The 72,089-nt window shown below is 47.4% G+C and overlaps 1 protein-coding gene across 1 annotated transcript; it reads left to right on the forward strand.

Moving 5' to 3' along the window:
- Window positions 1-19,292: 19,292 nt before the first annotated feature.
- On the forward strand, window positions 19,293-20,817 carry LOC125515900 (probable xyloglucan endotransglucosylase/hydrolase protein 30). Its single transcript, XM_048681387.1, has 2 exons — window positions 19,293-19,708; window positions 19,890-20,817. The coding sequence occupies exons 1-2, from the start codon at window positions 19,513-19,515 to the stop codon at window positions 20,666-20,668; spliced, it is 975 nt and encodes a 324-aa protein (XP_048537344.1). The 5' UTR covers window positions 19,293-19,512; the 3' UTR covers window positions 20,669-20,817.
- The last annotated feature ends 51,272 nt before the right edge of the window (window positions 20,818-72,089 follow it).

Raw genomic sequence — 72,089 nt, forward strand, 5'->3', positions numbered from 1 at the left:
CTGCATTACTGAGGGCAGGAGGGGGCCGACTAACTCTATATAAGCCACCCCCCTCCTCAGTATGAAGGGTTTGCACCCCCTGTTATTCACACGCCAGTAATCCAATCGACCGCCTCCGGGCACCGAGACGTAGGGCTGTTACTTCCTCCGCGAAGGGCCTGAACTCGTACATCTTGGTGTGTTTACAACTTCCCAATAGCTGAGATCTAGCCTCTCCATACTTACCCTCCTACATCACTGTCAGAGTTAGAACCACGACAGTTGGCGCCCACCTTGGGGTCGGAATCTTAGCGCCTGATTGGGGAAGTTGCGGTTTTTTCCGATCCCTTTGATCATGGTTTCGTGCGGAGTTTTGGCGGAGGGCCGCGAGATCCGTCTCGGCGTGCTCACGTTCATCGCCGATGACTCCGCCTGGCTTCAAGAGGCGCCACTCGACGTCGACGCGCTCCCCGACCGCGGTGCGACGCATTTCCGCGCGTTCGTTCGTGGCGTCCTCCTGCGGCAGCCATCGACCCAGTATCGGTCGGCCCCCGTATCGTCTCCCCGCTCTGTCTCCCACTGGCGCAAGCGCTCTGGTCGGTCGAGACTTCAGAGGTGGGTGAGGCATGCCGTGGCTCGCCAGTCGGCCACCCCGCAAGTCGCGGCAATCGAGCCCGACGAATCCCTCTGCGGCCTGTTCGACCTGTCGACTGGCTCCGCGGAGACCGCTTCCGACTGCGACAGCAGCGACCCAGCGGCTGAGATCCTGGCGGTCGATGGAACGCACAGTCCTCTCGGTTTCCCTCGCGCTGATGGAGGCGCGGGTGGGGGCGGCCCGTCGCATCCCCACGATGAGTATCTCCCCGAACCTCTCACGTCATCACAGCGAGAGGAGCTTTGTCGCCGGAACACGGACGCCCTCCGCACCCCTATCGTCGGAGAGTCCCCCGAGGCCCGGGCCTTAGAGGACGCGCGTTTGGCTAATTTGGCCGAGCGCACTCGACTGGAGAATCTTCAGCGAGCACTCGACGAGCGAGCGCGTCAGCGGGCTCCCGAGTCTAGTCGACGCCAGCTCTTCCCGCCGACGCAGGTATATCGAACTCCAGTTCAGAATTTGGCCGCTGCGGCCCGTATAGCAGAATCAATTCAGCCCTCCCAGTCGGAGGCTGGCAGGGGCTTGTTACAAATCAGAGCGTTGCTCCGGGCGGCGGGAAACCAAAATTCTGCTGTTTCTCAGTCTCGGAACAGGATCCACAGTCGATCCGTTGCAACCGATACAGTCCAGTCGGCTCACAGCCCGCGGTCGCCCCCGAGGCGTGAAGGACGTGGCGACCGGCATGATCAGTACAGAAGGAACGAGCAGTATGATCACCGATCCGATCGTGATGATCGACGTCGAGTGCCAACCCCTCCCCCGAGGAGCGGGTCATATGCGCCTCGACCTCGAGATGACAGGCGCCCTCATAGCGTTGGGCAGAGGGTTCCCGTCGACCCCAGGGACCCAGGCTTTGACGCGAGATCTGTCCTCGTTCAAGGCTTGGTTGACAGGAACAGGGCTCATCGGGAAGGCCAGAATAGAGATGCGCCCGCCAGCAGCAGAGTACATGCTTCAGGGCCAGAGTGTTTCAGTCGAGCCATCAGAGCCGCAGTGATTCCTCCCAATTTCAGGTTGGCGACTGGAATCAGCAACTTCACCGGTGAATCTAAGCCTGACACTTGGCTCGAAGATTACCGAGTGGCTGTACAGATTGGCGATGGCAATGATGAGGTGGCCATGAAGCATTTACCTCTCATGTTAGAGGGCTCAGCCAGAGCGTGGTTAAATCAGTTGGCACCCAGCAGCATTTACACTTGGGAGGATCTCTCCCGAGTGTTTATCACAACTTTTGAAGGAACATGCAAGCGACCTGCAGGCCTTACAGAGTTGCGGTCTTGTGTGCAGAAGCCGAATGAAACCCTGAGGGAATACATCCAGAGGTGGATCACACTGCATCACTCGGTTGAGAATGTGCCAGACCATCAAGCAGTATGTGCCTTCAAGGAAGGCGTTAAATACAGAGAGTTGAATCTGAAGTTCGGTCGAACTGGAGAGATGTCTCTGAATCGGATGATGGAGATTGCCACCAAGTACGCTAATGGCGAAGACGAGGACCGACTCCGGAGTGGCAAGCACAAGGCAATCGCCCAAGAAACCGGAGGGAATTCTAGTCGGAAACAAAAGCGGAAGGCCGAGCCAGCCGCTCCTGGGGAGGCCCTGGCCGTAGCCCAGGGAAACTTCAAGGGAAAACCCAAGGGCACCTGGAATCCCAAGAAAGTCAAGGATCAGGATGGAAACGATGTTTTGGACCTGCCGTGTCACATCCACACCAAGAAAGATGAAGAGGGTAATTTTATTTACCCAAAGCACACCACTCGACAGTGCCGGCTCATAATCCAGCAGTTTCAAGGCAAACAGTCCAAGGATAAGAAAAAAGAGTCAGACAGAGTCGAGGACAAGGAAGATAGCAACGACGGATACCCCCAAATCAATTCCACCCTGATGATTTTTGCTGATGTCGAAAGCAAAAGTCAACTGAAAGTCATCAACCGTGAGGTGAATATGGTTGCTCCGGCAACACCCAGTTATCTGAAGTGGTCTCAGACTGCCATCACGTTCGACCAGTCTGATCACCCTACGCACATTGCCACCCCTGGGAGGCAAGCGTTGGTGGTCGATCCAATTGTCGAAGGCACTCGACTGACCAAAGTCTTGATGGATGGTAGCAGTGGCCTGAACATACTGTACGCCGAAACTTTGAAAGGAATGGGCATTCCGATGTCCAGACTGAGTACCAGTAACATGAGCTTCCACGGAGTCATTCCTGGCAAGAAAGCTGAATCACTCGGCCAGATTGCTCTTGATGTGGTTTTCGGTGATTCAAAGGATTACCGCAAGGAAAGGTTGACATTCGAGGTTGTGGACTTCCAAAGTGCTTATCATGCCATTTTGGGCAGGCCAGCTTACGCACGCTTCATGGCTCGACCATGTTACGTATACCTCAAACTGAAGATGCCTGGCCCTAAAGGGGTAATCACTATTACAGTCAATCGGAAGAAGGCAGAAGAGTCCTTTCAGAAAGGCTCAAAGATTGCAGATGCTCAGATGGCAGTGGTCGAGCTGCAAGAGTACCAAAAGACTGTCGATCCGAGTGAATTGCTACGGGCCAAGAAGCCTGCTTCAGAGTCAGCTTTTCAGTCGTCCGGTGAAACAAAGACAGCTCACATTCACCCGACCAACCCTGACGCTGCTCCGACTCACATCTCGACGACGCTCGACTCCAAATAGGGAGAAGCGCTCATCCAGTTCCTCCGTGAGAACTGGGACGTCTTCGCATGGAAGCCTTCTGACATGCCTGGAGTTCCCAGGGGGCTGGCTGAGCACCGTCTGCGAGTCGACCCGAAGTTCAAGCCTGTGAAAGAACATCTTCGACGGTCCGCCGTCCAGAAGAGGAAAGCCATTGGCGAGGAGGTAGCTCGGCTCTTAGCAGCGGAGTTCATCCGAGAGATTTACCACTCCGAGTGGCTCGCCAATGTCGTCATGGTCCCCAAGAAGGACAAGACACTTCGCATGTGCATTGATTTCAAACATATCAATCGGGCCTGCCCGAAAGATCATTTCCCTCTTCCCCGCATCGACCAGATAGTGGACTCGACGCGGGATGTGAGTGTTTGTCTTTTCTAGATGCTTATTCAGGGTACCATCAGATCCGTCTGTATGGACCTGACGAGATCAAAACGGCTTTCATCACCCCATTTGGGTGCTTCTGTTATGTCACCATGCCCTTCGGCCTCAAGAATGCCGGAGCCACGTTCATGAGGATGATTCGGAAGTGTTTGCTCACTCAGATCAGTCGGAACGTAGAAGCATACATGGATGATATTGTGGTTAAGTCACGGAAAGGTTCCGACCTACTGACTGACCTTGCCGAAACCTTTGCTAACCTCAGGAGATATGATATCAAGCTCAATCCATCAAAGTGCACATTCGGAGTTCCAGGTGGAAAGTTACTCGGTTTTCTCGTTTCCGAACAAGGAATCGACGCTAACCCCGAGAAAGTTGGCACCATACTCCGGATGAAGCACCCCGTGCGTATACACGATGTCCAGAAGCTTACAGGTTGCTTGGCCGCTCTAAGTCGATTTATTTCTCGACTTGGTGAGAAAGCGTTGCCTCTTTACCGACTGATGAAGAAGTCTGACGAGTTCGAGTGGACTCCAGAAGCTGACACAGCGTTTGCACAGCTCAAAGCTCTGCTCTCCACCCAGCCGGTGCTTGCTGCCCCAATCAGCAAAGAGCCTCTGCTGCTGTACATTGCGACCACGGGACAAGTTGTCAGTACAGTACTCACGGTCGAGCGAGAAGAAGAAGGAAAGGCCTTCAGAGTTCAGCGCCCAGTCTATTATCTGTCTGAAGTTTTGACCCCTTCAAAACAAAGATACCCTCACTACCAGAAGCTTGTATATGGGATTTACATGACCACGAAGAAGGTTGCACATTACTTCTCTGACCACTCCATTACAGTCGTCAGCGACGCCCCACTGTCAGAGATTCTGCACAACAGAGATGCAACTGGTCGAGTGGCCAAGTGGGCAATTGAACTCCTTCCCTTAGATATCAAGTTTGAAGCAAAGAAGGCTATCAAGTCCCAAGCAATCGTAGATTTCATCGCCGAGTGGATTGAACAGCAACTTCCGACTCAAGTTCACTCGGAGCACTGGACCATGTTCTTCGATGGATCTAAGATGCTGAATGGTTCCGGTGCTGGGGTAGTTCTAGTCTCCCTTCGAGGAGATAAGCTCAGATATGTTCTCCAGATTCACTTCGATTCCTCCAATAATGAAGCAGAGTATGAAGCACTTTTGTATGGGTTGCGCATGGCCATTTCACTTGGCGTCCGTCGCCTCATGGTCTACGGCGACTCAGATTTGGTGGTTAATCAGGTGATGAAGGAGTGGGACGTCAGAAGTCCGGCCATGACTGGTTATTGCAATGCAGTGACAAAGCTAGAAAAGAAATTCGAGGGATTAGAGCTTCATCACATCCCCCGACTGAAAAATCAAGCAGCTGATGATCTGGCAAAGATAGGCTCCAAGAGAGAAGCCATTCCCAGCAATGTGTTTTTGGAGCACATCCTCTCGCCGTCAGTCCAGGAGGATCCTTTCACAGAAGAAGCCCCACAACCGAAAAGTGCCACAGATCCGACTGAAGTCGAAGTTCCTGTTGTGGTCGACCTAATCATGGAAGTCTTGGAAATTACTCCCGACTGGACGATACCGTACATCGCGTATATCCTAAGGAAAGAGCTCCCAGAGGACGAGGAAGAGGCTTGACAGATCGTCCGCCAATCCAAGGCCTTCACAGTCATAAAGGGGCAGTTGTATAGAGAAAGCGCGACTGGAATCAGTCAGAAGTGCATAACACCAGAAGAAGGTCGGATAATCCTTGACGATATCCACTCGGGGACCTGTGGCCACCATGCGTCCTCTCGGACCATTGTGGCTAAAGCATACCGAGCGGGATTTAACTGGCCTAGAGCAAATGAGATGGCGAAAGAGATAGTCGACAATTGTGGAGGCTGTCAGTTCTACTCCAACATGTCACACAAGCCTACATCAGCCCTGAAGACCATTCCACTCGTCTGGCCCTTTGCTGTCTGGGGACTGGACATGGTTGGTCCACTGCGAACAGGCAGGAGCGGATTCACGCATGTGCTCGTGGCAGTCGACAAGTTCACCAAATGGATTGAAGCCAAGCCCATCAAAAATCTTGATGCTAGCACTGCTGTCGGTTTCATCAGAGAGTTGATATTCAGGTATGGGGTCCCGCATAGCATCATCACTGACAATGGGTCAAACTTCGATTCAGACAAGTTCAGAGCTTTTTGCGCCTCTCAAGGCACACGAGTCGACTACGCGTCGGTCGTGCATCCTCAGTCGAATGGACAAGCTGAAAGAGCAAATGGTCTGATTCTCAAAGGACTGAAGCCTCGGCTGATGCATGATCTCAAGCACGCGGCAGGTGCTTGGGTCGACGAGCTTCCGTCAATTCTGTGGGGATTGAGGACCACCCCTAACCGGTCGACTGGAAGAACTCCATTCTTTCTGGTTTATGGAGCCGAAGCGGTTCTGCCAAGTGATCTTCTTCACAATGCGCCCCGAGTCGAGCTTTACACCGAAGATGAAGCAGAATAGGCCCGGCAAGACGCAGTCGACCTCCTAGAAGAAGAGAAGGAGATGGCCATGATCAGATCGACCATCTATCAGCAGGACATGCGTTGATTCCACGCCCGGAATGTGAAGAGTCGAGCCTTCCAAGAAGGAGATTTGGTCCTCCGAGTGGATCAACAGAAACCACACAAGCTTGCTCCTACTTGGGAAGGCCCCTTCATCGTTACCAGAGTCCTTCACAAAGGAGCATATCACCTCTACAATGTTGATCACCAGATCGACGAGCCACGAGCTTGGAATGCGGAACTACTCTGCCCCTTTTACACTTGAGTTCTCCCTTGGCAGAGATGAAATAAGAAAAATTTCTGCAGTTCATTTTTATCAAAGGCAAGAGTGTTCCAATAATTGTTGTCACTTTTTACATACGAAATCCCCCAGTGGGTGACTTAGCTGCGAATCCGTTTCGCCTAAGTTTGAAAAAAATCCTACCGAGTGGAGAGCAAACCTCCCACTCGGGGGCTTAGCTGCAGCCCAGGACTCGCCTAAGTTCTCCCACTAAGAGACTTAGCTGTAGTCAGTGCTCACCTAAGTGTTTAAAATCCTACCGAGTGGGGAGCAAACCTCCCACTCGGGGGCTTAGCTGCAGTCCAGGACTCGCCTAAGTTCTCCCACTAAGAGACTTAGCTGCAGTCAGTGCTCGCCTAAGTGTTTAAAAATCCTACCGAGTGGGGAGCAAACCTCCCACTCGAGGGCCTAGCTGCAGCCCAGGACTTGCCTAAGTTTTCCCACTAAGAGACTTAGCTGCAGTCGGTGCTCGCCTAAGTGTTTAAAAATCCTACCGAGTGGGGAGCAAACCTCCCACTCGGGGGCTTAGCTGCAGTCCAGGACTCGCCTAAGTTCTCCCACTAAGAGACTTAGCTGCAGTCAGTGCTCGCCTAAGTGTTTAAAAATCCTACCAAGTGGGGAGCAAACCTCCCACTCGGGGGCTTAGCTGCAGTCCAGGACTCGCCTAAGTTCTCCCACTAAGAGACTTAGCTGCAGTCAGTGCTCGCCTAAGTGTTTAAAAATCCTACCAAGTGGGGAGCAAACCTCCCACTCGGGGGCTTAGCTGCAGCCCAGGACTCGCCTAAGTTCTCCCACTAAGAGATTTAGCTGCAGTCAGTGCTCGCCTAAGTGTTTAAAAATCCTACCGAGTGGGGAGCAAACCTCCCACTCGGGGGCTTAGCTGCAGTCCAGGACTCGCCTAAGTTCTCCCACTAAGAGACTTAGCTGCAGTCAGTGCTCGCCTAAGTGTTTAAAAATCCTACCGAGTGGGGAGCAAAGCTCCCACTCGGGGGCTTAGCTGCAGTCCAGGACTCGTCTAAGTTCTCCCACTAAGAGACTTAGCTGCATTCAGTGCTCGCCTAAGTGTTTAAAAATCCTACCGAGTGGAGAGCAAACCTCCCACTCGGGGGCTTAGCTGCAGCACGACGCTCGCCTAAGTACAGGACACAGCCCAATTCGCGAATCGACCACTACCTTCTCCCTCGGAGCTGCGTCGCAAATACAAGATTATTCCGAGTGAAGATCCAGTTCCACTCGACGAATCAAACTGTGAAGATATCAACGAGAAATCTAGTTCAGAAAAAGCCTAAAAGGTCCCAGACCTCAAAGTACTCGAGCCCTCGGCTCGGCAGAGTTTAAACGGTTACAAATCCACTCGGCATTCCAAGGTAAATTCAAAGTTTTTTACTCCTCAGGAGGAGGACTGGAAGGGGCGACGAACTCATCCAAGTCGATCCCGTCGGCAATACGGGTGGCAGCAGCGATGAAAGTCTCCATGAAGTCTTGAAAGCTGTGCTTCCTAGTATTGGCAACTTGGATGGCCATCAGCTTTTCTTCTCGCGCCTCCTTGCAATGGACGCGGACCAGAGACAGAGCGACGTCAGCACCACATCTAGCAGAAGATTTCTTCCATTCCGCCACTCGACCTGGGACTTCGTTAAGTCGAGCCATCAGAGACTCGAGGTCGTTCCGAAGCGTCGTCCCAGGCCAGAGTGATGTGTCGATCCGCGACATCGCCACTTTCAGCCGAGCCAGATAGTCAATGACGCTGGCAGTACGAGACTCCAGACGGAGCACGTTCATTGCAGCCTCATCCTTCACAAGAGAGTTAATAGGGTCCAAGCTTGGCTCCACTCGACTGGTCTCCTCTTCAAAATTCTGGCAAAGTTCTGCATACACGATCCAAGGATAAGTCAATTTTCATAGACTGAGTCGACACAAAAACCAATCGGAACTGAATGTGCACCTTCAAGCTTAAGGTACAACTTCTTGGCAAGGCTCCCCAAGTAGCTCTCCAGGTCGTCCCTCCCGCGAGCGATGCCTTCCAGCTTCTCGCTCAGGGTGAGGTTCTCCTTCTTCCAACGTGAACACTCCCTGTTGGCTTCATTCAGAGCGGTCTTCAGCTTGGTATTCTCTTCTTCTAAGTGGTCGACCGAAGCCAGCTTCTGTGCGGCCAGAGCAGTCTTGTCATCAGCCTCCTTACGGGCAACAGTCAAGTCCTGATCCTTCTTCGCCAGAGCTTCGTTCAGTTTTTCTGCGAAGAAATGATGATTGAATCGGAAATAACAAAAGGGTACTCAAGCCCAAAGACTAACCAATCGACAAAGCCGTCTTACCTGCGGCGCCGTCTCTGACCTTCTGCAGCTCTGTTCTGGCCAGCTCCAGATCAAGGTTCAGTTGAATCTTCTGCTTCTCCAACTCAGTATAGCGAGCTACGAGTTCACAGGATTTCTGTAAAAGCAAAATCAGTCGACATGCGTCCAAGATAAGTTGCTTCCGAGTAACTAAGGGACAATGACGACGTTTCTAAGACCACAGCCGAATCAAAAACATTCGACAATAGTCTCGGGGACTACACCCAGTGGGTGCACTCAGCGTGCCCCCACTGGTTTGACCAAATAAAAGTTCCACTCGACCTGGCCCGACCAAACCGAGTGAAGAAATACAACTACATCAACACAATGTAAAGACTACAGTCGACTGCCAGCAGTCCACCGTAGTCTCGGGGACTACACCCAGTGGGTGCACTTAGCGTGCCCCCACTTGTCCAAGGATTGGCAGACACACCCAGTGGGTGTACAGATACAAAGATCTTCGGAAAAGAGACTCTCCAAACAGCATATCATAACAGACCAAATGTTGAGTCGACTGACCTGGACGTTGCTCTGAAGAGCCGAACTCGTGTCATAGGCTGCTTGGCTGGCCTCCCGAGCCATCTTCACTTGCTCCATCATGATCCCCGCCTGGCGTATAGCCTCCTTTGCAGCAGCCGCTTGGTCCTCAGGGACGGGGTATGTGGCAAAAAGCGAAGACGGATCCGCAGTCGACGACGAGGGCCACGCACTCGCCAGAGGAACGGCGAAGGTCACTGAAGCCCGAGTGGTGTCACCACCGTCCCGAGCCTTGGCCTCAGACGCCGGAGCGGATTGGGGGGTCTTGTCAGCCGACGCCCTCTTGTGCCTCCTCACTCTCAACGGACCGTTGTCATCGTCATCCGGGAGGTCGATAACATGAGGAGGGGCTACAAAGGAAAGGTTCAATCGACCAGGGTTGCAATAAATGATCAATCGACTCAAAGCAGAACGTCAGTAACCGTACTAGGGTTGGAGGTAACAGCATCCTCCATCTCTTGGTCACCGTCCTTGGCGGAGACCTCGGAAGTAGCAGCGCTGCAAATCTCGAAAGTCAATCAGTTGGCTCAATGAATCAACCAAGGATCTGCCCATGGTCGACGAAGGAAAGCAAGTTTTATTATTACCCGGAAATGGTAGGGACAGCTATCTTCATCTTGGGCAGAGCCTTGGGCGGCTTGGTCAGCGTCGTGCGTGGGTGCTTGGGAACCTTCCCAATCGGCGTAGGAGAAGAGGTCCGAGGGCATTTCGACGACTGCCCAACAGAAGCAGTCGCCTTACCACGTTCCCGCGCTGGGTCGTGTGCGTGCTTGGACCGCCCCTCTGGGCGAGGGGGTTCGACCTCCTCCTCCTCCTCCTCCTCCTCTTCGCTGGAGTCGACGTCGTCATCTCCCTCTCCTTCACCGTTGGACTCCCACTCGCCTTGGTCGTCCCCACTCTCACCTCCGCTCGCCTCCCCCTCCTCAGTTGGCTCCTGAGCCCCGTTGGGTGTCGAGTACATCTCGGTGGTCGCCTGGAAGACAATAGACAAGACGAATGTCAATCGACCAACTCAAAGAAGACCAATGCAGAAAACGAGATTCTAGTCGGGAACATAAAGACATACCTGGTCCACCTCATACGAATTGTCGAGTGGAACCACCCTCCTGGCTCCTCGGGGGTTGTCTTTGTTCCCCGTAATGCTCGACAGCCACCCCTCCAGCATCTCTTCGGTGACCTCCTCCGGGTGGACCCGAGTGGTGTCGTCAAGGCCCGCGTACAGCCACATCGGGTGGTCACGGGCCTGGAGCGGTTGGATACGCCTCCGGAGGAAGACCTCCAGCAGGTCCATGCCAGTCACACCCTCACGGACGAGCTCAACCACTCGACCCGCCAACACTTTGACCTGGGCCCTTTCCTCCGGCGACACTTTCAGAGAAGCAGGCTTTTCAGCTCGGTTGAGAGAGAATGGAGGAAGTCCAGTCGACTGCCCTAGGGTCGCCTGGTCTTGACAGTAGAACCAGGTTGCCTGCCAACCGCGGACCGACTCCGGGAAAGTGATGGAAGGAAAAAAAACTCTTCCCCCTCGCCTGGATCGCCAGACCCCCGCACAGCTGGATCACCTGCGTCCTCTCGTCACTCGACTTGGCCTTCTTGACCGATTGAGAGCGACAGGTAAAGATGTGCTTGAAGAGTCCCCAGTGGGGGCGGCAACCCAAGAAGGCCTCGCACATAGAAATGTAAGCGGCGAGGTATACAATGGAGTTGGGAGTGAAGTGATGGAGCTGCGCCCCAAAGAAGTTCAGAAAACTCCGGAAAAAGGGATGGGGCGGCAGAGAAAACCCTCGGTCGATGTGGGTGGCTAGGAGCACGCACTCACCGTCACGGGGTTGAGGTTCGATCTCTCCCCTCGGAAGACGCGCGGCTTGGTGGGGGATGACTCCCCCCTTGACCATGTCATCGAGATCCTCTTGACGGAGCACCGACGACATTCAGTCACCCTGAATCCAACCTTTGGGCAGAGCGGTTCTAGAGGAGGATCCGCCCCGAGCCGATCTCCTTCCCTTCCCCTGCGCCGCCGCCTTCTTTGCGCGCTCCAGAGCGGAGGTCTTGCCCTTCGTCATCGTCACCGGCGAGGTCTCACACGAGCCTGCTGCGCTAGGCGAGAACGGAGGTGGCGGAAGGACTTGCGGAGGGAGAGAGGAAGAAGAAAGGAGGAGAAGAGAGCGCACTGCTCGGAAACCCCGAGCCGGCGATTTATAAGGGACCGCTTCCGAGTGGCTGACTGGTAGGCCCAGGCTATCTAGTCAAATCTCGCAGCAGACGCGCGCAGTACGTGGAGAAAAAGGCGACGCGGGGATCGAGGAGCTTCCGCTTTATCACTTCTGATTACTGCGGCCGCTCCCGTCCCACGCGCTTCCCAAAATCCGAATCCCGCGACATCCGCGGGCCACAAAACAACTTGTCAAAACAGAAGACCCCGATCGCGCCGGCGCTCGGTATGTCACAAGCAAAGAAATTCACTCGACGGAAGGCCTGGAATGGATCAAGGCGACTGAAAAAGGTTGGCAACGTCATCCGCGACGATTGACCCAAAACGAGGCGCTCACGTAGCTTCGGAAAGATCTCCAACTCTTTCCCCACTCTAACCTCGATCCATTCGGGGGCTAATGATGAAGACATGTACCTAGGGTGGGGACACGGACCCGACCCAAGAGTCCTACCCTAGGACATCCCTAGGAGAAGTCACCTTTCAGTCGACTTAAAGGTATCCCACTCGACGGACTCAAGACACTCGACCAGAAAGCTACCACTCGACCATGAAGCCAACCACTCGACCGCCAGGAGGCCTACAGTCACTCCGCAGGCAAACGGTCCGCTGTTAAGTAGTCTTTATGGTCATCATAGCATTTTATTAGGGGCGTTACCAGTAACGCCCAGCCTTAAATGTACCCTAAACCCTGCATTACTGAGGGCAGGAGGGGGCTGGCGGACTCTATATAAGCCACCCCCCTCCTCAGTATGAAGGGTTCGCACCCCCTATTATTCACACGCCAGTAATCCAATCGACCGCCTCCGGGCACCGAGACGTAGGGCTGTTACTTCCTCCGCGAAGGGCCTAAACTCGTACATCTTGGTGTGTTTACAACTTCCCAATAGCTAAGATCTAGCCTCTCCATACTTACCCCCCTACATCACTGTCAGAGTTAGAACCACGACAGTAACTAGCTTGTCTTGGTCTGAACTTGAGTTCATTTGGCATGGTTCTGTTTGTGTCAGTAAACAAATATGGATGGATTTGGGTCTACTATGGTTTGTAATGACTATACTTTATTTTGTTTCAGAGATATTTAGTCAGTTAAACTACCATGGTTTGTAATAACTATTATTCAGTTAGTTCATTCAGACAGTCATTCCTGTGTTGATTCAGTCAGTGAATTCAGTAAGTGTATCTTCTGTCAGTTAATCCAGTCAGTACGTTTCAGATCCACTGCATACTTTCATTGAGAGTAGCATAAATACATAGATACATTGGTTCAGAGTAGCATCAAACACCAGTTATTACATAGAGTAGATCTTACATAGAACACCAGATCTTACATAGAACACCAAGATAGTAACATAGATAGATAGGTATATAGATGGATGGATGAGATGAGATTGACAGATCAGTCATAGCGCACGAAGAAACAGACCCACTTGGCCCTATTAGCTGGGTGGGGAGCCATGACTGCCCTCATCCTTGCCCAGCTAATGATATCCATGAATGTCCTTCCCCTGCCACCAGTGAAAACCAGCTCCAGTTCTTCATCATTGCATTTCTCTAGTACCTTGTCGGAGAGTCGGCGGTTGAACTCCTGTTGCTGCTCATCCTGGGCCGCCTCTAGTGCCCTCTGCCCGCGCCTCCTCCTCCTCCTCCTCCTCTGTGCTGCTACTGCTGCCCTAACCTCCACAGCCCCCCTCCTCCTCTGTGACATCTCCCATGTCAGGATCCATCTCTAGGGTTTGTTTTGGGTGACGGCTAGGCATCTGGTGGAGTCACTGGGAAAGGGTGGGGGTGGGGAGGGGTTTATATTGACAGATGGATGGGGTTGGGTTTTAGTAGGCCTAGGGTTGCATTTGGTCAGGGACTAGTGGGCCACTAAGCCCAATTACCCACACAAATAATATATGTAGGCTAACAAATAACATAGAAAAGATAGAAGATCAATTTGAACACTTAATAGCATAAAAGATCCATTTCCACTACTTAGTAGCATAAGAGATCCATTTCCACTACTTAATAGCATAGGAGATCCATTACAACACTTAATAGCATAGGTGATCCATTACAACTCACTTAAGAACATAGGAAATAAGGTTCTTACATAGGAAACTAAAGTTCAAATGCATGGCCAAACACTAGGTCAACTTCACATTCCCCCAAAATGTACACCCATAATCACTTCAGACTGTTAGGCCACATCCTTATATATAGGCCTTGGATGTACTTACTTCACCAACATATCACAACAACTTCATGACTCAAGGATGGCCTTGATTTGCTCTAACTTCTCCTTGCTACCATACCCATCTTTCAGCAGCTCAGCAACAACAACCTCAAGTTTGCCTTCTCCTTCTTAAGAACATCCCTGTCAACTTCAACATCCTTCATAGCCTTCCTAGTGTTCTTGATGATATCAGCTTGGCTCTGCAAAATGCACCTCTGCTCTTTTGCAAGTTTGAGCTTTTCCATCTGCAACTCCAACATAGCTTTCTCCTCTATCCCCTTCGTCTTCTTCTCAAGTTCTTCCTCCTCCACTTGTTTTTGGTACACCTTCCTGTCCACCCTACCATCCTGCCAATCAAACATCTTGGATACATCATCAACAAGCTTGGTGTACTCAATGCAAAGCTTGTCATTTTCAGTCTTAAGCTTGGCTAACTCCTTCTCAAACTTCTCCTTGTCAAGTACCCTTCCACGGTTCTACTCATGGAACATTTCCCATAGCTTGCACAAACATCTCTAAAGAACAGGAGGCCAAGGCCCATCAACCCACTCTACAACACCACAATTCACACCATTTTCCTGCATTTGTAAATGTGATAAGTTATTACAAGTGGACTAGTAGCTTATTTCAATTCCATGGTTAACTTGATAAACTTGAGATTTTCTAACAATGAATAACATAAATAAGATATGATAAGTTATTACAATGCCATGATTAAGTTTGTACATATGTGGCTGTCATATCAAACAAACTGCTGCATCATATCAAGCATCAGTGAACATCCTTAGCGGAATACTTAATTGGCATCTAACCTGGACTGGGCAGCCATAGAAATGCCTTCCTGTTATAGGCCCTTCAAAAGCAACACTCTTAATAGGCCTCATTTGGTGCAGAATGCACTTGGGATGAGCAAGCTCAAGTTGGCCACAAAAAAGGGGCTCTATAGTGGTGTCTGGGTTCCTCCTGCAACCAAAATAACCAACAAACACTGATTTCAATCTGCACTCAATACCAGAATCAACTTGCACTATTCATTAAACTTGAACACTAAAAAATCCCCAAATCAGCATGAACCCTAACACTGTACATAGATGAACCCTAGGTTACCTCAATCCTACAATCAAACCCACCCTCACTAATAAAGAACAATATCACACAACAACAACAACACTACACTCAGCAAGATCCATGGCGGTAGCCTAGGCCTACTAGCACCTATCCCTAACCCTAACCCTAGGTGGCAAAGAACTTATCATAAGTCCCATGTCCATGCTGACGACCTGGCAATCCTCCTCCGAGCTTGTTTCCTCGTCGTTCCAGGAAGGCATTGCGGCAAGGAGGTCGACGACTACCGGCCTCGAAGACGGCGAGCGGCGGCGAGCTCGTACTGGAGCAGGGGAGTGAGAGCAGGGGAGGGAGCGAGCAGGGGAGTGAGCGAGCAGGTGCGCCCGACTGACCAAGGGGTATATTTACCCCAGTTCTGACCGGGCCGGTTGGCTAACTGCCATTAACTGCTATGCTGTCCACGTGCCGGGCCATGTGGGCTGACAGGCGGGCCCAATCTGTCAGGAAAACAGTTAAATCGCTAGTCACCGCGGGTTTGGGTTTTTTGAAACAGCCGACCGCTCGTTTGTTAGTTTTCTGAGAAAAATTAAAAAGTGGTAGTTTTTTGGAACCCTAGCCTGTAAACTAGTAGTTTTATGCTATTTACTCCGACAACCCGTACGTGCTATTATGGATCTATGAGATCTCTAAAGTTCGTACGGATCATCAGACGCCGCGGATCATCAATAATTTGAGGATCGGGACTGCTAGCTCTTTGAGGTGGAGAGAGTTTCCGAGTTCGCATAGGATGGGGTGTGTAGGTTGCGGCCGAGTCAGACTCCCGAATTCAGCGGCAACTTCAACGGACAACTTCAACGAGAGGCCAGTGCTAGGCCACGGGCGACCGGCGGCAGCACCAGGCCGGTCGCTCGTGAACCGTTGGATTCAAATATAATCTATGTTCAGAATTACGTTGACCTAGCCATCCCTCCCGGTCTCGACTTGTTCCTCCTCTGGCACTACGTGCAGACCCCATGGTCACTAGTAGAAAAGGGAGCTTTAAAACCGGTTCGTAAGGGCCTTTAGTGCCGGTTCCATAACCAGCACTAAAGGGTGGGCACTAAAGCCCCCCCCCCCTTTGGTACCGGTTCGGCACGAACCGGCGCTAAAGTGCCACCACGTGGCATGAGCTCGCGCCGTGGTATGGGGGACCTTTAGTACCGGTTGGTGTTACCAACCGGTACTAAATGTATTTTTTTTTAAAAATGGATTTTTTTTTATTTTTTCGATTTTCAATTTTCTGAATTGAATTATTTGATTATTTAGTCTCTAATCACCCATCTTAACTGCTCAAGTGTGGATCACTCATTCCAAATAGTCTAACTTCCCGACCGGGCACCCATCCTCTCACTCCCCCAGCCTGAGCACGCTTAACTTCGGAGTTCTATTCCCCCTACTTTTCAAGTCTGCACTTGTTGTTTTCCTGACAAATATAAGCTGTCAATCCTATTAACCCTCAGCAGTTTAGCTTGAGCATTAGGGCACAAGTTTCACCGTTTGAGTTTGAAACTATTATTCTAAAAAACTGTAGTAACACTAATATTTCTTGAATAAGTTTGACCATAGTTTGACCAGATTTGACCAAAATTCAAAAATTGAAATAATTATTTAGTAACACTAATATTATTGAATAATTATGTAGTAACATTAATACTTCTTGAATAAGTAGTTTGACCATAGTTTGACCAAAATTTAAAAAAAACTGATGCGGATTTGAGGATTCTAAAAAATTGCAAACAGGCCGTAGGCTGTCACCATCGGATGCGGATTTTCGTGTTGAATTTTTTGATATATTATACGTTTTTTCCGACATCGTATGCAAAAGTTATAGCCGTTTTACATTTTCCCTACACTTTTTGCAAAACATGTTCAAATTTAAGTTTTCAAATTTTCCTAACTAGTAGATGTAGTAATATAACTACCTCTCGAAGGATTTTATTTTCTGAAGTTTTTATCATTTTCTTTTGATTTTTTCAAAACTGAAATGGCGATACACCGGGGGGGGTAGAGTTTGAAAAATTTCCCTATAGTCCCGGTTTGTGTCTCCAACCGGGACTATAGGTCAGACCCCTTTAGTCCCGGTTCATGGCACGAACCGGTACTAAAGGTTAGCCCTTTAATACCGGTTTGTACCATAAACCGGTACTAAAGGTGATCATGGGGCTCCGGCCTAACGCTAGCCTGCCACCACCCCTTTAGCACCGGTTCGTGGCACGAACCGGTACTAAAGGTTCAACACGAACCGGCATTAATGCATAGTCGTTCGAACTGGCACTAATGGTACCATTAATACCGGGCCAAAAACAAACCGGGACTAATGTGTCTCACATTAGGTCCTTTTTCTACTAGTGGGTGAAGGGGAAATAAACCCCCCTCCCCCGGCTCCAGCGGCACAAAGGTGTCTATCTCCATCGTTGTTTGCCCCTGCAATAGGCCATGGCTCAGTCGTGGTTGCTTGCAGCTCCTGCTATGGACAGTCACATCCCCGCCACGCAGCCTCGGCCGCCAGCAATTGCAGCATCGGGAGTGCCGACTGGCCGCCGACCGGGTGTACATCGCTCACATCATCGTCATCTACTGGTCATCACTTCCACCCTCCACCATTGTAGCAAAACAACTCACCTTTCGTAGCTTTTATGGTTGCTGGTTGTGGCAATCACAACACCACCCCCATCGTCGCCCTAGCTCATTGTCATCAATTGTAACATTTTTTTGCCAGTTCCAGCTTCTACCGTTGTTGGTTGTAGCCATCTCGGCACCACAGTTCATCGTAGCGGCACCACCTCCTCATGGTTGTAGCAAAACAATCGGTCGGTTCCAGCATCTGATGGTGCCCACTGTAGCGCTAAAATTTGCCAGTTGTAGCTCCCCACGAGGCCGGTTGCAACACCGCCAATAAGCAGCTTGTAGAACCCGTAGTAGCCAGTTCCAACACCCGCGGTGGCCGGTACCAGCATCCTGTGCACCGGTTCCAACACCTCCAGGCGCCGGTCCAAACACCGTTGCCCGCCCATTGTAGCATCATGTATGCCGCTACCAGGGGGTTCGTGCACATTTAGGAGGCCAGATTTGCTAAGTCTGGTTGTAGATGTTCTAAGGAGGGGGCCATGAGGAAGACTATGAGGCCCTATCCCAAGATTATTTTTTGGGCTGGCTTAACCAGGGAACATTTTGCTGAGGAGGATGACAAATGTGAATGTTTTGCATGATCATTTGTGTTTTTCGTGGATGGAAAATTTCCTTTTTCCTTATGGAACACCCCGCATTCCAGATTACGGGGGACCAACCAAATTGGTGGGCACACGGAGTACATCGGACGGGAAGTTTGTTAGCTAGATTTGCTCGCTATCAGGAACTCCACACACCCCAGCCTTAGCCAACACATGCATTGGGAGATTACAGACCAGAGAGCAGTACATGGTTTTATACTCAAAGAAACCTAAATGCATGAGGTATTTTGCCTCGCGGAAGAGAAAACCAAGCGAACCCCGGTTCATGGCAGTGCTTGACAGCGCCTGGTGAAGACTCATACAGTCTGTTTCGAAGTAGACCCGTCCCATACCATGCACTTCCGCAACTTGGATGGCCTTCCATAGGCTTTAGTTTGAGCCTGAAGAGCGGTACCCTCGTTCAGCAATTTCCGCAGCAACGACCTCGCCGTTCCCATTAGGGAATGCATGGTGCTATCTTAGGAGTGCCACCTAGGATAAATGATGAAAATAATGAGGTGGAAAGGAAAGAAATTATAAAAAAAAGACTTGTCTTCTCTTATTTAAGAAATGATTTTTTAGCACAATATGTCTCATCACGTTTTTAGGAATATCTAATTATTAAAGATAAGGCTAAAAGATGACCCATTGTAGACATGTTTTTTTTGTCATCTCTAAATTAAATGCAAGACTTAAGATAAAACTATCTTATCAACCATTGTATAAGACCCCACCCTCCTTATCCCGTGTCCGTAAGGAAAGATTGGTCGACATTGATTTTGATTATTTGGCAATTCTCTTGAGCACGGCATACCCGCCCAGTTCATTTTTTTTGCCAGGATTTACCGTGCTCTGAGAAGGAATTTGCCATCCTCGAGACAATGTAAATTACAAGTTCGCAAAAAGAAAATAGACAATGTAAATGAGAAACGTCCATTTTGCCATGCCTTCCCAGGAACGTCAGCACAACAGCGTTCCCATTTATTTATTTTCTCCCCTGAATCCGTCCCTGGCCAACTGTTGAGATAGTTTCCTTGTACGCGTCCGTTTCCAAAACAATTTCCATCCGCGCGTCTGCATGCACGCCATGAATGGATAAAAGCTAAGCAGACCTAAGCCTAAGCCAACTCCTCCTATTTCTCCGGCGGTCACGGGGCCGTCTTCCGGCCTCCCTGCACCGTTTCTCCACCTCCGCCTTAATTTGTCACCCACCCAAGAATAAACCGACCCGAAAACAGCCTGAGTGAATAATTAGGCAAGCACCAAAACTGAGGATATACCAGGAAATAGCTTTAGTATAGTTCCATCCAAGCAGAGGAGAGGGGCGGAGAGGGGATCGATCGATCGATCGCTCTCGCGGCCGGCGGCATGTCGCGGTTGGCGTCGGCGCTGCTTGCCCTGGCGACGGCGGCCGCGGTGGCGGTGGCGGTGGCGGCGCGGCCGGCGGTGGACGTGACCGCGACGGTGGCCTTCGGGGAGGGCTACACGCCGCTCTTCGGCTTCGACAACATCCTCCGCTCCGCCGACGACCGCACCGTCAGCCTCCTCCTCGACCGCACCACCGGTACGTACGTACGAGTGCGGTCATCCATCCATCCTCCGTCCTCCCCGGCTGGCCGGCCGGCCGTACGTTCGTGGCATGCGCGCGCATGGCGGCTTGGTTTCCTCCGTTAATTTCTGGGGCGTTTGTCTGTTTTTCATGCAACGTACGTCAGTTATCAGTTAATGGTAATTAAAATGGGCAGGGTCGGGGTTCATCTCGTCGGCCATGTACCAGCACGGCTTCTTCAGCGCGTCCATCAAGCTGCCGTCCGACTACACGGCGGGGGTGGTTGTGGCGTTCTACACGTCCAACGGCGACGTGTTCCCCAAGACGCACGACGAGCTGGACTTCGAGTTCCTGGGCAACATCCGGGGCAAGCCGTGGCGGATGCAGACCAACATGTACGGCAACGGCAGCGTCAGCCGGGGCCGGGAGGAGCGCTACGTGCTGCCCTTCGACCCCACCACCGAGTTCCACCGCTACTCCATCCTCTGGGCGCGCGACGCCGTCGTCTTCTACGTCGACGACGTGCCCGTGCGCCACCTGCGCCACGCCCGCGCCGGCCGCGACTTCCCGGCCAAGCCCATGTCGCTCTACGCCACCGTCTGGGACGCCTCCAACTGGGCCACCTCCGGCGGCCGCTACCGCGTAGACTACCACTACGGGCCCTTCGTCGCCTCCTTCACCGACCTCGCCCTCGCCGGTTGCCGCGCCTCCTCCCCCACGGAAGAAGGCTGCGCCGACGCGCTGGCCGCGTCCGACCCCGCCGTCATGACGCTCGCCAAGCAGCAGGCCATGCGCCAGTTCAGGGAGCGCAACATGGTCTACTCATACTGCTACGACACCAGGCGCTACCCCGTGCCCTTCCCGGAGTGCGACCTCGTCGAGTCGGAGCGGAGCAGGTTCAAGGACAGCGGCCACCGGCTCGCGCTCAGGCGCCGCCGCGTCGGCCGCCGGCCGCCCAACAAGGCCGACATGTAGCGTGCACGCACCTAGCAGCGATATCTTCTCTTCTCTTCTCTTGTGTTCATTAATTAGGGACGGAGATTTGGGTTGGTTGATTATGTATTACTCGGCGGAATTTGGCAGTAGCATCCCAAAGCGGAATTTGGGTGACACGTACGGTTACTCGGCGGGCACATTGCATGAAAACGTACGACGACCTACACGGTGTGCTCCCTTCCTTCCTCCTCTGCTTTGCTCTTCTCCCCCACCGGGGATGGGCTCCGTTTCAGGCGCCGTGGGGAAAAACGTACGTTCATTCTGGATTTTCTTTGAAAAGCTACGTCGGACTAATTTTTGAAGGGTGTGACTAGGTTTCAGTTGACCAGGATTTAACCAAGTCTCAGTCAAGTGACTAATGTACAAAAAGAAAAAAGAAAAAAGCTAAAATGAAAATTTTGCAAAGATTTTCACGCAAGATCGAACGAATATAGTATTCACTGTTGATTGAGACTTCGGCGTAATTTTTTTTTTGAAAGTTGAACTACATTATTGAAAGGTCAACACTGCTTTTGGGTGGCTAGCTTTCATCTAGATGGGAATTAAGTAAATCACATCTAGCTCGTACATTATTTCATTTGGCGCGAATATCTGTGTGAATTTTTTTAGATGTGACTTAATTGTTATAACCGTCGGAGTTTCCTTCTAAAAAGTTTTGGAAGCCTGGTTTTATTTTAAAAGGTCATACTTGCAAACATACCACTGCTGAAATAGTTTTTCCCTAAATCATAGCATAATGATGCGAAAGCCCGTTGAGATCATCAAATGACATCTCCACCATCGCGTCATCTTGAAGCCTAGTCTATTTTGGCTATCGTGCGGCCAAGCCTTCATATATTACGCTTGTGTTACATGTGTTTGACTCCAACACCTCACATAGTCTAATCAAGTTGTGGCCTTCTACAAATATATCGGATACCAATTCCAATAAACTTCATCTTAACGAACATGTCTTTGTCATCTTGAAGTTGTCAGCTTCACATGAATGCATGTGCCAGATTGGACTTGGGTCTTCCCTTGTTTCTCACGTCACTTGTATAAGCCATCTGGCAAGTCCTCGTAAGACTTTTTAGCCTCGACTGAACATATTGGCATGTCTCTCTTCTTCTCAACTCCGCCTTGTACATATTGTTCTTAGTCCGTGTTCCCTTCATCACGAGCTTTGGGCCAGTTCTTTTGGGCGATTCTACCAGAATCTAGAATCGCCCCCCTCTCCAGCTTCTCCCAGGATCACTACTTCATATATTTTTTACAATCCTACCTAATTAGACCTTAACTAGATAGGATTGTAAAAAAATAAAGTGATGATTCTGAGAGAAGCTGGGGAGGGGGGTGATTCTTGGCTCTGATGATTTTCTTGTCCATGTTCACTTGTGTAAGTAATCGCTGCCATGAAGTTGACCAAGAAAAATAACACCTCTTCAAACCCTTGCCACGTCAACTGCACGATGTGTGTCCTCGTTGTTAGGGCATATTTATCCCTTAGTGGTTTGGTGATTGATAACAATGCAATTTGTGAACTAACCGTGTGTAGGGGAAGGGTGCATGAAAATCAAAAAAATATCCTACGAACACCCAAGATCTATCTAGGAGAAGCATAGCAATGAGAGGGGAGAGTGTGTCTACGTACCCTCGTAGAAAAGCGAAAGCGTATATAACGCGGTTGATGTAGTCGTACTCTTCGCGAACCGATCACGATCCAACCGATCTAGTGCCGAACAGACGTCACCTCCAAGTTTAGCACACATGCGACTCGATGACGTCTCCTCCTCCTTGATCCGGCAAGAGAACGGTGAAGTAGATGGGATCATAACCAGCACGACGGTGTGGTGGTGATGGTGGTAGTGGAGCAACGGCAGCGCTTTGCTAAGCGAAAAACCATGAACGAGAACTATGCCGGGAGGGAGAGACGGGGCAGCAGCCAAGGCCAATGTATCAGGGTGCCTTGTTGCTCCCCCTCCCCTATATTTATATGCATATGTGTGGGAGGGCTAGGAGTCCATCCCTACTCCTGATAGGAGTTGGCGCCAAGGGGAAGGAGTCCTACTCCTAGCAGGAGTTGGATTCCTAGTCCTCTTCCACATGTCTTAGCTACATGGGACTCTTAGGGGCTGGTGCGCGTGACCCATGTAGGCCAGGGCGCCCCCCTTCACTCCATGATGGCATGTGAGATGTGATGGACCCACTTGTGGACTTTCGGACCCCTCTGTAACTTCCTGGAAGCTTTCCGATACAATACCAAAAAACTACACCTTTTTTTAAATTCCAAAAACAACTTTTCATATATAAATCCTTACTTATCGATCATTCCGAGACTCCTCGTGACGTCTGGGATCTCATCCAGGACTCTGAACAACATTCGGTCACCAACATGCATATCACAATATTACTCTAGCGTCATCGAACGTTAAGCGTGCGACACTACGGGTTTGGGAATCATATAGTCATGACCCAGACACCTCTCCGGTCAATAACCAGTAGCGGGACCTAGATGCCCATATTGGTTCCTACATATTCCACGAATATCTTTTATCGGTTGAACCATGATGTCAAGGATTCGGTTAATCCCCTATACAATTCCCTTTGTCCGACGATATGTTACTAGCCCAAGATTCGATCGTCGGTATCTCCATACCTAGTTCAATCTCGTTACCAGCAAGTCTCTCTATTCATTCCGTAATACAAGATCTCATGACTAATTCATTAGCCACATTGCCTGCAAGCTCTTTACGATGTTGTATTACCGAGAGGGTTCAGAGATATTTCTCCATCATATGGAGTGACAAATCCCAGTCTCGATCCGTGCCAACTCAACAAACACCTCCGGAGATACCTGTAGAGCAAATTGCATTGTTATCAATCACCAAAGCCACCGCCAAACGGTCTAGACCAACTCAATTTGCAATAATTGTAGTGTTGTAGAACCCCATTTGCAACAACGGTTGTTGTAGAACCCTGTAGTGTTGCATAACATTTTGCAACAGAGCACTTGTTGCAGAAAATTTTTGCAACAAAGGTTGTGTTGCAAATTTTATTTTTGTCTTTAATTTTTTGCAACATGTGTTGTTGCGACTGGACTTCTGCAACATGAATGATGTCTCAATTTTTTTTCTAATGAAAGTTGATTTCATAGCAGCACCACCGTCGTTGTTTGAACAGGGAGGCGCTGGTGATGGTCGGAGATGACATGAACAAGGTCGGCAGCAGCCGTCCCAAGCTCGGGCGCACCGCAGACCGACAACCATGGTGGAGGCGGGGCTACGCATGAGTTCATGACCCCTGTTGCAACGAGCATCAATTTGCTACTCCAACGGCCGCCATCCGCAGTTGCAAGCACCACCGCTGCCATTGCTATTGAACCACTATGAGATGCGGGATCATTGCTGGATTTGCAACAAGCCATGGTGACGGAGCTCTAGGGCATGAGCGGAGCGGGAGAAGGCTAGACACGTGCGTCGGGAGAAGGAATGAGCTGTTGATATTTGCAGGTGGGCGAGAGACTCGCTCGGGATAAGGAAGGAGTTGTTTTTTTGGACAAATGATGAATCTTATTAACTCAAAGTGGAGCATCAAGAGGATACAAACACATTGAGAACACACCCGGCTGCTGCATAGTTAGGATGGGCATAACCAACACCAACACATGCAAACAAAAATACACCGACAAATAGCAAAATCATGTAAGACCAAAGCCATGCGTAGACAAGGAAAAAATGATCAGATGTGCGATAAAAAACTACAACAATGACCATATCCACGCCAATCATCTAATGACACCACACGGATGACGAGATTCTTCAAAGCAACATCTTTCAGAAATGAAGCGACGCTCAATCCTCGTCATCACCGGATCCAGCCACCCAAGGCTAGATCTAGATTTTCACCCTGAAGAATCAGTTCGGGCATATCCGAGCAACGACTTCAATAAGGTAACAGCGTAAAAACACCGCCATTGCCAGGTATAACTAACACAGGCCACACAACCGTTGGGGAACGTAGTAATTTCAAAAATTTCCTATGCACACGCAAGATCATGGTGATGCATAGCAACGAGAGGGGAGAGTGTTGTCCACGTACCCTCGTAGACCGTAAGCGGAAGCGTTATGACAACGCGGTTGATGTAGTCATACGTCTTCACGATCGATCGATCCTAGTACCGAAAGTACGACACCTTCGCGATCTGCACACGTTCGGCTCGGTGACGTCCCACGAACTCACGATCCAGCAGAGTGTCGAGGGAGAGCTTCGTCAGCACGACAACATGATGATGGTGATGATGATGCTACCGGAACAGGGCTTCGCCTAAGCACCGCTATGATATGACCGAGGTGGATTATGGTGGAGGGGGGGCACCGCACACGGCTAAGAGATCAATGATCAACTTGTGTGTCCATGGGGTGCCCCTCCCCCGTATATAAAGGAGTGGAGGAGGGGAGGTGTGACGCCCCAAGACCGACGCTCCAGAAGACTTCCATATTTTCGTGACCTCCGTGTGTCTCTTTTGTGCTTGCTCTATTTATTTTTGCATTGCATCATGTCATCATGCCAACATGTCTTTTAATTTTTTTAAAGCTCAACTAAATAAATTGCATAGATCTTTTGATCTATTTAAATCGAGGGAATTCACATGGTGATTTCTCTTTATAACATATCCTCCTAATAATTATGGAGCTATTATAATTATTCCATTAGTTTGGAATTAACCGGAACACACTTGCAAAATAATTCCCATGCCTTTTCCATTTCAAGTTTGACCTTCAAATCTTGTCTGCAATTCTTATCACTTTTATCGAGGTTCCTCCAATAGTCCTCATCATTTTTCGGCACTTCTAAATCCCAGTCCTAGTTCAAACCCATTTGAGTTAAATTCAAATGAGTTTGAATTCAACTTCATATGCGTGCCCACTTCTATTTTTCCTGAATCAGGCTCATTTTTATGAGTCCGGGAAAATTACCCGCATGCGCAAATTCTTGTCCTATCTCTTCTTTCTTCTCCTTTTTTCTTCTTTGTTTTTTTCTTCTTCTTTCTTTTCTTCTATTTTTAGAAGAAGAAGAGATAGGGAGAAAGAAGCCTAGCCCAGGTCGGGCCACCTAAGCCCAGCCGCACTAACCCTAGCCGCGAGGGAGCCCATTCCCGTCTCTTGGTCTCTCCCCTCGATCCCATCTCCTTCCCTCGCGCCGCTAGAAACCCAGTGCTCGATCCCGACCGCCTCTCCCTCGCGAGCACCTCTCCTTCTCCTTCACGTTCTCGAGCACCCCTCCACCTTGTGACCTGCCACCCCGACGAACCTCGCCGCTAGCGACCACCCAGGCCGGAGCTCCCACCGCTGCGCCATGGATGGCCCCGACCTCCTCGTCCCCACCATCTGGCCTCCGCGCCCGCATAGACCTTGCCTCTTGTCTCCTCTGCGCCAAGGCCACGGCCTCGCCGGCCGGCCATCAGAGTCGCCGCCTAGACCGTGACTCCTCCCGCATGTGCCTCCTTCCTCCTGCGTGCCTCCCTCTCCTGCAAGGCCGCCCCTCGCCTTGCCGCCGTCGAGCTGCGCCGCAGCGCCGACCTCGCCCTACCCTTGCAGCTGCTGCTTCGCCGCCAAGTCCCGCTCCTCCTGCCTCAGCCTCGAGCATGAGGAACGAGCGCCGCCAGCCCTCCTCCGTCGCCGGAGCACCCTGCCGCCACGCCTAGTCCCGCCATGTACGCAGCCGTCGCCCCTGCCTCGATGCCTACTTTGCCTCTGCGCCCCTCCATGGACCCCGAGCATCACCGCCACGTGTTGCATGCCACTGAAACTCTCGCTGCCTTCGTGCACCACCGCTGGCCCTTTTATCATTGTCAAGACCGTCCAAATCAGGGAACGCCAAGTTCCACTACTGTTGACCCCGAACATCTACGAAACGTGGACCTCTACGATCGATGTGGAATCGTCAAGTACCCTATGGACGCGCCAAGTTCCTCTTCAAAATGTACAACTACACCCGATGTGGATTTCAACACGTACCACGACGCCCGGAGCCCTCAGGTACGTCAAGTTCGACTACCTTTGTGTGTACCACTACCGTCGACCCTCAAAGACCCCGTGGACGTCAAGTTCCTCGCCGTGACCCCAAACATCTACGAAACATGCACCACTACTTCCACTACCATCGCGAGAACGACTACTTCCCGCGACGTTTTGAACCGCCTCGAAATGCACACTTTGAAGGTATAAACATCGAGACGACGCCATGAACGAATGCATGTGTGTTGGATGAGATGTCTGCGTTCGCACCGTGCCCGACTTGTTTGTCGCACGTCCTCACTTGTTTCCTTGCCACCGTCATGTGGGACACCCGGTTACCGGGAGCACCCCACATTTCATCGCATGACACGCTCCCGTCACACTTTCTTTTGCACCGGCATCTCAATTGAGTTGCCGGAACCGGGATGTTGCCGTGGCACCCTTTTTCTTTCCGCCATGGCGACAAAATGCCGCATATCATCTTCATGTCAACTTTTCACAAAATTGCATAAAACTTGCACATGCCAGCCACATCATGATAACAACATCAAGAATGTCTAAATTGTTGTTGCATTAAGTTGCTTAATGCATGTGGGGGTTTAACAGAATTGTTGTTGTTGTTGTTTCCGGACTCTTTTAAACTTGCCTAGTTAGGTAGTTTTATTATGCTTCATCTCCTGCCATGTTTAAAAAACCATTTAATATTGTTGGGTACATAACCGAGAGAGAACTAAATAATCGAAAGTGGTGTTTCGTTTTGCATATTGAGCTCCACTTAACTTGTAGTTTTGTTTGTGCACTTTGCCATGCCATGCATATTTAAACCGGACATGCATCATACTTGATTGTGCATCATGCCATGTTTATGCTTCTGTGTTTACCATGTTGCTTGCTTCTTTCCGGTCTGCTTCTCTCGTTAGCTTCGGTATCGTTCCGGAGTTGTGAGGATTTGTTCGACTATGTCCGTTTGTCTTCTTCATGGACTCGTTCTTCTTCCTAGCGGGATTGCAGGCAAGATGACCATACCCTCGATATCACTTCAATCTTTGCTTGCTAGTTGTTCGTTCTATCTCTATGTCGCGCTACCTACCACTTGTTATATCATGCCTCCCATATTGCCATGTCAAGCCTCTAACCCACCTTCCTAGCAAACCGTTGTTTGGCTATGTTACCGCTTTTGCTCAGCCCCTCTTATAGCGTTGTTAGTTGAAGGTGAAGTTGAAGTTTGTTCCATGTTTGGAACATGGATATGTTGGGATATCACAATATTTCTTATTTAATTAATGCATCTATATACTTGGTAAAGGGTGGAAGGCTCGGCCTTATGCCTGGTGTTTTGTTCCACTCTTTCCGCCCTAGTTTCTGTCATACCGGTGTTATGTTCCTTGATTTTTTGCGTTTCTTACGCGGTTGGGGTTATGGGACCCCCTTCACAGTTCGCCTTGAATAAAACTCCTCCAGCAAGGTCCAACCTTGGTTTTACATTTTCCTAACAACCAATAACTTTCCCTTGGGTTTGCAAACCCGAGGGTCATCTTTTTTTTAACCCCCCCCCCCCCCCGGGGCCAGCGCTTCTCTGAGTGTTGGTCCAAACTAGAGCCCTTTACGCCACCTCGGGGAAACTTGAGGGCTGGCTTTAGTTGTACGGATTGCTCACCCGGTGTGCCCTCAGAATGAGATATGTGCATTTCCTATCGGGATTTCTCGGCACATTCGGGTGGCTTTGTTGGTCTTGTTTTACCATTGTCGAAAAGTTTTGTAACCGGGATTCCGAGTCTGATCGGGTCTTCCGGGAGAAGGAATATCCTTCATTGACCGTGAGAGCTTGTGATGGGCTAAGTTGGGACACCCCTGCAGGGTATAAACTTTCGAAAGTTGTGCCCGCGGTTATGAGGCAGATGAGAATTTGTTAATATCCGGTTGTAGAGAACTTGACACTTGACTTAATTAAAATGAATCAACCGCGTGTGTAGCTGTGATGGTCTCTTTTCGGCGGAGTCCAGGAAGTGAAGACGGTCTTGTGTTATGCCTGAACATAAGTAGTTTCAGGATCACTTCTTGATCACTTCTAGTTCACGACCGTTGGCGTAGCTTCTCATCTTACTCTTATTTGCGTATGTTAGCCAGCATATTTGCTTATCGCTTGATGCAGCTCCACCTCACTAGCTTATCCTACCCATAAGCTTAAATAGTCTTGATCTCACGGGTGTGAGATTGCTGAGTCCTCGTGACTCACGGATACTTCCAAACAGTTGCAGGTGCCGATGATACCAGTGTAGGTGATGCTACCGAACTCAAGTGGGAGTTCGATGAGGACCTTGGCCGTTACTATGTTTCATTTCCTAATGATCTGTAGTGGAGCCCTGTTGGGACGATCGGAGATCTAGCATTTGGGGTTGTCTTCTTTTATTTTGGTTCCGTAGTCAGACCTTGATTGTACTCTGGATGATGTATGTTTAACTTGTTATTTGTGTGAAGTGGCGATTGTAAGCTAACTCTTTATCCCTTTCTTATTCAGTACATGGGATTGTGTGAAGATTACCCCTCTTGTGACAAAACCACCATGCGGTTATGCCTCTAAGTCGTGCCTCGACATGTGGGAGATATAGCCGCATCATGGGCGTTACAGGAGGGGCCGACCCTCTCTATGGCACGCCTAGGGGAGTCCTAGTTCCACCAGGAGTAGGATTCCACCCCTTCCCTAGCTGGAGTAGGAGAGGAAGGGAAGGAGGAGTAGGAGAGAAGGAAAGCCCCCCCCCCCAAACCTATTACAATTCGGCCTGCTGCCCAAGGGGGGCGGACCAGCCCCTTGTAGGTTGGTGTGCTTCCTTCTTATGACCCATAAGGCCCATAACTTCTCCCGGGGGTTCTGGTAACCTCCCGGTACTACGGAAAAATGCCCGAACCACTCGGAACCATTCCGATGTCCAAACATAGGCTTCCAATATATCAATCTTTATGTCTCGACCATTTCGAGACTCCTCGTCATGCCTGTGACCACATCTCACTACAAAAAAGTACACTTCCGTGATGATACGTGTTTGTCACAGTAGGTCGCTTTTTTTTCATGCATGTACATCCATGACAAATTTATGACAGAATCAAGATAGTCTACCAGTGATGTCGTAGAAGTGTTCCATGACATTACCAAAATTATCATCACGGAAGTGTCCACTTCCATGACGATAAATCACGCATCACAGAAGTGCTTCATCAAGGGTGACCGACACGTGGCATCCACTGTAACGAAACGCCGTTAAGCTATCGGGTCGGGTTTTGGATCCGATAACCCGTTAACAGCCCCGACCAATGGGGATTTTCCACGTGTAAAATCATCATTGGCTAGAGGAAACACGTGTCAGCTCGTCAGTGGGTCAGATAGGCGCCTATGATATGTCGACACGTGGCACGGCGCAATAGTGGCCCATTTAGCTTACAAAGCCGGCCCGTTTGACTTGGTCAAAAGTTAACGGGTTGGCCCATGAAAAGCCTGTTAACGATCTCTTTGCAAATAGCCCATTTTACGACCCGTTAACTCACGGCCCGTTAGGCCCTAAAGGAAATCGGCCCAACAACGTCATGTGGGCCGTCGAATATAATACCAGCCCATTTCACTTTCGGCCCATGTATGGCCCACAACGTCTTTCGGCCCATATGAGGCATTCGTATCTTTCGGCCCATTACAGGCCCACAGTTACTCTAGCCCATAATGAATAGTAATTTTCTTTATACCCGTTAACGGCCCGTGATTTACATGGGCCATTTCCAGCCCATGTTAGCTTTCGGCCTATTGACGGCCCATACGTTCTTGGGCTCCTTTTCGGCCCTCGATTACTTCCGGCCCGTTACTGGCCTGTTCCCCTAATGGGCCAAATTCGGCCCATGGCAAGAGTCGGCGCGTTACTGGCATGTTCCACTAATGGGCCAAATTTGGCCCACGGCAAGAGTCGGCCCGTTACTGGCCTGTTACCCTAATGGGCCAAATTCGGCCCATGGCAAGAGTCGGCCCGTTTCTGGCCTGTTAACCCATTGCGCCGTTTCTGGCCCATCCTATATTCTGGCCCATTAACGACCCGTTATGCCTGTGACAGAATTAAGCCTTTGCTGTCCTACGGCCTATTAACGGCCTGTTACTGTGCTGGGCCGATACCAATTATGCCCGATCATGGCCCATGTAGACCCATTTATCCGACGGCCCGAGGCCCACCGATTACAGGCACATTTATCGACGGCCCGTAGGAGACCCATGGATCCTACGGCCCATATATGGCCCATGGTAGTTGCGGCCACTTGCAAACCAGGGAAAAAGAAGACTAGGAAATAAATAAGGCCGAAACTAACGCTAGGCTATTAAGGGGATTGCACAGATTACATCCACTCGGCATCAAAGATCGCCACCAGTGCAAATATAGGGAACACCCTCACTATACAAAAATGGCTTGTTGTTTTCTTCAGGCGGTGGCTACATGTTAAGAATAAATTTTGTATCGCACCAAAACAAATTACAACTATATAACAAAAGGAAGGTTGGCATAAAACTTAACAGTCTAGCAGATAAATGCACCACCAGAAGTTCAGAAGCTCAGTTCATTTGACCTGATTGTTGCATTTTCATGCTATATTGTCCGATGGAGCACCATAACCGTCGCCTTCATTTCCCCTAGGCTCCTGAATAACATAGCAAATGTCGGATAATCTGGTTTCAAAACCATGCATATCTTGACGACATTGAGCAATGTTTCTCCTTGTTTCACAAAGGGTCTCTGTTAGGGAATGGACTTGTGTCCGGAGCGCAGATACAACATTGCTTTGAGCTTGCATATCTTGATCATGAGGCAGTTTGGATGATATTGCCTTAACAACCAACCCAGTATTACGCATGAACATGCTTTTGGCACTGTTAGTGGACAGGTACTGACCCACTGCAGCAAGAGCTGACATTGCGGTTATAGTTGCCTCGCCACCTTCAGAAGGTGGCGGTTCCACCCATTTTTCCATAGCTCGCTGAAAAGTTGAGGTTTTACATTAGTAGTACCAGACAAAATATTAAGGAGGCAGCAAAACCAAACAAAATAGCTTTGGTCTATATACAGAACTTATTCTGGTGAACCCATGTAAAATATTAGTTGTATTTTATTGCAAAGTACATAATAAAACCAGGCTCCAATCATATGACCATGTACCATCGCTAATGTATTGTCTATTTCTTCACATTGTATTGAGGGCTAAGGATAAAGAGACGAAGTTTATAATACGGTAAGCATAGTATGACGTCATTCATATCACAAAACAATTGAGAACATACAAACATGCAATTGTAACGTTGTGTGGGCAAGTCCAGCACGGAACTAGATTACGGGTCAAGATCAAAGGAACATCACTCCTCTCTTTTAAACCTTGTAAGGTGAAATGATACGCTAAGACAATTGTGTATAAAATTGAAAAGAGTAATAGACATTGGCTGCAAACCATGCAGTTCAAGGCACAAGTCAGAGTAAGTAGTAGTTAAAAGGCATGAGGATTAAGGACTTACAACAGCGGCTTTGACTGGTGTAGTCATGCCCTTCTTCTTGCTGGTGTGACAGTCCTTGAAGATTTCCACAACATTTGGTTCAGGTACTTCTTGGTCCTTGCGGGCTTTCCTCTGCATTTGGAACAAGTCAATATAGATCTGATAATATGGTACAGCGAAAAGAGTGAAACAGCAGCTAATTACAAGAGCCTCGCAGTGTGCAATATAGCTACGAGATCCCGTCGTCTGTTGGAATTTCACTTTCGTACGGTTGGCCTTGTTCTTTGAACAGTTCACCTACAAGAAGATACATTTGTGTGGCACATGCATAAATAGGACTTCAACATGTGATCTGATGACATATATATAATGTACCTGATACTTCGGATCGGACCAATGTTTAATGAGGCCTCTCCAGTCTTCATCAGATATATTTTCCACTGGAGATGTTTGGGCAAGTTCACTGTTAGCCTTGCCTTCAAAGTGAGTTTTCCTCAAGTTATACCGATAATGTCGCAGAGCAGACTTGAAAACATGGGTGCAAGCTTGTCTGGTTGCATCATCTTGGCTATCCAACTTGAACCTCATCCGTTGAAAATTATGGGAGTCTCATCATCAGCAACCTAGAAAGTATTGGACAGAGCAAGATGATATTACTAGTTTCCATACATAACCATACTTACAGATAAATGGTCGAGGAAGATGTTGAACTGGGTTTCTTCTTTGTCATTCCTGTACAGAATCCATGTTGGGAGGATACGTACATGACACCTAACAGCAACCGCTGCCTCTGATACTAACTTGGCTGACTCTGTAGCATCACGTGGCCTTTTTAAACCTGCCTCAAAATGGATCTCCATTCTTCCTCCTCTAGATTTAGTTAACCCATCGAGCATTATCCCTGATGTTTGTTTCCTCTTGCGCCTAGGTGCGAGTCCAACAACAAACATAGGAAGTGTTAGTGTACATCAAATTGTGAGACTACATATAAAGAAGCATGCAACTGTAACTTGACTCCAGCAACTACCTTCTTGCTATTGAAGCTCACAAGGTTCATCTGATATTGCCAACTTGTCTTGTGTCAAGAATGCTTGGGAAGTAGTGTCAGGTGGCAAGGGAGCTTGGGAACGTGCTGCTAGCTCAGTTGACACACGAGTACGTCGTGCAGCTGGTATACTGTGGTAGGTGTTGCAAGAACTAGGGCTGTCTCTGCTTGTTTGGTGGCAGCTATTTGTTTCTGTTTGTCTTTTTTTGCAACTCGTGTAGCATGGGATGCCGTGTTTGTAGAATTTTCTGCTGGACTTTGACCTTCTATTGCACCATCAATACCAGCAGAATCTGCAGGATTCATCCGCTTCTCATTCCCTGCCATTCTGTGTTTCTTTCTCTTTCTCTGTGCCATGTTAAGTCAAGCCGACAAGAAAAACGAATAACAATTTAGTTCTTCAGAACAAATTGATGTGTGATGCAGACGAACTGAACTTTGATGTTAGAAAACCACATGATAGGAGGATGTAATATGTATGAAAAACAGGACGGAAGAGATAACCAGAACTATGATGTGTAAACTAAGAAGAAGACATTTCACCAAATTAGAAGCAATGCAATGGAAGGTAGACACCATATGAAAGATGCTACAAATATCGCTCTGCCAAGTTAACAGTGTCTCATCATAAATGGCATTTAAACAAATGTGAAGCAGTACAAGAAATAAATCATATGCAAGATGCAAACAACATCACACTACCATGTTAGAGGTCTCTCATCATTAGTGCCTTTGCATATTCACAGCATTGCATATTCACAGCTTATGATGTGTAAACTAAGGAGAAGGCATTTCAACAAATTAGAAGCAATGAAAGCTAGACACCATATGAAAGATGCAACGAATATCACTCTACCAAGTTAAAACTGTCTCGTCATAAGTGTCGTTTCAACAAATTAGTAATACAAGCTAGAAAAGAATGTGAGATGTAACCTATATCACACTCCAAAGTCAAACGTGTCTTATGATAAGTGATTGTTGCAGGTTACACACCAGTAGTAATTTGATGTAAGAACATGGTGTGATAGACAGATATTATATGTTCTAGAAACAGGAACACGTGTCTTATTCAAGTATAATGTGTAAAGTAAGCAGATGGAATTCAACAAAATTAGAAGCAATACAAGCTAGACATCACACACAACATGCAACCACATATAACAGTGCCAAGTTAGAGGGAGCACCGGTGATGCTGCACTAGGGGAGACGTGCTCATCATAAACACAACTTTGTTGAGTGTCTATGCATGTGTTGTCTTGGAAATCATCTTGGGGGTGTGGAGGAGTAGAAACTGTAGAGGCCCTCCGTTCAGAAGGAGCACCTTTATCCGCTGCCTTGCTAACTTCCTTCCGCTTTATTGATTTTGAATTGTCAAGTAAAACCGACAAGAAAAAGCAATAAAATTCTCTCTTCAGAACTCATTCATGCATGATACTGACAATCACTACTTTGATGTAAGGCAAACACATGATACCAGGATGGAATATGTACGAAAAACAGGACGGCATGGCATGTTCACAACTGTTTGTGTAAACTAAGCAGAAACCATTCTAGCAAATAAGAAGCAATGCAAGCTAGACACCACATGAAAGATGAAACCAATATGACTCTGCCAAGTTAAAAGCGTCCCATCATAAATGGAATTTCAACAAATTAGAAGCAGCGCATGCTATAAATCATATGAAAGATGCAACTAATATCGCATTGCATATACTAAAGGTGTCTCGTCATGTTGATTGATGCGGGATACAAAAAACAATAGTTTTATGTAAGGACATGCTTAATAGACAGATGTACTATGTACTAAATACAGGAAGGCATGTAACATTAATAGGTATAATGTATAAGCTAAGCAGACTAGCACATGCAGTTTAACCAGATTGGAAGAATTACAATCTAGACACCATATGCAACATGCAAGCACATATCACGCTGCCAAGTTAGAGCAAGCACCTGCGATGCTAGTGTAGGGGAAATGCTATAATCAACTACAGAGCTGCGTTCACTATCTTCATCTAGCATTTCTGTTTCTTGAGAATCATGTCGGGAGGCTGACGCTGCATTCTTTAAATGAGGAGTAGTCCCCTTGCCTGCCTACCTCGTCATAAGTGATTGATGAGGGATACACAAGAACATTAGTTTGATGTAAGAACATGGTTAATACACAGATGTACTAGTATGTACCAAAAATAGAAAGGCATGTTGTATTCAAAGGTATAATGTGTAAGCTAAGCAGATGCAATTTAACCAAATTGGAAGCAATACAAGCTAGACATCCGGCTGGAGTGGTGAGCATGATCATCTAGGACTTGAGAGCCTGGTGGGAGGCGGGCTGCTTCGCCACCATCGCAGTTTTTTAGTTGGCTTCCAGGTGATGCCTATCTTTGTTGGGCTTGTCACTGGCTCGGCCAGTGCCCTGACTAGCTATTTGTCTTCTGGTGCTCATGGGATGGTGGTTCATGTAAAAAAAATATCTTTCCTTATCTTACCGACTTTGGCCTTTCGAATACAAGCTAGACACCATATGGAACATGCAACCACATATGACACCCCGAAGTTAAAGCAAGCACCTAGCATGGTGGTTCATTGCGAGCGAGGTCATCAACTCCAGATCTACGTTCCCCGTCTCCATCTGCTGACACTACACCCTTTAAAGCGTTGAAACGTGTCTTGCTTAGCCGCACACCAAACTGGAGCGACTTCTCTCTTTTCTTTTTGGCTTCTCTCATGGCAGCAGAGTCTGAAATACCCTTGCATAAAAACACAACAGTGAGAGTAAGGGTGAAGTGTGTGCAGAACTAGTGCACTGTAAAAGTAGCAGATAGCAGGTGGCTGAAAAATAAATGATAGGAGACATATGATAGCTCTACAACATTGCATGGCAAACAAAATTAGATTCTGCTCTGTATGATTTTGTAATATATGAGCACAGGAAATGCAGGTACTCCTCCAGCACACCACCACATGTGGTCATATCTAAGATAACAGTCGATTGAAAATAAATAGGTCAGTCGATTTTTTTAATGAACCGTCCGATCTATAAGGAACGGGCAGATGGCCTTCGTCTACCTCCCGCCAGTCATTGTTGACGATCTTTCTCGAACTGCCAGCGACCACCGGCCCAGACCCCTGCCTCCGCTGCCCCGCCCTCCCATCGACCTCACACCATCGCCGTGCTTGGCAGCGCCCCCAGGCCATCCCTTTAATCCCGGCCGACCTCCAGATCGGGCGCCAGTAGCTATAGGCCGCACACGCCCCTAAGATAAACACCAAGGCGCTGCTTCCCAGGCGTAATAGGCGTACTAGCGCCTGTTATGCAAGGGAATGCTTCTGTTAATTGGGAATCAAGTGGCTAGAAATTGAAATTCAGGGGGGCGATGGACCTCTAGCTAAGGTGAAATAGTATATGAGGAGAAACCTTGGGCATCGCGAGTTACTAGGGACATCTAGTATCAAGAAGAAGCGGTCAGCTAGTGTCTTCTGTGGGATGAATACCGTGCAAGCAGAGACATAAGATTTGCACGAATAAGGGAGGAGGAGTACCTTTTTCGGTTGCCGGTGTGGTCACCTCCACAAGTCACGCCGATTTTATTCTTTTTACTGGGGAGACCGATGTTCTGGAGGGTGCAGGCTTGGACGAACCCATGGCCAAATTGTTGACTGTGTTGCCGTGGCCGTATGTCGGCGGAGGGGAAGCAGATCCGAGGCGGCGAAGGACGGCGTAGCAGGAACAGCTCCGGTGCGGTGGAGGGTGGCGAAGTTGGAGCGGCAGTGGTGAGGCGCAGGACGACGTGGTTGAACTGGCTCGGGTACGGACGGCTCGGACTTGGCTTCAACTACTAGCCGTGGAGGGCGTTGCGGTTGAGGTTGCGGTGGACGACGGTTGGGGTATCGGCTCCGGCGTGATGGAGGAGGGCGGCGGTTGATGGGTGGGATGGGGTGGCGGACGGAGGGCGCCGGGGTTTCGCGGTTGGTGGAGAGGTAGTTTTGGCGCCCACGGAGTATGAATGGGGAATCGGACGGGTGGGGGGAACCATGTTTTGGTCTAGGACGCGCTTGTTTTTGCCTTTTTTGAACAGAAGATGGGACGCGCTTGTTTGAAATTTGGGGAAAGTACAAACTTTTCCCCCCCTCTTAAATTTCGGAACTACTGCGGGTCGGGGGTAGGATGGTAATCCCAGGTGTCCCAAATAGTGGGCAGGAGCGATTTCGGCCGCGCGCATGTGAGCTTAGGCGGCCATTGTGTATGAATGTTTTTCGTATGCGGTTGCGTGGCGTCTAGATGAAGCTACAAACCTACCCCGGTTTAGACCTTTGGACGTCGGGCCGGTAGGTTTCACGGGTCGGAGTTATTAGAAAAGTAATTTCCTTACACTACCAAACATTGGCACGCGGTTTCGGGTGAATAGAGGCTCTTTTGGCGCTTCGTTCAAAATTTTGAAACACAAGCATTCACGTTTAGAGTACTCTTGAACTATGAGGATTGACCTAAATATACAACGTTATATTTGACCTTGTATGTTTGAAAACCTCATTAAATTATCCGCTTCTTTTTGAAATTTTGACACTTGAAAATCCTATAACTACGATTATTTTGGAATGGAGGAGCTAAATTTGAATCTATTTTGTACACAACTACATATGCTATTATGTACAAAATCAGAGCAAAGATTGGTGCCCCCATAATTTAGGTATGGTTTACAAATGCCATGATATCAAATTCAAATAATTGAATGGACTTCATGTTGAATTTGATTTTTTTAAACCACCTTAAGTTGAATTCAAATGTATGCTAGTTCATAGGTAGTAGTTATTTATAATGTCCATTGTGTAACTTTCGTATGTATAATGTGCTTTACACACACAACATGAACTATACTCATGTTTATATTCGATTTCTAAAGCGATGCATTGTCTGGAGTTCAAAATACTAACTATGTGGATCAATTGTGTCGAATAATAACATAGACATGCTCAAATTCGATAGAATCTAGATGTCTGATGGATCAATGACCGCTCCTTACGCGAATTGCAAATATCATGATCCCATCCTAATATTTGGATACAATTTATATCTTTAATCAATGTGTAGAGCAGTCTTTTACGTGTAGTTTCACTCTCCATCGGTGGTCTCTCACACATGCTCACACACTCCCTCCTGAGGTGTCTTTCTCGCACACATGCTCTAGATATAACCCTCCCTCCCTCTCGTAACCATTTACAACTATTTTCACTAACCTTTATCACAAGCACTCTTCCTCTCGCAAACATACACACGCACAATCATCATCGACCCTTTCTATATACATGGACCTGCCTACGTGTCTGATGTACGCACATTATCTTTATGCCTGTCTCTCACGCATTGTCTCACACCTCTCTTCCTAATCGACGAGTATGATTCTAGCAGAGCATTCTGTAGGATGCCCCTTAAAGTTAGGTTGGATGAATAGTAATATCAGAGATAAAGGGGTTACCTTAGTCCGAGAATCTAGGATTACAAATCCTAGCCGGCTTTGTGAGTGGACACAGAGTCCTTCACAATTTTGCTATTTTGTCTTGTACGACTAGTCATCCATGGGTCTTCCTAAATGCGTCACGGGCCGACCAATGTGGCGCAGGACGGAACAGAACGAAGGGCCTCACCTCGACCCACCGGAGCTCACGCGGTGACACACCCTCTGCCCCCACGTCTCATTATCTTCTCACACCCACACATACCAACACAAACACCACACACACAGAAAATTTCTCTTGGTGCCTCTATTCCCTCCACCCTTGCATATACACACTCAAGGGAATGGAATCTCTTATCATGACGTCATATTCGTCTCTCTCTCTAGACCACTCACATTTCTCATGCTATCTCTCCCACGCCCCCCCCACCCGTCGGCCCCTCTATCCATGCCTCTCTCGAATACGTAATACACACACATACCTCTCTAGGCCCCGCCAAATGCATCAACTACACATTCACACATGTTACATCACGTACCCCATTGATCTAAAAATCCCTCTCTTCACGTTTATTTTGCATACAACATTCCTTTTGAATAAAGTGTGGCCAAAAAATTATTTTAGAGTTTCTACATATATACAACATTACAAAGTTATATGGAGGAGTACGAACGCTAATTTGCATTGCATAGTGCCCACAATGATATTTATTCCGCACTGTGAATTTGTATATTTTTATACTATATACAAATTTACTCATAATAAAGAGAAACGAAGAGCATCTCTCTCTCCATCGCATACCCCCCCTGTACGCCCCTTTCACGTATGCACACAAAACTATCTCTAGGTCCTCGAAAAGTAAGCCCCCAGAAAATTCATGCATGTTTCATCTTTCTCTCGCGATATATGCAATGACGATCATTGTATTTGAAGCGAAAGCACGATACGTACATTGGACTTCAGAATCCACTCATTACGGTCACCATTTACGTTTAGTGGTTATTATGCAGTCACGGGCTCACCGTACAACTCTGTATTTGCTCACGACATGACTAGTTGACCAGTTAAACGCTCCACGTGGCACCTCTAGTGTTGCATCACATTATCTCACTACCATCGTGCCCACCTGTCGACTTGTATCTACTCTACATCTACACTCTTATAAAATACATAAAATACACTCTTATAAAAAACAGAGTTGGTGATGATGGTGTGCCTGACATCCTGCAATATAGGCCATCCGATTTACATCTGACGGATAGGAAAGAAACTATGGCAATTTTGCAAAAACGTACCCACACACCTCTCCACATTTGCAAATAAGGCCTTCCCTCATTCATCCTTTTCTCTCACAAGATAAACAAGTCATACAAATGCATCTTGATGTTACATGCAACGCACGGGCATCTTGCTAGTAAGAATGAAAACAAACGACAACACTACAAGAAATATGTCAACTTGTGACCACCACTATTGGTCACTGAAAGGTCATGGTTTTTCATTTGTGATCTTTTTGTGACAAAAACATAAGGTCAAAAGCTGGCGGTCATAAACTGACTATAGCGACCTTTCTTCTGGAATGGTCGAAGACGTATACGACCAAAATAAGCCTATTGTTCTGTTTTGGTCACTAGCAACCTCCCCAGGCCACGTAGGCATCCAGCGTGGCAAGCTGATGTGGCACAAGATTCAGCCCGGTCCAATTCGGTTTTCTACATGGGCCTAGCCCATTAATTCAGCCTTTCTATATATTTTTTTCCTGTCAATTTTTGGTCAGACTTCATGGGCCAAGCCCAACAATTCAGTCTTTTATTTATTTCTTGGTCGTGGCCTTTTAACATTTGTTTGGGCCTAGGCCATTATATTTTGTTGCTGGTCCCACCAATCAGATGGATACCACTTGTGATAATCTCACACATTAGACCCACGTGATAGAAAATTCAAAAGTGATTTCATAAGTGGGCTCCATGAATCAGGTTCCATTTCACACGCTTTGAAACCACATAATGAATATTTCAAACAGAACATAACAAATGTAGTTCGTCAAAGAAGGATAAATAAGTCAACTACAATCTGTACATAGTCTATTACAATATTATTCAAATCTTTCCAGTCTATTACACATAAGACAGAACATATAACTCTTTGCTACACGGCTTAGAACTTCAAATATACTTCCTAGTTCACTTTGCTGGAGCTCATGTAAATGAGAGGAAACACCATTTCCGGGTATGTTTGTAGAGGCTGAACCAAGGCATCTAACAATAAACCAAAAGAGTTAGAAAAAAATAAAAATAAAAATACAAAGCAGATAGGGACTAAATCTTGAAGTATATGTACATGTAACAACCACAACGAATAGCTAGTTAAGAGCAAAATAGAATAATCTTACAACAGAATATAACCACACATCACCTCTATCTATTGTGTGTGTATAAGTAAAGAAAACTATGTACCAAAAATTATATTATGGGACGGAGGGAGTAGTACATATGATTACTTTCAGGTTATAATTTTTCTTCACCTACAGTCTACTCCTATATTCAGGGAACCTTAGTCAGGTATCACTAGTGAGCATAGAACAAAATAAAACAAAATAAAGGTGTTGGCTATATAAGTGAAGACTATTCACGGCTTTTTAGAACGTACGATAAACCAACAAGGACTTACAAGTTGCAAATAATCAAAACTTAGTAGCCACCGAACCTTGCAAAACACATATTGTGGCATAGTTCATCGAAAAGAAAGATGATCGCAATAACAATTAACAAGATTGTGGTGGCCAGAAGACCACCACCACAGATGCATCTTAACAAGATTGTGATCGCAATAACAATAACAATTAACAAGATTGTGATGTACGCTATCAGGGAAGAGGGGGAGGGAGATGGAGGAGCTACCTACCACGATCGCAATGGAAGCAGAGGAGCAGACCCCTCCTGCCCCTCCCCCATGAGCAGGACAGGGCTGCCGGCTGGGCACGCCCCTACTCCTCCACCTCCTTGATCAGGAGACCCCCTTCCCCTACTGTTGCTTGGCGCGCCGCATCACTAGTCACCTCCTCATGCAAGAAGTACACAATAAATAGACAGACGGTCAGTGAGGTACATTTTCGCAGCAACAGAAGCTTAAAATTAACAGAAATATACACATCAAATGAAGTCACTAAGATACTTAAGTGCACCACATGGTGTAGAATTATGTGGTATATAATTGCAACACATGAACCAAAAGAGGAATAACATCATCACCAAGAGTTTCTGATGATAAGCATAGCTCCCTACAAAAAAAGAACTAAGGGCATAGTGACTAAAGCATGCAGACCACAATATTCAAAGCAGAAGCAAGCGGGCAGTATGAGCTACCTACTGGCAAAGTATAAAACCTATATAGTATAAATGAATCAAGAAAACAAGAACTGACAATGAGAACTGCATACTAATGCACCAGATGATCAACATCAAGCATAGTATATTCACATAAGTTTGCTTATTCGGTAAATTATTGTATACAAATAGCTTCAGTTGAAACTTATAAAAAGATTAAGCACTTTCAACTGCCAGATCTAGACCCATAGTCTGCATGTTGCAATGTGACATTCCTAGAAGCATACAATTACAGAACAGAAGAAATTTTAGTTACCCAGGTACCCACGACACAACCCCACTACATCTGGAACGCCTCTTGCTAATCAATAATCCAAGACAAGAATTAACGCAATAGACATACAGGTATGGTAAGGTCACAAAAATAGGGGCAAAGCTAGTGGTTTGCTTAATCTTGGTTCAATTACTTACACAGTTAAGGGGAAAGAGAAAATGAAATTCGTTATCCTACTTGTACAATTCATACCAACCATGCGATTTCCTTAACACCAGGACAGACAGTTACAAGAATAAGAGCTTGCTCCTGACTGCATGTGACAATCAATCTAACTAACTACATCCTCACTTGCATCAGTTCTATGACTACATAGCTACCATTGCTTGTATAATCTGCATGCAGGAAAAAGGTACTCCTCTCGCAGAGCACACACCATCCATCCAATTAACTCAAGAGGCTAGATTCTATCGCCCTTCCAGATTTCACGCGGGCACACAGCAGCCTCCACAAAAAATGATCTAGGGCGCCAGATCTCAACTGGCGCATGGAAATCAAAGGCCTAACGAATAGGCCGCCAGATCCCGCGCGGATCGAGAGACGAAGGAGGGGAAGGGAACAGGGGGACTCACCGCTGTCGCCGATGAGGAGGAGCTTGATGAGGTAGTCATAGTCGGCTTGAGCCCTGGCCGGCGGCGCCGCCATTGCACCCTAACTCCTGGGCCTATCAAAAAAACCGCGGCGAAATTAAAATCAGATCAACACGGCGAATGGGGGCGAGTCGAACGGCGCGACGGACTGAGCGAGGCGGGGACAGCGTCGCGTGCGCGTGCTCCGATGTGGCGGCGACGGTGGAGCATAGAGCCCCGCGGGCGAGGGAGGCAGAGGAGCATCGGAGGAGGACCTCGAGCTTCTCTTCTGTCGTGCGCGGGTGTGGAGTTGCGGCGATGTGAGAGCCCCGCGGGCCGCGAGGTTGGTCGAGGACGAGGGAGACGAGGGGAGAGTGAGGGCAGCGGCAGAGGTGGGTGGCGGGGAGGTTCTGAGGGGTGGGTGGCGGCGACGAGGGGGATCTGCATCGGGGAAGAGGGGGGAGGGAGAGAAAGAAAGAAAGAAAGAAAGGAGGCGGGGGGTGGATGGAAAACGGGGAAGAACAGAGCTAGGGTTTCGCCTCACGTGGGGTTGGTGGGGGAGGCGAGGGGTGAGAGCTGCCATTGGATCCGGGAGGATCCAACGGTGTTTCGTGCATGATCCGCGTGTCTGGTCCATGGACCAATCAGAATGCAATACAACATTATGACCAATTAAATTAGTCGTGATAGATTTAAAAATAAGATGTTAAAATCATGTAAGCTATTTTATGATCACAGAAATTCAAAAAAATAAAAGACCTTCTCATTGTGTCATCAATTGTGAACTACCTTTCAGGAAAATAATAAACATGGAATGGCAAACAATGTTGCCTAATAACGTTTTCATTTTCTTTGCACGAAAAAATCATTTTTCATTTTTCAAGTGCCCAAAATGAGTTTTTTGTGAAGAACCTACCAAATAATTGTTGCAAAATTGGACCAAATCAATTTTCTAAAATACTAGGACATATTTAATGCACAATTGACAAAATGGTTGGGTGTAAAAAGGTTTGATCCACCTCTCGTGAAAAAGACAAATTCCCGCCGATTCAGTTGGAAGCGGGTCAAATTTGAACTGTAGCTGCCTTGTAGTTTGCTCTTTATTTTTTCCAAAAATCATTTCTAGGTACATAAGTACCTATTTAATCAGAGAAACACCAAAAAAATTCCAAGATTCAACCACTAGCTAGGAACGGTCATTCCCGCCGTTTTGACCGCATTTTGAAACGGGCATAAAAAATTCAAAAAAATCAAAAAATTGGGAAACCTTCGCATTGTGTCATTATATCTGGCCAAGTTCCTAGGAAAAATAACAAACTTCGCAAAGTGTTCTCAGAAACGAGCTATCACGTGTGGAGATCAATGGCTTTCAAGCCAAATGATCAATCTTATGGCCACATCCATGGCATAGTTTGTTCAAATGATCTCATATTGTGCACAAGGGTGCATATTGGAATGGCAAACAATGTTGCCTAAGGAAGTTTTCATTTTTTTGGACGAAAAAAACCATTTTCCATTTTTGAGTGCCCAAAAGGAGGTTTTTTTGTGAATGACCTACCAAATAATTGTTGCAAAATTTGACCAAATCAATTTTATAAAATACTAGGACATATTTAATGTACAATTGACAAGATGATTGGGTGTAAAATGTTTTTATCCACCTCTCGTGAAAAAGACAAATTTCCGCCGATTCAGTTGGAAGCGGGTCAAATTTGAACTGCAGCTGCCTCATAGTTTGCTATTTATTTTTTCCAAAAATCATTTCTAGTTACATAAGTACCTATTTAATCATAAATAAATGGTTTGGTGGCGATACGTCGAGGTTTGGGTGGTGGCCGAGGGCCCCAACTCTAGAGCGCGTAAACTCGCATGCCCGCCGCGTGGTCACCGCGTGACCGTGGTGTTGCCATGTGTTCTGGGTGGCCTAGGCATGTCTAGTGGGTTGGGCACTCCCCAAGTAGGTGCCAGGAAGAAAATTACAACATAAGATTCTCACGAGGAGACCGATCGATGCTCAAACATGAATTAGCAGCCAAGTGTTTGATTAGCGGTACGGGAAATGTACATGGCTAATGGGCATAAGTTTTGGCTGAGGATGATCAGTTACTAAGAAGACCGTCTTCACAAATTTTCAGCTCAAAAGGAGGAGCCTAGGTGGTACTTGCTTTGCAAACTACCACACTGGACATGACTACGAATGTTGAAGCTCGTCTCAAAATAATAAATGGATTGAGCTGGCATTTGGTGGAGGGTGGTTATTTGGGCATAGGAAAGCACTGTAGAAAATGGATACTATTTGGACATGCCAAAGTGGTACTTCCTTCACAAACTGTTGTTCTGAACAGAATAGAAAAATGAATATTTTTGAATTATTTTTGAACTAGGCAAGTAAGGTTTTTACATATTTGACAAAGATATGGCCCAAAGAATTTATGATATTTTTTTGGGAATTTTGAGAATGACAGAAATATAGGTTGCTTCACAACCTAGGGCAAAAACTGCCACATGGACATGACACATAGGCAAAACTGATGAGATGGCGCCTAGTCATAGCAACCCACCACAATTTACAAGGCTATGACCATCTATATTGGTCGTTAACAACTAGAAATAAGGCAGCGGACTAGCGATGTTTGCTTTATGACCATTTCCTCTAATGAAATTATGACCTTTCTGACCAAAATGGTCGTTATGGTTTAGGGTTTAGAGCCCCCCAGACAGCTTTTGACCAATTGGTCTAAAATGGTCATAAATTTATGACCAATTCTTCGAGGGTCACTGACAAAAGGTCATAAGTTGACATATTTCTTGTAGTGCAAAAAAATATTTGGACGGTGGTTCGAAGTCATGACCGCGGGCACTATGGACAAGGTGGCCTTGTATCGGTATGTTGAGCCGTCTGTTTTAACACACAGGAGCTGGTGTGGTGATTATACACACACGCACACATGCTCACGAACTGCATCCACGCAACACTCACACAAACACATGCACCCACGCACGCAACACTCACACGTACACACGCAACCACGCACGCGCGCAACACTCACACGCACGCACGCAACACTCACACGCACACACGCACGCATGCATGCACACACCAGTACACCACACGACCAACACACACTCTCACGCTCAAGTGCTCAACCTACACGTGCATGCGCACACATCAGGCCCTAACAGACACATGCACAACCAGGTGATTCCCGCGCACGGGTTGGAGCCTTGTCGCACCTGCGTAAATTTGTGTTTATCTGACCTTTTGCCTATGCGAACTGACAGGTGGGACCCACAACGAACGTGGTCAATTTAACTAGTCAACATGGCGCCACGCAGACTATTTGGCCAGTCAACAAAGTGCAATCCGATGCTGAGCTGTGAGCAAGTGACCGTATAATCACCACAAAACGTATATAGTGACCGTAATCAGCTTATTCTGAAGTTCGGTGACCGTATTACGCTTTTCTCTCTGTAGGCCCTCCAAAACTACATCTCTACACGTTCTCGCATGTTACATCTAACAACTATGCAATACAGCACTACTACTACACTCTAACACAATAAATCATATGTGTTTTTAGTTTTACTAGATATCATATTGTTACTTATAATTATTATGTTTGCATACATTAAAATTGCCTTTGAAATGTATGGCCAGTACCATCTACCACGTGGGAAAAATCCCGCCCTTTCCTGTTTAATCGGGTTTGTATCGATGGATTGTGCGAAACAGCAAAACTATAGTACTATACAGTACAAGTGACAGTTCACTTGGCCGTCGTGTCGTCTACTCCTCCGTCGTAAGAGTGGAGCTCTCGCTTTCATAAATCTTCTAGTGCCTTTCGCCGACATGTGGGACATCAAGCTACCAGGTCCACGTGCCATACCGGAATACAGTGTAGAGCAGCCGGGGTGAAGCACCCCAGTCATGGCGCCAGCGTAGTAATGAGCAATGAGGCATCAAATCACAAAGCTGCACCTTTCCTGCAGTTAAGTTGGAGGGACGAAGATACCATCATTTCACTCGTTGTTGAATCCGCTTCTCCCTCATCTTCTTCAACTTAACCACGTGTTGCTTCTGCCGTTGTTCTACCTCATGTGGGATGCAGATCGGCTTGGTAAAGCACTAATACGTGGGACTGCATGTTAGCAAACCGCCAGGACAACGTCCTCCGAAAATAAGAAGCCTAATCCTAGACTTACAAAGGGCTACGTAGCTGCTACGTATACTTTCCATCTAATCTATATATGTCCCCCCCTGATTTTCAGGTGGGGTGGGCCTAATCCTCTCCTTTAATCCAATCAAATAGTCCCACATCACATCAGTTCATAACTTTATGTAAACCATTACGTGGATGTAGCATTGCTCAAATAAGAAACCTCCCCCGCCATCTGCGCGGAAAAATCACCTCCTTTTTACTAATCTCGATTCTATAATGTTTTAGATCAATATAGTCGAGATTTGTATAGATAGCACATAGGAGCAAAACCAAGTGGTACGGTTAAGGGCATCCACAATGTGTAGCCAAATGTGAAAATAGCTTTTGGCATCGTGGGAACCATTGTGGACGGTGTTGCCAAAGCCAAAAAGATGGAACTGAAGCTCCCTGATTGATTGATTGAAGGAATAGAAAAATGCAACGTCTCTCCTCTTTCTCCCATGCTTGGACGCATGTAGTACAGTATAGAGCACATAGTCTACTCCCCTGTCCCTTCTATCACAAATCACAAAGCAGTGAGGCGTCAAATCAGAAAAGCACGGACAAAGCAACCATCATTTCACTCTTAAGTGACTCCGCTTCTCCATCGTCTTCTTCGAGAAGCCATCTCACCGCATTAGTTACTCCTAGTAGTACAAGTAAAGGACTTCCTGGATGCAAATAAGGCGGTTGTCTCGGCTTGCAGGAGGCACTTGCGAACAACTTACCGTGGTCTCCCTCAATGGTGTTCTCCGTCGAACGCACTTCGCCAAACCACCAAAAAAATATCGTCGACGTCACCGCAATGGGGAAGGAAGTCAAATATAGTTACTACTTCCATTTTTTTGTACACAAGGCCAGTATATCAAAATTACAATTTGCAAAGGGCCACTAACACTAATCGAGGCAAAATTGATGGGGTTAGCAACCAAGGACATTAATATCCCCTAGATGCATGCGGAAGTGAGAAGGTTGGTTTGCATGGCGCTGCATTAATCAAGCGATGAGGAGTGAGATGGTTAGCTCTTTGGTCTTTGGAGAAAAAAATACGCATTAATTGACACGTGAAATGAGGATTTGTATCGATTGAATCCCGCGAAGGAAAACCCAGCCTTTCTTTTTTAACACTAGTACTCCTAGTACGTACGTACTTATCCTGTTTGGGTCTAGGCCTTGCATTGCCAAACTTCGCCACACATTTCCAAGCTTGCCTAAAGTTTTCAAAATGAGAAGGAGGTCCACTTGCGCACGGCTATCGCGGTCGCACTGCACCCTCACACGGTCGCTCCTGCACGCCGCGGTCGCACCGCACCCTCACACAGTCGCTCCTGCACGCCGCAAACCCAACCAAGGGAATGCACCCTCACTGACACGTGTGGTCGCATGTGAACACACCAAACTCAGCCATCCTATCGCTGACACATAATTTTCGTTTCATAGAGTATGTTTATCCAACTGCATGTTGGGCAGTATCCGTACGGCCCGTGCGGTGGTCTGTTGGGGAAGAAGAAGAGGTGAGGAAGAAGGAAAGAAGGGTTAGGAGACATATGATATTCATCCAACCGCCTGAAATGGTAGACTGACCCAAGTCAGGTGACTTGCATAGCAAATATATGTTTTTACACAGCAAAAGGTCCATAAAAACAACAACATAAAGAAAAACTATCACTGCTCGCGGAAAGAGATGACCTCGTCGTCTTTGGCTGCTGGCGCGAAGCAGCCGACGTGTGTCTCCGCACCGTGGTTGTCCTCGGCCTCCAGCTACTCGTTCAAGCGGAGCGTGCGGGCGCTCTGCACGGACGAGAGCATAGCCCGGTTCAAGTCGAGGACGTCTGGTTCTGCCTGCAGGAGGGCCTCGATGGCAGCGGCATCCGCGCGCTCCGCGTCAAGTCGAGCCTCCGCTTCCCGGTTCAAGTCCAGGACGTACGGTTCTGCCTGCAGGAGGGCGTCGATGAGAGCGGCATTCGCGCGCTCTGTGTCGAGTCGAGCCTCTGCCACCCGGTTCAAGTCCAGGACGTCCGGTTCCGCCTGCAGGAGGGCCTCGATGGCAGCGGCATCCGCGCGCTCCGCCTCAAGTTGAGCCTCCGCCGCCCGGTTCACATCCACGACATCCGGTTCCGTCTACAGGAGAGCCTCGATGGCAGCGGCATGTGCGTGCTCTGCGTCGAGTTGAGCCTCTGCCTCCCGGTCCTCCTTTAGTATCGCCATGTTGAACCGCTGGTCCTCCTGCACCATGGGGGACCCGGACGCCGGCACGAAGTCGACGTCCATCGTCTCATACCCATCGGGGGCCTTCTGCACCGCGACCTCTGCCATGAACATTGGATCGGCTTCCTCCTCCTTGTAGCTTGGCTCCAGAGAACTCGGGGATTGGCCCGCCGCAAAGCGAGCTTGGGAACGGAGGTCTGTGGCGCTGACCACCGCCGCGATTTCTGCGCGGTGCTCCGGCGTCAGCATCTTGTAGTAAGTGATCTTGTGGCGCACCATGGCTTTCCGGCGAACTAGGGGATGCTTGATGCGGGCTAGGGGATCAAAAGGTGGGGGAATGGGCTGGAGATTTGGTGTGGTTTTAGGGCAGTGGCTGGCGTAGGCCGAGCAGCGAAGGTTCTGGTGTGAATAGTGGTTCCGGTGACGACCGGTCAATCGGTTTTGGCTGTACATCGCTCTTGTCGCGTTCGCGTTGCAGCCCGGCACGCTGGACCCACCATGTCGCTCACCGAATGGAACGCACTTCGTCTTGAGTTTTCGCTCGCTTGTGGGACCGCAGTTGAGAGCAAACCGACGTCCCTCCCCTACCCCGCCAGCGTCATTTATTATACCACCACTCCCTCCGTTTTATGCGGAGTAAATAAAAACAGAGTATACTACGGATGAGGATCCCCTGACGTGGCCGAACCCATTGAGTAACTGACATGCGGGGCCTAGCAAGCATGGGGTCCGCCAGTAAGTGACCGAAAGGGAGGGTAAGGCAGGGATACCTACGTCAGAGGCTCCACTTCCACTATACTGCTTTGACCAAATGTTAGAGTAATAATAAATGACATGCAACTTACACAAATGTTAGAGTAATAATATATGACATGCAACTTACACAAAGCATACAGGGTCTAATGCATTTTTCGAGGCTAACTTTAACCAAATGTTAGAGTAATAATATATGACATGCAACTTACACAAAGCATACGGTCAAATTCGTATGTGAAAGGAGTTTCCAATGATATAATTTTCACATTATACATCTCATGTACTATTAATCTTGTCAATAGTCAAATTGGAAACCATCTCGAGTACAAATCTAGGAGTACGTACGAATCTAACAATATTGATTGGGCATTGTTGAATGTTGATACCTTTTTGATCATAGTAGATATACTTTGACTACACATAAAACTTATATGTAAACTAGAAAGGATAGGAGGGAGTATATTGTACATTCAAAAACGAAACGAACATTGAATACCCTTTATATATGATTTGCGGATGCTATGATCACCGGTTCAAAATTTTGAATCTGCCTTAGGTATCACGTGCCCCCACTTGTTCCCTCTCAATTTCATCTCGGGGTCCGGAGATCTATTGAAAGAGGACTAGGGTGGGTACATGCGAATGATACTCGGCGGAATGTTCAAATGAGGCATGCGGGAGGATGGACTCGACTGGAGGGCGACATGATCGATGGAGAAGAGGGTTGGAGAGGATTGAGAAATAAGCAAACGCCACATGATTATACTTGAACGGCTCAAATAAACAATAAGTTGTCTCGCTTGGCCTACATAGTGAAAGGCCTAATGCGCAACGCGGAGCACTGACGCTCGAATATGGCCGGGAAAACAGGGAAACAGACATGTGGGGCACACCCGTAGGGACGACGTAGCGCAGACTAGTCCAATGGAGGAGCTGGCCCACGACCTCCTCGCCACCGACAACCATTCATGTGGGTCGTTGGGGCCAACAACGAGGCGCAGCTCCAGCACCGCCTCTGGACATGGCGACTGCGGTGAGCGACACGCTCATATCGTTGCTAGACACGGTCGGTTTCAGTTTGCTGAGAGTGGCGTTAGTGTTGTGGCACGACCAATGGTATGTTCGGTTTGTGCCCAAGGTTGCCCCATCAAAGCATTGGGTAGCCAAAATTTTGGTTGAGGTGCCCCTGATTTGGCCGACATTGGCAAGAAAAATGAACTTGAGTTGGCTAGAGTTCATTGGCATGCCAAAGAAATGGCAACCATCCAAACAAAGACCAATCTTTGGGCCATCACCAAAATTTTGGTTGAGGTATTGGTTGCCCATGATTTGGCCGACATTGGCAAGAAAATTGAAGTACAGTTGGCTTGAGTTCATTGGCGTGCCAAAAAAATGGCAACCATCCAAACAAAGACCAATCTTTTGGTCATGACCAAAATTTTGGCAAGGTGCACTTTGGCCACAATCCAAACACACCCCAACACCCGGCTCGTCGAGGATGCATGGGGCGCCGCGACACATCCGCGGAGTGGTGTAGCGCGGCCAACTGCATCCTCTGGACTTGAGACCATGCCGGGTCGTCTTGCTTTTTCAATGACATGCGGGGATCGCATGTGAGCAAAGGGCATCTACAACGTTGCCACGACCGCAGCTGACTACCCTGGCACACCAAAACCCTCGTCCATCGCGCTGTCGCGCGGTGCGTTCCCAGCCGGCGCCAGCTGCCCACATTCATGCCGTCCGTTCGTATGTCGTCATTAAGAGGCTCGGTGCCCGCGGAACCAACTCCGGCGACTTAATGACGCACCCGGATGCTTGGCCTCACCAGAATGCGCTACTTAAAGCGGCAACGCCCAGCTAACCTCCACACCATAGAGCATCGTCCTCCTACCTGGAACCACATCCGCCAAGACCGCAAGCGCGAACGCTCTGCGGGAGAGCTTGTCTTCGGGGATGGAGCTCGAGGTCGCCGCCCTCGCTCAGGTCGCCGCACAAGCGGTGGCCATGCTGGCGGCCGACGAAGGGAGCACCGTCAGCCACGCACCCTACTTGCCGCCGTCCAACGTCCGGCACCGCCGAGGTCGGGGACTCCGAGGATGAGTAGGGCATGGGAGGCGGCAGGGCATGGTGTGCCAACTGGCCGGTTCGTCTCTCGTGTTCTACTTTTCCTCGCCGGAGACCGCACCTTCACTTCACGGGTCTTGAACCCCGCCTCCGTACATGGAGATCACAGATGGAGGACATCGGTCGCCGCCGTAGAATAGGTTTAGGGTCGGGTTTCTTTTATTTTTTTGACCTATAAAAGTTCGAAATGTAATGAAAATCTGTCGTGTTTGCATTAATCTCGGCCGGTGTATATGAACTTTCACAATAATATACATATTGTAGGAGTACTACCAAGATGCCCGTGCGTTGCACGGAAGATCAAGATCTTGTGGGAGAAAAGGATAAACGAGGGAAAGCCTTATTTGCAAATGTGGAGAGGAGTGCAGGTAAATTGTCATAGTTTCCTTCCTATCCGTTAGATATAGATCGGACGGCCTATATTGCAGGATCAGACACATCTTTCTACATCTATGGGAACCTATGAAAGGGTTAACATAAATTGCCTCTCTCTCTCCTCCCCTGATTTTCATGGTGGTGGGCCCCTCCCTCCACCCAATCTACAATCAACAGCTCACACATTTCACATTACGTTAATTACGTAACTGAGATTACGTAGGTGTAGCATTACTCGTCCTAAGAAACCCAACTAAGCCAACCTCCCAGCATATCGCGCGGGAAAAGACCCGGCCGTGCCGTTTTAGTCGGTATTACCGGATTACTAGTAGTAGTATCGATGGATCGCGCGAAGCAACAGATTTTTTTTGAGGGGGCGAAGCACCTAGTTTAAAAGGAAAAAATGCGGTACACTCACAGCACTCCTGTCGCGGTCGCATTGCACCCCACACACGTTCGGTCCTGCACACGGCTTACGCAAACGGAACGCGCTTCGGCTTGCCTCTTCAATGACACGTGGCACTGCACTTGGAGAAACCGACCATGCGCCAAACTCCCCCCGCCTACCGCGCAAAAATCCTCCCCTCCCCCCCCCACACCCAAAAATTCCCCCCAAATCCGATTCAACCGCCCTTCGGCCAACTAGCCAATAATATTCCCCAAACCCCCTCCCCCCTGTCCCCCTCCACTCCATTCGCTCCGCCAAAGCCGCCCTCCCTGCCGCGCCGATACGTCGGCGCCGCGGTTCAGCGATCCTCTGGCTACGTTCTTGTGGAGGCGCACGGCGGTCAGCGCCGCCACCGCTGGCGACGTTCGTGTGGAGACGCACGGCAGTCAGCTTCTCCCATGGTACGCGCATTCTAGACTGAGGCCCCGTTCATGTCATTGTAGCGCTGAATGTTAGCTGATAGACGATGTTAATCTCACTGTTTGCCGAAGTAGTTTACTATCAATATGCTCTGCTTAAGAAGCTTCCTTGCCCTGTTCTGCACTCAATCTGCTTAGCTAAGATGGCATGCCAAGGCCGATTAGTTGCTAAAATATCCTGCCATATATTTATTGTGACATAGATTGCCATGGTCTAGTAGCCAATCTGTTAGCTGAAATAGCTCTACATTGTTTTATACTCGATCTTTGTTGCTGCGATGGCCTTCGATAGTTCGATGGCTGTGTGCTCGGCCTCATTGACTGCTGAAATAGTCTGCCATAATTTGGCACTCAAATCTGTTTGCTGAATTAGCTTTACATATATTTCGTTACTTAGATCTGCTCGTCCAAATATCTTGCCATAGCTTTAGACATCGACCTAGGTATTTTTTTCTCTGGACTTCATAAAAAAAGCATATATGTTTTTCTTGTAATATCTAGTAGAAGAACTAATTTGTATGTCTAACAGATGGACAGGACTTGGATAACTTCTACTCGAAGATTCTCCGCTGCATATGTCGAGGGGGTTGAAAACTTCATGAACTTTATCAGAGCTGAGTACGGTGGTCCAAAATCAGATGTGATCTGCCCGTGTAGCAGTTGTATGAATTCAGTTACAATACCCCAGTCAACTGTGCAAAATCATCTATACTTGTATGGGATGTCGGTCACATATACTAGGTGGGTTCATCATGGTGAAGCTGCGAACGTCAATGTTATTGACTACGTGGAAGCAGCAGATCACCATCTTGATCTGCCTGATGCTCAGGTGGAAGAGGAGGAGGAGGTGGTGGTGGCGGAGCCAGTGAGTTTGACCAACATTGAAACAATGCTACGAAATGCTCGTGCATTGCATGAACTTTCACCTGCAGAAGAAAAACGGTGGGCCCACATGTTGGAACAATGCAACGTTGTTGTCACCCCAGGAAATAAGCTGTCAGTATTCTCAGCTATGGTCACCTTTCTTCAGGTGAAGACATCTAAGCGGATGACCAACAAATCATTCAATGCGATGTTGGCTGCTTTCCGTGAATCTTTCCCAGATGCGTCTGAGCTGCCACACACCTACAGTAAAATGAAGAATTTCCTTTATGCAGTTGGAATTTGATATGATATGATCCATGTTTGTAAGAATAATTGTGTTCTGTTCCGGAAGGATTATGCCAACTTAAGTAAATGCACGAAATGCAAATCATCAAGATGGAAAGATGGCGATGCTATGAAGAGGATTCCTCATAATGTTCTGAGACATTTTCCAATTACACCAAGATTGCAGAGGTTGTTTCATGATGCTGAAACAAGAGAGGATGTACTGTGGCATTCTAGGAACCAGGAGTACAGAGATCAGAATGTAATGAGCCATCCATCTCATGGTAGTGAGTGGAAAACCTTCAATGATAAACACAAAGAGTTTGCTACTGACCCGAGAAACATTAGACTTGGCTTAGCTTCAGATGGATTTAACCCATTTGGCCACCAGAGCGCCACATATAGCATGTGGCCAGTGCTTGTTATCCCTTACAACATGCCTCTAAATGTCTGCACCAAAGAATCAAACTACATGATGGCCTTGCTCATCCCAGGTCCAAAAAGTCTTGGAAAGGATTTTGATTTGTTCATGGAGCCTCTTGTGGAGGAACTTCAACAGCTATGGAAGGGTGTTCTCACTCGAGACCTATATAGCAGCCCACCAGCTGATTTCTTTCTGCATGCTGTTATAATTTGGTGCATCCATGATTATCCGGCTTTGGGCACTATGTCAGGGCGAACGACACATGGTTACAATGCATGTGTTCGCTGTGACAGGAATCCGCTATCATACGCAATACTTAGCAAGATTTGTTACATTGGACATTGCCGTTTCCTTGCCAAGGACAAGCCGCATCCTAGAAAATACCGAAGACATGTGTTCAATGCAAAGCATGAAAACCGTGATGCACCAAAGAGGCTCATCGCCGATGAGTTGCAGGTGGAATTAGAGAAGGTCAGGCATATTACACCAGGAAACCATCCTGGTAATGGTAGTGGGAAAAGGAAGTGTGGCAGGGTAGAAGAGAGATTATTGTTTACCCGCAGGTCCACTTTGTGGAACTTGGAGTATTGGAAAGATTTGGATCTGCGGCATAATCTTGATGTGATGCACATCGAGAAAAATATATGTGACAACATTATCGGCACACTTCTTAATATTGAAGGCACGGCGAAAGATACCTTAAAATCTAGGATTGATTTGACACACCTGGGTATCAAAAAGGATTTGCAGGTGCAAAATGAAGGTAAACCACGGGATATGGCACCAGCTGTGTACGTCTTGGACAAGGTAAAAAGAAAAGAATTCTGCGAGGTCCTGTCACGTGTGAGATTCCCACATGGATTTGCTTCCAACCCTGAAAGGAGAGCCAGTGCAGATGGAAACAAGGTACAAGGGTTGAAAACTCATGACTGCCACGTCCTACTTCAAAGGGTTTTACCTGTTATCCTTAGAGGATTGAGCCGCCCTGACTTATACAGAGCAGTTGCAGAGTTGGGACAATTCTTCAGGGAACTCTGCAGTAGGAATATCAGGATAGATGCTTTGGAGCGTCTTAGAGACAAGATACCAACTATCCTATGCGACCTTTAGAAGATATGTCCTCCAGCCTTCTTTGATGTGATGGTGCATTTGGCTGTTCATCTACCTGATGAGGCACTACTTAGAGGTCCAGTACAGTATGGCTGGATGTACCCTATTGAAAGGCGGCTAGGCACTTTCAAGGGCTATGTTAGGAACAGAGCTAGACCCGAGGGTTCCATTGCAGAGGCCTACATTGCTACAGAAGCATTGACATTCTGCTCAAAATACATTTAAACAGCTGATCAGCTTAGCAAAGAGGTGGGTGAAGACAATCCCGGGCTCAATGTTTTCGATTATTCTGTTCGAGTTACAGGGAAGAGTCGACAAGAGGACAAACCTAAAGATTTGGACAAAATGGTTTGGTATGTGTTGAATAACTGTCCTAAGATACTACCTTATATTAAGTAAGTGCAGTACTGCAGCTTATACATCGTAATCTATTAAACTTGCAGCACATTCTTATATATTTAGATGTTTGACGCGATCACTATGTTGCGCAGCATCTACAAAGAGGAGTTACTGCCGCAAAATCCAAGAAACATTGACAAACTGGTTATGGAAGGATTTGCAAAATGGTTCAAGAACCATGTAAGCTTTTGAAGTGCACTGTCAGTTTTTTTAATATATTGAGTACATAAGATGATCGGCTTGTCTATTTTCTAACCATAGGTTAAGAAGATGCGAGAGGATGGGCAGGCAGTTGATGATGCCCTTTACTCACTAGCAATGGGCCCTGATACTCGGGTAAGACATTATGAATCTTGCGTTGTTGGAGATGTGCGCTACAACACCCTTGCACGAGACGAAGGCAAGAGGACAAAAAATAGTGCCATCATGAGCACGGATACGTATGACAAAGAGACAACTGAAATGTATGCTAACATAACAGACATTATTCAGTTGCGGTATATCTCTAGTTTCGAGGATCATCGGTGTGTGGGTCTGTTGTGCTGTCGTTGGTATAACCTGTTTTCCAGGATCGCAAAACCCAGAGCTAATGATTATTTCAAATCCATCAATGTCAAGGCGGCGTACCAGACCAACGAGCCTTTTATTTTGGCAAATCAAGCAACAGATATTTTTCTTGGAAGACACATTTGCACGTAGCGATGACTGGAGAGTATTGCAAAGGTTTGAGCAGAGGAATTCGTTTAATGAAGTTGCACAACAAGATGATGCTTACACTGCTCCTGATGTACAAGATAACACAGATGTTCCTAATATCTTTGAGAACCATCACGTCAATGACGCCGGTGAAAAGATTGCCTGTTGTGTTGTGGACATACAAGAGTTGATCAAGAAGAAGCCAACGTTCGAGGACGTTGAGGACGAAGAAGAAGATGACACCGTGGGGAATTATGATTTAGACTGATACACATGGCGAAGATGTTGACACTGCTGCTGTGGATGATGATTACATTGCTTTTGTCATATTTGCCTGCCAGAAGACGTTTTTTTATCTACTATGTGAAATTGTGTTTGCTGTGAAAACTGAAACCTGATGAACATGTTGTTTAGTATTTTGCTGTGAGAACATCACTTGTTATGTATGCTGATTTGTGTTTGGTGATTGTATGACAACTAAAACATGATGACATTGTTGTTTAGTTGTACTCATATTTGGCTGTGAAACTTGAATTTGATGACATAGTTTGCTGTTGGACTGTTGGATTGTGCCAACCTTGACCGTTGGATTGACATTCAACGTCCGTCGCGTTTCTTCAGTCTCTTCTTCCTTGAGCCGCCAAAGCCAAACCAGCGCCGGCGGGACCGCCTGCTCCCGCCTCTCACGGCTGGCTGTGATCTGCCCCGGCTCCTATTCGTTCCCGTCCGAGGCCTCACCATCGTCCTCTGCCTTGGTTCGCTCGCCGCGGCGCTGCCCTCCGGTGTTGTCAACATGGTCAACAACCGAGAGGAATAAGGAGATGACTGTACATGGTGAGGATGACAGTAGGGACCCAGCAGCGCGCGCAGTAATTTTGTTTTTTCGGGACGGAGAAGGGTATCAGCTGGGTTGTGCGGGACCCGTGGCTCGTCTAGCCCAGGCTTTTATTTCATATGTTTAGCACATGACCAACCCAGTTTGTTTTTTTCCTTTCTGAAAATTGCTAGCCAGCTATTTTGGTTTTTGCAAAATAACCAACATAGGCCTACTTCCTTTTCTACGCCCTGCTGGGCCGGAAATCTTTCAAGACGAGGAGGGATGCATTTTGCCCAGAAAATGGGCTATAAGTAATAAGAAATGGGCTATAAGTAATAATAAATGGGCTGTAAAATGAAAAAATACAGCAAACAGACAATTAGTTCCAAAATACTGTTTTCTTTCAGATTTTGATATTTTAAATTTCATTGTTTTTGTGCGGGTAAAATTTCATTGAATTTAAATTAAGGTATATTTATATTTAAAATTAATTTGAATCTGGCTAGAAATTTCGGGCTATATGCTGTTTGGGATAGATTTGGAGGCTGACTTGTGGGTCTACTAGGTTGACGTGTACTTTGGCTTTGTCAACTTAGTCCACAAATGATTCTAGCAGCAGTGACCATTGGATGTTAATCCAACGGCCATGCTGCTTCTTCAATATCTGATCTTCTTGCTCCAGCAGCCCAAACCAGCTCCGGTGGGACTGCCTGCTCCCGCCTCCCGTGGCCAGCAGTGCTGCCGCACAGGCCGCACCGTCCCACCCTACTTCCTTGCTGGACAGGCCATTCCTCTACTCACCCACACCTCGTGTTATTTTCCGGCGATGGCAGCCGGACCAGTAAACCCTCGTACTCCCCACCGCGTGGGCAACCATTGTCGAGTCTTCCCTGGCTCCGTGTCATTCCCTTCCTAGGCCTCGCCGTCGTCCACCGCCATGGTGCTCTCGGCGCGGCCTGGTCAACTTGGTCAACGAATGACATCCATCGGCTGTGGACTGTACACGCAAAATAATGATTCCTCCACCTGACAACTGGGACCCACCGGAAGGGCCTCTGTATTTCGCGAAAAAATCGTTCCCCCCGCTGACATGTCGGACCCACCAGCTATATCTTCGCAAGCAAGGAAGTGCCTCCTTATTACGCACAAAAAAATGAATACCCCCCTGCTAGCTGGGACCCACCATAGTGGGAGGATGATTTGCGGGCCAACAAAGTTGACGGGGACGGAGGGCTTTGTAAACTTAATCAATATGAACGATTCTAGCTCCAGTGACCGTACGATGTCCATCCAACGGCCGTAGTGCTTCTTCAACCTCTGGTCTTCTTGCTCCAGCCGCCCAAAGCAGCGCCGGTCGTGCCGCATGCTCCTGCCTCCCGTGGCCGGCTGTGCTGCCGCGGAGGCCTCACCGCCCCCTACTATTCCCACCGCTGGCCAGGCCCTGCGGCGACGGCAGCCTCACACCGCAGCCGAACCAGTGAACCCTCGTACTCCTCTCCGCGCGGGCTTCCACTGCCGCGTCTTCCCTGGCTCCGCGTCGTCCCCTTCCTAGGCCTCGCCGTCGTCCACCGCCGTGGTGCTCTCTGCGCGGCGTGGTCAATGTGGTCAAGGAACGACTTCCATCGGAAGAGTACTGTACGTGGAGAGGCTGATAGCTGGGTCCATGGCCACAGCCAGTTTTTTTATGATTTGCCAAGTAAGTCGCTTTGCCATGCCTGTTGGGCTGCAAATCTTTCAAGACGAGGAGAGCTTTCATTCGGCTGGCCGAGAAAATGGCCCATCAGTAATGAGAAATGGGTTGTACATTTTTAAAACACATCAAACCGGCAATTAGTTTCAAATATCTTTTTTTCATTTCAAGATTTTAAATTACATTAATTTTTATGCATGGAGAATTTGTTGGATTTTATATTGATATACATTTATTTTTAAAATCAGTTTGAATGTGAGTCAAAATTTCGGGATTAAAAACAGTTTGGACCGCACCGAAATATGCAAAATTTCGTATAATTTTTTAACCGTGGCCACAATTTGGGCTGTAATGCTAACAAAAAGAATATGGGCTCCAAAAAAACCTTAAGAATTAGCAAATGGGCTGAAAATTATTAGAAATAATGGCAGATGGGATGTATGATGTTTTCCACAGATTTGAGGCTTTCCTAAAAAAAGGTTGACGCACAAGCAGTGACTGTTGGATGTCCATCCAACGGCCGTCGTGCTTCTTCAATCTCTGCTCTTCCTGCTCCAGCCGCTCAAACAAGCGCCGACGGGACTGCCTGCTCCCTCCTCCCCACGGCCGGCTGTGCTGCCGCGCAGGCCTCACCGCCCCACCGTAATCCCATCGCTGGCCTAGCCATCCCTCTACTCACCCACACGTGCTGTTATTCTCCGGCGACGGCAGATGAACCAGTAAACCCTCATACAGTCGTACTCCCCTCCGTGTGGGAAACAACTGTTGAGTCTTCCCTGCCTCCGTGTCGTTCCCTTCCTAGGCCTCGCCATCGTCCACTGCCCTGGTGCTCTCGGCGCAGCCTGGTCAACGTGGTCAACGACCGACATGCATCTGAAGTGGACTGTACGTGGAGAGGCCGACAGCTGGGTCCACGGCCGCACGCAAGGAAATGCCTCCTTATTACGCGCAAAATAATGATTCCTCCACCTGACATCAGGGACCCACCGAAAGGGCCTCTGTATTTCGCGAAAAAAAACATTACCGCCGCTGATAGCTCGGACCCGCCAGCTATATCTTCGCACGCAAGGAAGTGCCTCCTTATTACGCACAAAACAAATGAATACTCCCCCTGTTAGTTGGGACCTAGTATAGTGGCAGGCTGACTTGTGGGCCTACTAAGTTGACGGGGACGGAGGGCTTTGTTAACTTAGTCAATATGCATGATTCTAGCTCCAGTGACCATACGATGTCCATCCAACGGCCGTAGTGCTTCTTCAACCTCTGGTCTTCTTGCTCCAGCCGCCCAAACCAGCGCCGGTCGTGCCTCGTGCTCCTGCCCCCCGTGGCCGGCTGCAATGCGGCGGAGGCCTCACCGCCCCCTACTACTCCCACCGCTGGCCATGCCATCCCTCTACTCACCCACACCCCCTGTTACTCTGCGGCGACGGCAGCCTCACACCGCAGCGAACCAGTGCCCTCGTACTCCTCTACGCGTGGGCATCCACTGTCGCGTCTTCCTCGGCTCCGCGTCGTCCCCTTCCTAGGTCTCACCGTCATCCACCGCCCTGGTGCTCTCGACGCGGCGTGGTCAACGTGGTCAAGGAATGGCTTCCATCAGACGTGGACTGTACATGGAGAGGCTGACAACTGGGTCCACGACCGCAGCAAGGAAGTGCCTCCTTATTACGTGCAAAATAATTATTCCTCCACCTGACAGCAGGGGCCCACCGGACGGGCCACCGTATTTCGCCCCCCTGACTGCTGCGACCCACCAGCTACATCTTCGCATGCAAGGAAGTGCCTGATAGTTGGGACCCACCTGGTCGAAGCGTACGTAGCGTTGTCATTCTGGCCGAGAACGTGTACGTACACATATACTGGTGGATGTAGAGGCACGCACGTGTCGTAGTAGAGGCGGCCAGGGTGCAAGAAAGAAAATGCGGCCATGTATGTGTACATACGGGTGGGGTCTCGAACGCCCTACTCGCGCGTACGTACGGCGAGGGCTCGTTGACATGGCTGGGTCGGAACGGAGAAACAGCATCATCGTCGTGTTCATGGGGAGGCAACGGAATGCGTCGTGTTCATGGGGAGGCAACGGAATGCGTCGTGTTCATGGGGAGGCAACGGAATGCGTCGTGTTCATCGGGAGGCAACGGAACGCGTGGGAGCCAACCGGCTAGGACGGAACGGAATGCGTGCTCGTGTTCATCGGGAGGGCTTGGACGGAACAGGCGATGGAAATGAGGCCTGGCATACCGCACAACAGAGGAAACGGACCTCCTACGTTCGGAACGGGGTCCTGTTGATCGGGAGGGGTTTGGCGTACCGCAAAACGGAGGAAACGGACCTCCTACGGTCGAAACGGGGGTCCTCTTCATCGGGAGGGGTGTGGCGTACCGCAAAACGGATGAAACGGACCTCCTACGGTCGAAACGGGGGTCCTGTTCAGGGGGAGGGGTGTGGCGTACCGCAAAACGGGACTCCACGGGATACTGCTCATCTCCACCGTCGACCCCCTCCAGCCTCCATGAGCTACTGTTCATCCACCATCGACCTCCTCCAGCCTCCACCTGCGACTGTTCATCCACGGGCTCCTGTTCATCCAGCCTCCACCACGCGCTACTCCACCGGCTACTGTTCAACCAGCCCTCTCCACGGGCTCCTGTTCAACCACCCCTCCACGGGCTACTGTTCATCCTACCCTCCACCGTCTACTGTGCATCCTGCCCTCCACGGGGTGGTCCTGTTCATCCAGCCCTCCACGGGGTCTTGTTCATCCAGCCCGAACCGGCTCGATCGATCGGGGTCCTGTTCATGCAAAGGCAACACCACGGGGTCCTGTTCATCCACCCCCACCGGGAACTGTTCATCCAACCCCCCCCCTCCCACAACGCTCACTATTCATCCAGAGGCAGCATCGATCGGCTTCAGTTAGCAGCAGTAGTGAAGGAATCGCTCGATCGGGTTCAGTTAACAGCCATCGATCGATCGCTCGGGTTCAGTAACGCGTAGCCTGCAGTGCAATCGCTTGGGTTCAGTTAGAGCCCAACGCCTCGCACGGGTTCAGTTAGAGCCAACGCCTCGCACACACGCGTGTACGTGTACGAGAGAAACGCGCATCGCTCGGCCCCCGACCTCCCACCGTAACCGGGAACTCCCCGAAATTTTCCTCGCCCTCGCTTCTACCACGGTTTTTTCCATCATGGACGGCCCAAAGAATGTCATGCAGCTGCGTCTCCGGCCCGCCCAGGACGAAAAGCCCATTTTCTGCCATGATTTTTTGTCATAAAGTAGGAGCCCACCACATCTATGATGATACCGGGTTTTGTCACAATTATCGTCATAGAAGTGTCATATGTATGACAGAAAAAATTCGTTCAGCCAAAAATGTCACGGATGTGTCTTTTTTGTAGTGTCTGGGACTCCAAACAACCTTCGGTTCATCAAAATACAAAAACTCATAATACCGATCGTCACAGAACGTTAAGCGTGCGGACCCTACGGGTTCGAGAACTATGAAGACATGACCGAGACTCATCTCCGGTCAATAACCAATAGCAGAACCTGGATGCTCATATTGGCTCCTACATATTCTACGAAGATCTTTATTGGTCAAACCGCATAACAACATACGTTGTTCCCTTTGTCATTGGTATGTTACTTGCCCGAGATTCGATCGTCGGTATCCTCATACCTAGTTCAATCTCGTTACCGGCAAGTCTCTTTACTCGTTCTATAATGCATCATCCCTCAACTAACTCATTAGTCACAATGCTTGCAAGGCTTATAGTGATGTGCATTACCGAGAGGGCCCATAGATACCTCTCTGATACACAGAGTGACAAATCCTAATCTTGATCTATGCCAACTCAACAAACACCATCGGAGACAGCTGTAGAGCATCTTTATAATGACCCAGTTACGTTGTGACGTTTGATAGCACACAAGGTGTCCCTTCGATATTTGGGAGTTGCATAATCTCATAGTCTGAGGAACATGTATAAGTCATGAAGAAAGCAGTAGCAATAAAACTGAACGATCATTATGTTAAGCTAACGAATGGGTCTTGTCTATCACATCATTCTCTAATGATGTGATCCCGTTCATCAAATGACAACACATGTCCATGGCTAGGAAACTTTACCATCTTTGTTTAATGAGCTAGTCAAGTAGAGGCATACTAGGGACACTCTGTTTGTCTATGTATTCACACATGTACTAAGTTTCTGGTTGATACAATTCTAGCATGAATAATAAACATTTATCATGATATAAGGAAATATAAATAACAACTTTATTATTGCCTCTAGGGCATATTTCCTTCAGTCTCCCACTTGCACTAGAGTCAATAATCTAGTTCACATCGTCATGTGATTTAACACTCTATCTTTATGTGATTAGTTCACATCTCCATGTGACTAACACCCAAAGGGTTTACTAGAGTCAATATCTAGTTCACATCGCTATGTGATTAACACCCAAAGAGTGATCATGTTTTGCTTGTGAGAGAAATTTAGTCAACGGGTCTGCCACATTCAGAGCCATATGTACTTTGCAAATTTTCTATGTCTACAATGCTCTGCATGGAGCTACTCTAGCTAATCGCTCCCACTTTCAATATGTATCTAGATCAAGACTTAGAGTCATCCAGATCGGTGTCAAAGCTTGCATTGACGTAACTCTTTATGACAAACTCTTTGTCACCTCCATAACCGAGAAACATTTCCTTATTCCACTAAGGATATTTTTGACCGCTGTCTAGTGATCCACTCCTAGATCACTATTGTACCCTCTTGCCAAACTTATGGTGAGGTACACACAATAGGTCTGGTATACAGCATAGCATACTTTGTAGAACCTATGACTGAGGCATAGGGAATGACTTTTAATTCCCTTTCCTTTTTTCTGCCGTAGTCGGATTTTGAGTCTTTACTCAACTTCACACCTTGCAATACAGGCAAGAATTCCTTCTTTGACTGTTCCGTTTTGAACTATTTCAAAATCTTGTCAAGGTATGTACTCATTGAAAATATATCAAGCGTCTTAATCTATCTCTATAAATCTTGATGCTCAATATGTAAGTAGCTTCATCGAGGTCTTTCTTTGAAAAACTCTTTTCAAACACTCCTTTATGCTTTCCAGAAAATTCTACATTATTTCCGATCAACAATATGTCATTCACATATACTTATCAGAAATGTTGTAGTGCTCCCACTCACTTTCTTGTAAATACCGCCTTCACTGACTATATGCTTTGATCAACTCATCAAAGCATATATTCCAACTCCGAGATGTTTGCACCAGTCCATAGATGGATCGCTGGAGCTTTGCAGAGGTTTATAGGACAGTAGCAAATTTCCCTCAAGTGGATGACCTAAGGTTTATCAATCCGTGGGAGGCGTAGGATGAAGATGGTCTCTCTCAAACAACCCTGCAACCAAATAACAAAGAGTCTCTTGTGTCGCCAACACACCCAATACAATGGTAAATTGTATAGGTGCACTAGTTCGGCGAAGAGATGGTGATACAAGTGCAATATGGATGGTAGATAAAGGTTTTTGTAATCTGAAAATATAAAAACAGCAAGGTAACTAATGATAAAAGTGAGCACAAACGGTATTGCAATGCATTGAAACAAGGCCTAGGGTTCATGCTTTCACTAGTGAATGTCCTCTCAACAATAATAACATGATTGGATCATATAACTATCCCTCAACATGCAACAAAGAGTCACTCCAAAGTCACTAATAGCGAAGAACAAACGAAGAGATTATTGTAGGGTACGAAACCACCTCAAAGTTATTCTTTCCGATCAATCCGTTGGGCTATTCCTATAAGTGTCACAAACAGCCCTAGAGTTCATAGTAAAATAACACCTTAAGACGCAAATCAACCAAAACTCTAATGTCACCTAGATACTCCAATGTCACCTCAAGTATTCATGGGTATGATTATATGATATGCATCACACAATCTTAGATTCATCTATTCAACCAACATAAAGAACTTCAAAGAGTGCCCCAAAGTTTCTACCGGAGAGTCAAGACGAAAACGTGTGCCAACCCCTATGCATGAGTTCACAAGGTCACGGAACTCGCAAGTTGATCACCAAAACATACATCAAGTGGATCACGTGAATATCTCATTGTCACCACAGATAAGCACATGCAAGACATACATCAAGTGTTCTCAAATCCTTAAAGACTCAATCTGATAAGATAACTTCAAAGGGAAAACTCAATTCATCACAAGAGAGTAGAGGGGGAGAAACATCATAAGATCCAACTATAATAGCAAAGCTCGCCATACATCAAGATCGTGTCGAATCAAGAACATGAGAGAGAGATGGATCAAACACATAGCTACTAGTACATACCCTCAGCCCCAAGGGTGAACTACTCCCTCCTCGTCATGGAGCACGCCGGGATGATGAAGATGGCCATCGGAGAGGGATTCCCCCATCCGGCAGGGTGCCGGAATGGGTCTAGATTGGTTTTCGCTGGCTACGGAGGCTTCTGGCGGCGGAACTCCCGATCTAGGTTATTTTCTGGAGGTTTCTAGATTTATAGGAATTTTTTGCGCCGGTCTCACGTCAAGAAGGTTCCCGAGTCGTCCACGAGGCAGGCCCATGCGCCTGGGGGGTGGGCGTGCCCCCCACCCTCGTGGACGGCCCGGGACTCTTCTGGCCCAACTCTTTTACTCCGGGGTCTTCTTTTGGCCATTTGGTATTCCTTTTCTGTAAAACTCAAAAACAAGGCAAAAACAGAAACTGGCACTGGGCTCTAGGTTAATAGGTTAGTCCCAAAAATCATATAAAATAGCATATAAATGCATATAAAACATCCAAGGTTGATAATATAATAGCATGGAACAATCAAAAATTATAGATACGTTGGAGACGTATCAAGCTTGCACACTTTGTTAGCACCTTTAGGATTGACAAAACCTTATGGTTGCATCATATACAACTCTTCTTTAATAAGTCCATTAAGGAATGTAGTTTTGATATCCATTTTCCAGATTTCATAAAATGCGGCAACTGCTAACATGATTCGGACAGACTTTTAAGCATCGATACAAGTGAGAAAATCTCATCGTAGTCAACACCTTAAACTTGTCGAAAACATTTTGCGATAATTCGAGCTTTGTAGATAGTAACACTACTATCAGCGTCCGTCTTCCTCTTAAAGATCCATTTATTCTCAATGTCTCACCGATCATCGGGCAAGTCAATCAAAGTCCATACTTTGTTCTCATACATGGATCCCATCTCAGATTTCATGGCCTCAAGCCATTTTGCGGAATCTGGGCTCATCATCACTTCCTCATAGTTCGTAGATTCGTCATGGTCAAGTAACATGACCTCCAGAACAGGATTACCATACCACTCTTGTGCGGAACGTATTCTGGTTGACCTACGAGGTTCGGTAGTAACTTGATCTGAAGTTTCATGATCATCATCATTAACTTCCTCACTAATTGGTGTAGGAATCACTAGAACTGATTTCTGTGATGAACTACTTTCCAATACGGGAGAAGGTACAATTACCTCATCAAGTTCTACATTCCTCCCAGTCACTTATTTCGAGAGAAACTTCTTCTCTAGAAAGGATCCATTCTTAGCAACGAATATCTTGCCTTCGGATCTGTGATAGAAGGTGTACCCAACAGTTTCCTTTTGGTATCCTATGAAGACGCATTTCTCCAATTTGGGTTCGAGCTTATCAGGTTGAAACTTTTTCACATAAGAATCATAGCCCCAAACTTTAAGAAATGACATCTTAGGTTTCTTGCTAAACCACAGTTCATATGGTGTCGTCTCAACGGATTTAGATGGTGCCCTATTTAATGTGAATGCAGCTGTCTCTAATGCATAACCCCAAAACGATAGTGATAAATTGGTAAGAGACATCATAGATCGCACCATATCTAATAAAGTACAGTTATGACGTTCGGACACACCATTACACTATGGTGTTTCAGGTGGCGTGAGTTGCGAAACTATTCCACATTGTTTCAAATGAAGACCAAACTCATAACTCAAATATTCGCCTCCGCGATCAGATCGTAGAAAGTTTATTTTCTTGTTACGATGATTTTCCACTTCACTCTGAAATTCTTTGAACTTTTCAAATGTTTCAGACTTATGTTTCATTAAGTAGATATACCCATATCTGCTCAAATCATCTGTGAAGATCAGAAAATAACGATACCCACCGCGAGCCTCAACACTCATCAGATTGCATACATCAGTATGTATTATTTCCAATAAGTCAGTTGCTTGCTCCATTGTTCCGGAGAACTGAGTTTTAGTCATCTTGCCCACGAGGCATGGTTCGCAAGCATCAAATGATTTATAATCAATTGATTCCAAAAGCCCATCAGCATGGAGTTTCTTCATGCGCTTTACACCAATATGACCTAAATGGCAGTGCCTCATATAAGTTGCACTATCATTATTAACTTTGCATCTTTTGGCTTCAATATTATGAATATGTGTATTACTACGATCGAGATTCAATAAACCATTCACCTTGGGTGTATGACCTCAGAAGGTTTTATTCATGTAAATAGAATAACAATTATCCTTGACTTAAATGAATAACCGTATTGCAATAAATATGATCTAATCATATTATGCTTTACGCAAACACCAAATAACATTTATTTTAGGTTCAACACTAATCCTGAAGGTAAAGGGAGTGTGCGATGGTGATCTTATCGACCTTGGAATCACTTCCAACTCACATCATCACCTCGCCCTTAACTAGTCTTTGTTTATTTTGCAACTCCCGTTTCGAGTTACTACTCTTAGTAACTGAACCAGTATCAAATACTGAGGTGTTGTTATAAACATAGTAAAGTACACAACAATAACATGTATATCAAATATATACTTTTGTTCACTTTGCCATCCTTCTTATCCGCCAAGTATCTAGGGCAGTTCCACTTCTAGTGACCATTTCCTTTGTGTAGGATCAAGGAGTAGATGTGTCTAGAGGGGGGTGATTAGACACTTCATGCTAAAGTTGCAATTTTTTAAGCTTTTTGGGTTTAAGTGGAGTTTAGGCACAATTTCAACACACACAATACATATCAAGCAAGCATGCAAAGAGTACATAGGCAGCGGAAAGTAAAGCATGCAACTTGCAAGAATGTAAAGGGAAGGGTTTGGAGAATTCAAACGCAATTGGAGACACGGATGTTTTTCCCGTGGTTCGGATAGGTGGTGCTATCCTACATCCACGTTGATGGAGACTTCAACCCACGAAGGGTAACGGTTGCGCGAGTCCACACAGGGCTCCACCCGTTGCGCGAGTCCACACAGGGCTCCACCCACGAAGGGTCCACGAAGAAGCAACCACCCACAAAGGGTCCACGAAGAAGCAACCTTGTCTATCCCACCATGGCCATTGCCCACACAGGACTTGCCTCACTAGCGGTAGATCTTCACAAAGTAGGCGATCTCCTTGCCCTTACAAACTCCTTGGTTCAACTCCACAATCTTGTCGGAGGCTCCCAAGTGACACCTAGCCAATCTAGGAGACACCACTCTCCAAGAAGTAACAAATGGTGTGTAGGTAATGAACTCCTTGCTCTTGTGCTTCAAATGATAGTCTCCCCAACACTCAACTCTCTCTCATAGGATTTGGATTTGATGGAAAGAAGGTTTGAGTGGAAAGCAACTTGGGAAGGCTACAGATCAATTCATATGGTAGGAATGGAATGTCTTGGTCTCAACACATGAGTAGGTGGTTCTTTCTCAGAACGTATGAGTTGGAATGGTGTGTGTGTTATGATAGCTCTCTCATCGAATGAGAAGGAGGTGGAGGGGTATATATAGCCTCCACACAAAATCCAACCGTTACACACAGTTTTCCAATCTCGGTGGGACCGAATTAATAAACTCGGTCGGACCGAAAATGTAAACCTAGTGACCGTTAGAGATTTCAGTGGGACCGACTGGATCAACTCGGTGAGACCGATGTGCTAGGGTTAGGGTAAATCCAAAACTCGGTTTGACCGATTACTCAAACTCGGTGGGACCGATTTGGGTAATAAGTGAAACTGAGATTTGGCCAAGCAAACTCGGTGGAACCGATTGCATATCTAAGTGGGACCGAGAATATTGCAATGGGTAACAGAGAGTTTGCAAGCCCATCTCGGTGAGACCGAGATCCCATCGGTGAGACCGAAATGATTAGGGTTTGGCAGTGGCTTATGACAAGTGAAACTCGGTGGCACCGGATAGGAAGAATCGGTAGGACCGAGTTTGGCTTAGGGTTTAGGTCATATGTGGATATGGGAAAGTAGTTGAGGGTTTTGGAGCATATCACTAAGCACATGAAGCAAGAGGCTCATTAAGCAACACCTCATCCCTCCTTGATAGTATTGGCTTTTCCTAAAGACTCAATGTGATCTTGGATCACTAAAATATAAAATGAAGAGTCTTGAGCTTGAAGCTTTAGCCAATCCTTTGTCCTTAGCATCTTGAAGGAGTTCCCACAACCTTTAGTCCATGCCACTCCATTGTTGAACTTATCTGAAACATGCTAGATCGAAATGTTAGTCCAACAAGAGATATGTTGTCATCAATTATCAAAACCACCTAGGGAGCACTTGTGCTTTCAATCTCCCCCTTTTTGGTAATTGATGGCAACATACATCAAAGCTTTAGATAAAGATAATAAAGAACAGCAAGTAAAGCTTTGGAAGAACATGTAACAAGCATAGGCTCCCCCTACATGTATGCACTCATGTAAATATGAAATATAGAGGCATGTGAGAGCATAAACATGACAGAGTAGGCAAAGTGTTACATGTATCTTGGCCATATGCATCAGAGCAAAAGATTATCAAGGAAAATACCTTCATGCTCATGAGTCCTTCTTGCAAACAGTATGTACATAAGCAAGAACTCCTCATACTCATGATTTTGATGCATATACTTACCTTGTGGTCTGGAGTTGGCTTAGGATGGAATGAACCTGCACAAACAAGTTTAGATAACACAGGTACGTCCACTAGCCAGAGCAAACAAAAGAAACCACAAGAATACCAAGATTGGGATGACATGTAGAGAGTGAGTACAAGGTACCATATTGAATTCAACATGTCCCCAAGAATAAAGATATGCAATGAATTTGACCGATTTCTTTCCCTTAGGTGTCTTGCTCCCCCTGAATCTTACATGGGATATTGGGAGAAGATAGGAAACAGAAAATCAGAGCTGAAGGATATGAATAGAACTAAATTCAAATGAGTTCATATGAACATGTCTTTCCCCCAAAGAGACATGTGGCATCTCTCCTCTTGAACATCAAGCATCTGGGGTCCTTGAGTATTCTCTCCCCCTTGGAGATTTCTTTCTCCCCCTTAATATATGGAATCCTTGAGTATTCTCTCCCCCTTAGTACTTTCTCCTTTGTAGGTGATAAGCTTTTGATGTGATCTCTCTCTCCCTGATGATAAGCTCTCTCCCCCTTTGACATCAATTTCCAAGAAGGTTTTTCCTGGAATCCGTCGAATAGGTTTGGTCCTTGAGATTCAGTACAAAGCAGGGAATAAAACTGTGATGCTTGTAGAGGACAAGATTCATTGAGTGGAGCTGGATCAGAAAAAAAGAAAAAAAATAGAATATGTGGCAAGCTGTTTTTCTTGTTGCGAAATCGGTGGCACCGAGTGGCATGTTTCGGTAGTACCGAAGGGATTCGGTTGGACCGAAAATAGCTATTCAGTGAAACCGAGTTCATCACAGAGAAAAACACTTGTCACCTCAGCTCACTAGTCAACTAAGATTTCACAAGGATTTGCAATGAATTAGCTGAAAGATTTGCAAGGAATTTGATGCAGAATTATGCAGAACAAAAATCAAAAAGAAAAGAGTGCAAGTTTCTAGATGAAGTTTTTTTTTGATTGAAAAAGAAAGAAACAAATATGCAAGGGACAAATGCAATAACTCAGAAAAGAACACAAGAGAACTTCATCTAGAATTGGGCGGTGACATAGTCACCTATGTTAGAGTATATTGACTTAGGAGTCAAGTGAGAACACTTGATCATAGGTCATACTCATCGTTTAAGCTCAAAATGGGGTTACCATTTTTCGTTTAAGCATCTTGATGTATTTACATCTTGTTGAGTTGCTTTGACTCATGTCTTGGAGTAAAGCTTCTCTAAGATGAAATAACATACCTTGGGTGGTGATGTGGTTCTTGCTCATTTAGTTGAACTTGTGTGGGTGCTCAAGGTTGATGTAGCTCATCGAGAGTTGGGAGAACCATTTGGAGTTTGAGTTCATCTACCTACATGGGTTAGTTCTTGCAAGGAAGAGCACTTGTGTATCCAAAAATGACAATCATG

Source organism: Triticum urartu, chromosome 6, assembly GCF_003073215.2.
Source record: "Triticum urartu cultivar G1812 chromosome 6, Tu2.1, whole genome shotgun sequence".
Classification (NCBI taxonomy): Eukaryota; Viridiplantae; Streptophyta; class Magnoliopsida; order Poales; family Poaceae; genus Triticum; species Triticum urartu.

What these genes read in the sequence shown, in the direction of transcription:
- LOC125515900 (XM_048681387.1), top strand. Translation starts at nt 19,513, where the DNA reads ATGTCGCGGTTGGCGTCGGCGCTGCTTGCCCTGGCGACGGCGGCCGCG. An exon ending in CCTCCTCGACCGCACCACCG is followed by an intron (nt 19,709 to 19,889) that starts GTACGTACGTAC and finishes TAAAATGGGCAG; the next exon opens with GGTCGGGGTTCATCTCGTCG.